The sequence below is a fragment of the Trifolium pratense genome, linkage group LG1 (assembly GCF_020283565.1).
Source record: "Trifolium pratense cultivar HEN17-A07 linkage group LG1, ARS_RC_1.1, whole genome shotgun sequence".
NCBI lineage: Eukaryota > Viridiplantae > Streptophyta > Magnoliopsida > Fabales > Fabaceae > Trifolium > Trifolium pratense.
The window spans coordinates 3,528,755-3,596,918 of record NC_060059.1 but is presented as its reverse complement, the minus strand read 5'-3'; the positions used below and the strand labels follow the sequence as shown (position 1 = coordinate 3,596,918).

The 68,164-nt window shown below is 32.2% G+C and overlaps 9 protein-coding genes across 10 annotated transcripts; 6 read left to right on the top strand and 3 right to left on the bottom strand.

Annotated features, from left to right (window-relative positions):
* The first annotated feature begins 4,066 nt into the window (after positions 1-4,066).
* Positions 4,067-7,935, top strand: LOC123902773 (receptor protein kinase-like protein At4g34220). Its single transcript, XM_045952560.1, has 2 exons — positions 4,067-6,473; positions 7,100-7,935. The coding sequence occupies exons 1-2, from the start codon at positions 4,844-4,846 to the stop codon at positions 7,771-7,773; spliced, it is 2,304 nt and encodes a 767-aa protein (XP_045808516.1). The 5' UTR covers positions 4,067-4,843; the 3' UTR covers positions 7,774-7,935.
* Positions 7,936-9,782: 1,847 nt separating this feature from the next.
* Positions 9,783-11,250, top strand: LOC123902774 (probable carbohydrate esterase At4g34215). Its single transcript, XM_045952561.1, has 2 exons — positions 9,783-10,468; positions 10,943-11,250. The coding sequence occupies exons 1-2, from the start codon at positions 9,896-9,898 to the stop codon at positions 11,135-11,137; spliced, it is 768 nt and encodes a 255-aa protein (XP_045808517.1). The 5' UTR covers positions 9,783-9,895; the 3' UTR covers positions 11,138-11,250.
* A 341-nt stretch (positions 11,251-11,591) lies between these two features.
* On the bottom strand, positions 11,592-13,535 carry LOC123902772 (glutamate--tRNA ligase, cytoplasmic-like). Its single transcript, XM_045952558.1, has one exon. The coding sequence runs from the start codon at positions 13,463-13,465 to the stop codon at positions 11,897-11,899; it is 1,569 nt and encodes a 522-aa protein (XP_045808514.1). The 5' UTR covers positions 13,466-13,535; the 3' UTR covers positions 11,592-11,896.
* Positions 13,536-19,452: 5,917 nt separating this feature from the next.
* On the top strand, positions 19,453-22,951 carry LOC123902771 (D-3-phosphoglycerate dehydrogenase 1, chloroplastic). Its single transcript, XM_045952557.1, has 5 exons — positions 19,453-20,301; positions 20,903-21,279; positions 21,374-21,484; positions 21,554-21,649; positions 22,093-22,951. Exons 1-5 carry the CDS (start codon positions 19,770-19,772, stop codon positions 22,762-22,764), a joined length of 1,788 nt encoding a protein of 595 aa, XP_045808513.1. The 5' UTR covers positions 19,453-19,769; the 3' UTR covers positions 22,765-22,951.
* Positions 22,952-27,023: 4,072 nt separating this feature from the next.
* Positions 27,024-32,889, bottom strand: LOC123902770 (sodium/proton antiporter 1). The gene is made up of 10 exons (XM_045952556.1): positions 32,411-32,889; positions 31,951-32,127; positions 31,711-31,839; positions 30,200-30,376; positions 29,828-29,934; positions 29,258-29,378; positions 28,945-29,006; positions 28,528-28,833; positions 27,657-27,951; positions 27,024-27,566 (listed from the first exon to the last, which is right to left on the bottom strand). Exons 1-10 carry the CDS (start codon positions 32,690-32,692, stop codon positions 27,447-27,449), a joined length of 1,776 nt encoding a protein of 591 aa, XP_045808512.1. The 5' UTR covers positions 32,693-32,889; the 3' UTR covers positions 27,024-27,446.
* Positions 32,890-33,453: 564 nt separating this feature from the next.
* On the top strand, positions 33,454-34,797 carry LOC123902768 (stress enhanced protein 1, chloroplastic). Its single transcript, XM_045952555.1, has 4 exons — positions 33,454-33,614; positions 33,687-33,794; positions 34,029-34,204; positions 34,556-34,797. Exons 1-4 carry the CDS (start codon positions 33,563-33,565, stop codon positions 34,658-34,660), a joined length of 441 nt encoding a protein of 146 aa, XP_045808511.1. The 5' UTR covers positions 33,454-33,562; the 3' UTR covers positions 34,661-34,797.
* A 206-nt stretch (positions 34,798-35,003) lies between these two features.
* Positions 35,004-39,314, bottom strand: LOC123902767. 2 transcript variants are annotated; one of them, XM_045952554.1, is made up of 6 exons: positions 39,137-39,314; positions 37,067-37,121; positions 36,913-36,974; positions 36,657-36,706; positions 35,501-35,649; positions 35,004-35,408 (listed from the first exon to the last, which is right to left on the bottom strand). In XM_045952554.1, the coding sequence occupies exons 2-6, from the start codon at positions 37,084-37,086 to the stop codon at positions 35,201-35,203; spliced, it is 489 nt and encodes a 162-aa protein (XP_045808510.1). In that variant the 5' UTR covers positions 37,087-37,121; positions 39,137-39,314; the 3' UTR covers positions 35,004-35,200. The 2 variants fall into 2 exon arrangements, with proteins under 2 accessions (XP_045808510.1, XP_045808509.1); XM_045952553.1 differs by lacking the exon at positions 39,137-39,314 and adding an exon at positions 37,524-37,671.
* Positions 39,315-40,793: 1,479 nt separating this feature from the next.
* LOC123902766 (cyclase-like protein 2) lies at positions 40,794-46,272 on the top strand. The gene is made up of 7 exons (XM_045952552.1): positions 40,794-41,443; positions 42,020-42,064; positions 42,367-42,439; positions 43,309-43,406; positions 44,614-44,684; positions 45,763-45,910; positions 45,998-46,272. Exons 1-6 carry the CDS (start codon positions 41,044-41,046, stop codon positions 45,886-45,888), a joined length of 813 nt encoding a protein of 270 aa, XP_045808508.1. The 5' UTR covers positions 40,794-41,043; the 3' UTR covers positions 45,889-45,910; positions 45,998-46,272.
* Positions 46,273-48,675: 2,403 nt separating this feature from the next.
* On the top strand, positions 48,676-52,869 carry LOC123902765 (cyclase-like protein 2). Its single transcript, XM_045952551.1, has 7 exons — positions 48,676-49,073; positions 49,179-49,223; positions 49,888-49,960; positions 50,451-50,548; positions 51,220-51,290; positions 52,272-52,400; positions 52,576-52,869. The coding sequence occupies exons 1-6, from the start codon at positions 48,728-48,730 to the stop codon at positions 52,398-52,400; spliced, it is 762 nt and encodes a 253-aa protein (XP_045808507.1). The 5' UTR covers positions 48,676-48,727; the 3' UTR covers positions 52,576-52,869.
* Positions 52,870-68,164: the final 15,295 nt, after the last annotated feature.

Genomic DNA, 68,164 nt, shown 5'->3' with positions numbered 1-68,164 from the left:
ACATTTATTTTCTTATTATATTATATAAACTTGAATATTTGTTGTTGTCAATATATAAGTTTAGACGAAGATTTTATATATTTGAATTTAGGTTTAGTTATTTGGTTAAGGTAAAGAAAGTCAGAGTGCAAAAGAAACTCTCAAACACGGGTGTTCTGGGCCGAGCTTAGAAGCTCGGTACACAAGCCAACGAGCTTGTGTAGGCGAGCTGACCCTTACCCACCGGGCACACCATAAATGCTCGAGGACACCAACGCATGAGATTTCTCAATCATATAGTTGAAAGAAACTTTGCAATACTACATTAAAAAAAAGTAATTATCAATATATTAATCTATTTTGGAGAGTAATATTTTCTATTAAAAAAAATATACTATTTATAAACAGATCAATTTGTCACCCACCAACAAAGACTTTTTAACAGTCTAGTTTGGTGCCTAAAATAATTTTTACGAAAAAAACAAACATAAAAGCGTCATTTTTGTTAAAAAAGATAAGTGAAGTCAGAACATAAACAGAGCATACTATAGTATAGACTCCTACTAATAAATATTCTTAAGTATTTCCATCTCTAACACTAATCCACAAAATTAATACTAGTTGTAAGTTCTTTGAAACGTTTCCCAAATTCTTTTATCAGATAGTAATGGTACTACTGCTTCTGCAAGTGGGTCTTTTAACTCATTGCTTCTGCAAGTGGGTGGGTCTTGAGAATTTACACAATTAATTCAATCTCAAATATTTTATAATTTCGTTTACCATAGTCTTGGACGGGCATAAGTTATGGTGCATAAGCCTTGCTTATGCACACCATGCATAAATACTTCAGATTGCTTAGCGCGCCCCCCAGTTTACTAAATTTGCCCCCCATATTGCTTAGTGCACCCTCCAGATTGCTTATCGCCCCCAGTTTACTTAGCGCGTCCCCCAAATTGTTTTGCACGCCCCCCAAATTGCTAAGTGCGCCCCCACCCCAACATAAATAACACACAAAATCATTCCACAAGCATAATGATTTTGAATTACAACCCTTTAAAATCATTCGACAATAAAAATGGTTTTGACATTATAAGTACATCTAATGTGAAATCATTCCACAACAAAAATGGTTTTGGGGGGCGCGCGAGAAAATTTGGGGGGTGCGTGAGAAAAAATTGGGCGTGCGAGAGAAAATCTTGGGGTGCGCTAAGCAATTTAAGTGGTGCGTTAAACAATTTTTATTATTTATGCATGGTACATAAAGAAAAAATTTATGTACCATAACCACTCTCGTCTTGGACGGTGTTTATCTAAGTAGTCTCATGTGAAAGTTTTGTCCTATTGTGAAATTATCACAAGCATATATATTGTCATCAATAATAACACACTACATATTATACCATTTTTACAATCAATATGTACATAAAAACTATGTAACTTTGTGATTTGGATTTTATGCTTGCTGTTGAAATTTATATTATTTTCCCACTCGTAGCTGTGCAATATTCCAACTTAGAAAACTGTGGCCGCTTGCTAAGAAAATTCTACTTTTAACAATAATCAATAACTTTTTAAGGTTGGAATTGGAGTTAATCAGGATATAATCGATGAAATGCCTTCTGAAGAATATTTCCATTATTTAGATAAATTGTACCAAAAAGAAATTAATGGTGCGGTTAAAGTGGCAATAATGAGTCACAGAAACACCTCATAATTCTCTGCTGCTATGCTATGAATATGACATTTTTATTTTACTATATAGTTTTATTTACACCCGTGACCTATATATACTGGTACTAGTAATTCAATTGTACTGGATCAGTTGAGAAAGCACATGTGTCCCAATGAAAATTAGTGACTTTGTTGCTCATAAATATAAACATTTACGATTAGAAATTTCACTCTTATGGTGGATGAGTGGGATGATCGGGTTCGAATCTCGGTCCCCTATATATATAATATAATATTTCTACTAACTGATCTAAGCTCGTAGTACTAATATTTCAACCACATTTTCCAACCCTACAACAAACCATTTGTCTTTGGTCATGACAGGAACTAAACGTAGATGGTACCAAACCCATTATTAGAAACAAAACTAGGCAAACGGAAGCATAAAAATAAATAACTAAATTACAAACAGGTCCCATATGCCTGGAGTTTTTTGTCCATTTTCTATCACTCCTAAGGAATTTAATAGTGCTCCATTTTAATTTCCTTTAAATTGTATAGTGGTTGATACTGAATCACCATAACTCTAGCTAGTGCTAGTATGCCAGCAAATTTTCTATTAATTAAGTGATGAGGAGAAAACTAATCTATCTATCTATAGTATTATATATTATTAATTAGTGTTAAACAACAAAACCTCAATCACTTATTTTTACACAATCATTGTCAAGCTCATATTAAAGAGTTTGAACAAATATATGAGTTGATGATTTAAGTTACAAGTGACTAATTCCTTGCATCAAAAGCTTTCATTTTAGGATGAGTGTACTCATGAGTGGATGAACCTTACAGGCGAATATTTTAAAGTATTAAGTGAGAATAAGACGTGTTTAATATTAAATAAAAATATAATTGTTAAACAATATATAAATGAAATGACTTATATACATATAAATACATATAGGGTCTGTTTGGTGCGCAGGATAACATAGTGACAGGATAAGATATAAAATAGGATAAGGATACGATATGATAACAACAGGATAACAGTTATACTCGGTTATCATATCCTGTGTTTGGTGCACACAGGATAACAAACATGATAACTATTATATTTTATTTTTAATACATAGTTGCTCATAATAATATGATAAGATATATAACATATTTAAATGACAAAATTACTCTTGTAAAACAATTGTTATTTTTTAAAAATTATTTTGTAATACTTTGAATTTTATAAATAAAAAATATAAATAAGTAATCAAATAACTTTATATAATTTCAAATAAAAATCATGAGAAAATAATCAAGTTTAATTTTTATATGAATCAAGATCAAATAAATAACTCGATAATATAGACATGTTAGATAAACCAAATAAATATATGATATATCTCATAGGTAAATAATAAAATTACTATTGCAAAAGAATTATATTTATTTTTTTATAAAATTTAAATTAATATTCCTATTTGTCAATTTTTTAATAATAATTTTACTTTAAAATATTATAATTTTAGTAAAATTTTGATTTTTTAGAATATATAAATTACAAAATTACCCCTGTGAGAAAATCACATATATATTTAAAAATTAATTATTTTATTATTTATATTTTATTAATTTTATTTTATGTATTTTAAAATATATTTTATAAACTAAATCAGTAATTTTTTTTTCTTATCCTATCCTGCTGGTAATCCAGCTCAGATTCAGGATAAGAATTATAACTGGAGAGACAGGATAAGATAAACTTCAGGATTAACTTATCATATCCTGCTGTATCACCAAACACTGAATTGCGACAGGATATGATACAGTTATCCTATCTTGTCTCTTATCCTATACACCAAACGGGCCCATAAATTCTACCATACACTTGACAGAATTAACTTTAGTAGTTATTCTTAATCATATCTTGTGACCCAACCTCTAATACTCAAGAAACTATCATTCTTTCCATTGTCTTTTTTCTCTCTTTTTCTTCAAAGTTCTCCATTTTCTCATCCTCCTATAGTCCTAGCTCCCAAAAAATATATATATAAAAATTGAATTTTTCTTGACACACAGTATACCATGTGTACTACTCTGCAACCGCAAGTAAAAAACATCATGAAATGAAATGTTTTAAAAATGTATACCATGTAAATTATAATTAAGTTTGATATACGTAAAAAAAAAAAAAAAAAAAGTGGTGTGTCTGATATTTTTCACACATCACTCGTGCTTAAGACAGTGTACATGTACTAGTTTATTCCACAAGTATAAAGCTAAAAACAATCATACACCCTGTTAAAAAGTTAAGAAAATTGTCGTGATATCTGCAGATCACTCTTGCTGTTTTAAAATATAATTTTAATTTCTAAAAATTGCTGCATTTTCTTCAGTCTACAGACCATAAATCATATGTCAGAAATTTTATTTTTTTAAAATGAAAAGTAATAGTTAAAGACTTTTTACATTGTACCGACAATGAATTATCTAAATGATAAGAGTCCTGATCCCTTATAGCCCCTCTTCGCTCTCTAGCCGACTGATCCTGTTGATCATATAACTAGGAGGGAACATGTCACATTAGAGTAAACATGTGGTCGATTTTTGACTCATGCGTATCCCAAAAAAAACTTTACATTGCTTACAAAAAATAGATTTTGCATAAAAATAAAAAATAAACAATAGTAATCACCTACTTAGAAATTCATTTTTCACCCAAACACATACATAGTAAACTGAATTCACGGGGGTGGAACTTGGAAGTGAAGAATGTTCACAAATTATGGTTCTTCAACTCACTTGTGTGTCTTGTAGTATCAATTAGATTCCTTTCAATTTCAGTTTCATTTTCCAATTATTTCTATAAATAAATTTTTGTTTGTTTTCTAACATGACATAGATAGTTGGTACAGCAATACCATATATCCCACTTTCATTATCTTTATTACTTCAGTTAGGTTCATTTCATCTTTATCAACTGCACAAAAGGAAACAATAACCTTTGTTTTCTGCTACCTTTCTTTTCTTCATACCCTTTCATTCTCTAACAGCTTCACAAAGATTTGGTCAACAGAACAAACATATTGCAGTTGTTAACCATATCCTTTTTCTTCTTTGTTTTCTTATTCTCAAGTGGTCTTTTTCTACACCATATGAACTAGTACTTGCAACTTGCAATGTGTCATCAAACTGAATCATGATGAACCTTAACACCCTCTTGAAAGTTTCATCTTTTTTTCTTCTAGTGCAACTTCAATATTCAGTTGCTCTTAACTCTGATGGAATTTTCTTGCTTAATTTCAGATACTCAATCCTTAGTGACCCTTTATCAGTCTTTGATAACTGGAACTATGATGATGCAACTCCATGTTCATGGCATGGAGTTGCATGCAGTGAATTAGGAACTCCTAATACACCTGATTCCTTTAGAGTAACTAGCTTAATCCTTCCAAATAGTCAACTTCTTGGTTCCATTACAGAAGATTTAGGCTTAATCCAAAACCTTAATCACATTGATCTCTCAAACAATTTCCTCAATGGTTCATTACCAAACACTATCTTCAACTCTTCTCAACTACAATATCTTTCACTCTCCAACAATGTCATCTCAGGTAAACTACCTGAGCTGATTGGTTTATCAACAAACCTTCAAATTCTCAACCTTTCTGATAATGCCTTTGTTGGTTCCATACCAAAAAACCTCACTTCTCTACAGAATCTAACAGTTGTTTCTTTAAAAAGTAACTATTTTTCTGGTCAAATTCCAAATGGGTTCAACTCAGTTGAGATTCTAGATCTGTCCTCCAATTTACTCAATGAATCTCTTCCAAATAACTTCCAAGGCCAAAATCTTCAATACTTCAATCTCTCTTATAACAAACTCTCTGGAGCAATTCCACAAACATTTGCTAAGCACATTTCTGCAAACTCAACAATTGATCTCTCTTTCAACAATCTAACAGGTCCAATACCTGAATCTATGGCTTTACTCAATCAAAAAACAGAATCATTCTCTGGAAATTCTGATCTATGTGGTAAACCACTGAAAAATCTTTGTACTATTCCCTCTAGTATCTCAACCCCACCAGAAAATATCACAAACACATCTTCACCAGCCATTGCAGCTATACCAAGAACAATAGATTCATCACCAGGAACAAACACAACATCAACATCAACAACTAGTGATTCTTCTCAGAATGGTCTTAAACCTGCTACAATAGCAGCCATTGTTGTAGGTGATATACTTGGCATGGCAATTTTGGCTCTTATCATTCTTTTTGTATATCAACAAAGAAAGAAAAGATATCCAAAATCAAACACTGCACTTCAAGAAACAAAAGTGTTAGAATCTGTAGCAAAACAAGATCAAGAATCTTTAAAACCACACTCACTTCCATGTTCTTCATGTTGTTTAACAATTAAACAAGAAGAGACATCAGAAGAAGATCCAAGTTCGGACGAAAGCGACCGCGACATTAATACTATTACGGTCAATAACCCGAAAGAAGGCACGCTTGTGACGGTGGATGGCGAGACGAAGATGGATTTGGAGACATTGTTGAAGGCATCAGCTTATATACTTGGAACAAGGAAAGTGAGTATTGTGTATAAAGCAGTTTTACAAGATGGAAGAGTTTTTGCTGTTAGAAGAATTGGTGAGTGTGGTGTTGAAAGAATGAAGGAATTTGAGAATCATGTTAGAGGTATTGCAAAGATTAAGCATCCTAATTTGGTTAAGATTCGTGGTTTCTGTTGGGGTGAAGATGAGAAGCTTGTTATTTCTGATTATGTTCCTAATGGCAGTCTCTCAACTATTGGTTACAGTAAGTTTACATTACTTTAGCTTTGCATTTTGCATAAATCTGTTTAATTAATGTTCATAAATCATGATTCTTTTTAGACTAAACTCATAACAACATTGATTATAAGTTATAACAGAAGTGTTTAGCTGAACTTATTAGGGACTACTGTATTTGTAAAATGTTAGTATCTGTATGGATGAACAGTTAAATGCATAAGCACTTATCATATAAGTGTTTAAGTTATTTCTATAAGAAAAGATAAAAGAAAATCCACTTGTTTTTATATAAGCTATTCTCATGTGTTATCCTAGAAAGAAAGCTTATGACAATAAGCTGGAAAAAGAATTTATGGACATGTCATAAATTTTAGGTATAAACTCTCACAAATGTTTAAGCTCAAATGTCTCAATTCATGTAGTTAGGAACGTCAGTGATCATTAGATTAAGATCAGATGATTTAGATTTCAATGCAAAACTTTCAGTTCTTTAAAAAAAATCAAAATATGCATTGAAACCTAGATTGTTTAATTTCGATCTAACACTGACCGCATGAATGTGTGAACTAAATTAAGGGTTTTTTCTTTCGCTTTTTAACTATTTTTTTTATGATTATGTGAATTAATATATTGCATGTGTTGAATGCATAGGAAAAGGAGGTACGTCCCCAATGAACTTGCCCTTGGAGGTGCGGTTGAAGATAGCAAAAGGGGTAGCAAGAGGACTAGCATTCATTCATGAGAAGAAACATGTGCATGGCAATGTTAAACCAAGCAACATTTTATTAAATTCAGAAATGGAACCCATCATAAGTGATTTTGGACTTGACTTACTTCTCAAGAATGATATCAACCATAGAGGAAACGGTTCAGCTAGACAATTAGTGAACCAAAGAACCCAACAACAAAACCAAGAGCTTCTCATTGGTTCAACAACTCCTACAATGGGGTCATCATCATCTACTAGTGGTGGTGTTGGTCAAGTGCAATATCAAGCACCAGAATCTTTTCAAAACATAAAACCAAACCACAAATGGGATGTTTATTCATTTGGTGTTGTTTTGTTGGAGCTTTTAAGTGGAAGGGTTTTCTCAGACCGGGAGTTAGACCAGTGGTCCATTTCCGGTTCGGTTGAAGAGGAGAAAACCCGGGTTTTGAAAATGGTTGATGTGGCAATTAAGCATGAGATTGAAGGTAGAGAAAATGCGGTGTTCAGTTGTTTTAAGTTGGGTTTGAATTGTGTTTCTCTTGTCCCACAAAAGAGACCGTCTATGAAGGAAGCACTTCAAATTTTGGAGAAGATCCCTACCGTTGGTATTAATTAATTAATTGTTGCCATATATAATGATAATGATGTAACTTGAACCTCGTTTTGATATCAATGTGTTAGCTTTTTCCAACTTTTGTTGACTTGAATTAGTATGAACAAAGGAAAAGATTATTGGAAAAGATGTGTTTGTTTATTAGTGAATGGAATCTTTGTCTTTATAAGTTGCTTTCGGTGGAGACTATGGGTACTTGGCATGCATGAGGCGTGACCGGTGAATCTCACATTCTCACTTATATATATGAAAGAGTTAAAGAATTTGATTGATAGAATTGTAAATCTTGTGTATGTGAGTTCATCTCAGTTGATTGGGACATCATATTTTATGCAGGGGTCGAAATTCGAACTCCGAACGCTCCACTTATCCTTCGTGAAATTTTTATCTACTAAATTACCTAAAAAAAATTGTAGAATCTTATAAACTTAGTATTTGAATCCTCTTATTATCATGTCTCCTATACTTGAGAGTTCTTAACAAAGTGATTCATTTGATCAAAAGTAGCAATAAATTAAACTTGAATGTTGCTTATACTATTTATCTGGGTGTATGAGGTAAAATTTTCTATTGTTGCAATTTTCATCCCTATGAACCACTTGCAAGCGCCATTTCCATATCTTCAAGTTGGTTGTTGTCACTATTCATCTTCCCTCCTTTTATCATCTTTCTATCCCAATGATTCACTTTAAGGGTAAGAATCTCATTTTTTTTATTAGTAAATTAAAAAGAACATATATTTTTAAAAATGAGACTAAAAAAATTACTGTTGTGATCTTTAACTTAATTTAATCTTGTATAACACTTCCATTCTTTATCCTTTTATTTTTTTCGATTTGGTCATTTATGTTATAAAATGCTAACACAGTTATCCTTTTTTAATTACATGAGAAATTCAAAAGTTCAAAACTCATAAAAAAAATCAAGAAAACTCATATCTTCATAAAAAAATAAAATAAAATAAAAAACAAACTAGAAAGTTGTTTCTTTTGTTTCTAATGAAAGAAGAATTTTGAGACATATAGATAGATCAAATAGGGGGATAGATGAAAGTGAAGGAACTCATTTTTCTACATAACCCTAAATCCTAATCATCTTCTTCCGACTTGTAAAAAAATCACCACCACCACCACACAAGAAGATTAATTAATCTAAAAAGAAAGATATGAAATTCTTAGCAAAACCTAAATTTTGGAAACCTTGTTCTTTATCAATGAAATGAAACTTAGCACACATCTTCTTAAAACATTTCTAATGGTGATACCAATTTGGATATCATACATTACTAATAAATTATTCTTACAATGTCATGTAATATTTATGCAACTCATACATATTTTGCTCCAAATGGTGATATCATTTGGGTATCATACATTATTATAGCAAGTGGTCATTTTTATATTTATTTATTTTTAACTGAAACTAATAATATTAAATTGATGATACATTATCTTAAATAAGGTACCGTATCATCAATGATAAAAAAAAAAACCAAGATGTGAATCATTAATTTATGATAGTCTTCAGTCAAAAAAAAAAAACTTATAATAGTCTTATTGGAGATTTTGTTAGAAATGAGAGTGAGCTTGAAGGTACGCATGTGAAATTGGAAAGCAAGAGTGTCATTAAAGAAATGTATTAAAGCTTATAAGAAATCTCATTTTAATTCCATTTTTTGCATGAAAAAATGATTATTTTTGTTGGGTTTTGATGTCATTGAGATGAAATTTTGACTGTTTTTTATTTTATTTTAAGTTTAAGTTTTTGTCATGAAGATATGAATTTTTGTTTTTTGAAGGAAAGATGTGAATTTTTGTTGAATATGAAGATTAATGTTATCAATATTAAAATTTTAATAAACGTGTCACAAATTATGTAAAAAAACAGATAACATAATTAACCTTTTATAGTGTAAAGAACTAAAAACTTGTCACATTAAATTAAGAATTAAGCTATGCAATGTACCAAAAAAATTAAGCTATGTGGAAAAACAATATAAAGAACAAAATAGTCCCATCATGAAATTAAGCCATGGGATCTCATGAACAATTTTTTCTTGAAAATATTTTCTAAATGATTAAGTCCCTTTGTACTGTTAGAAATAGAATCGGAAAGTGAAGAAGCCATGGAAACCCAAACAGATCCAAACCAGAATCCACCCAAAACCAAAAGGCATATCTTCATACTCTCCGGTCAAAGCAACATGTCCGGTCGCGGCGGTGTCATCAAAAACCCTCACCACACACCAAACAAACGCTGGAACGGCGTCATCCCACCGGAATGCAGTCCCGACTCATCCATCCTCCGTTTCAGCTCCACCCTCAAATGGGAACAAGCACACGAACCTCTCCACGCCGATATCGACAACAAGAAAGTCTGCGGCATAGGTCCTGGAATGTCATTCGCAAACGCAGTACGGCAGCGCGTAGCTGGAGAATTGGGACTCGTTCCCTGTGCCGTTGGTGGCACTGCAATAAAGGAGTGGGCGCGTGGAGAAGAATTGTATGAAAACATGGTGAAGAGAAGCAAAGAAAGCGTTAAGGGAGATGAAAATGCTGAGATCAAAGCTTTGCTTTGGTATCAAGGAGAAAGTGACACGTCGAGTGAACATGATGCAGAGGTTTATAAAGCCAACATGGAGAATCTCATCCACAATGTTCGTCAAGATCTCAATTTGCCATCTCTTCCAATAATTCAGGTTTCGTAAATTACTATAATGTTTTTTTAGTAGATAAACGAAATCACAAGTTATTTAAAATTAAACACACATACAAAATGGAGGGATTTGGGTTCGAACTCGGGTCATAGCATTTGAACCTCTGATGCACGGGTACTCCATTTGAGGGAGAGTACCAGTACTGGTTACATACTCGTACCTTAATTTATACCCATACACATACACACGCACACGTACATTAATTTTTCTAAAAAAAAAAATGCCCCGTATTGGGTACTGGTACCGTACCAGCACCTAGGCAACATAGATTTGAACTAGCACTTCACATTTCTGTCCATTGAACTAGGATTTGTGAACTACTATGTTACTCCCTCTAATCCTAATATAGTCTAGATACGGAGTACATCAATTTTACGATGAATATAAGACTGGAGGGAGTTTTAACTATTTTGAAACAAAACAACCTTAAATTTACTATGATGATGTTGTTACTAGGTTGCGCTAGCATCAGGGTTTGAATACATTGAGAAAGTGAGAGAAGCACAAAAAGGGATTAATATTAGTAATGTGATTTGCATTGATGCAAAGGGATTGCAATTGAAGGAAGATAATCTTCACTTGAACACAGAAGCTCAAATTAAATTGGGTCACATGCTGGCTGAGGCGTATCTTACTCATTTTGATGTGTGAATTGTATTTGATAAAAGAAAACTAGCTCATTTCGTTAAAAAGCATAAGATCATATATGTTGTAAGTTGTAACATCATAATGATGAAAACTGACATTGTGTGGTGAGGAGATAATATTTGTTAAATTTCATAAGATCCATTTGAAATATGAATTTTTTAAATATAAATTAATATAAAAACATGATATGGCATTGAATTTTGTTTAGTGTTCAACTATTTTTTATTGGTTCATATTTTCTCTCTCAAAAAATCAAACCAAACTATTACCTAGCTAAATGCAGCTAGATTTTGTACAACCTTGAGAGTTCTCACAATCCTCTCATATTGTAGCATACCTTAATATAGGAAAAATTCAAATCAATTTAATTGATTTTGAATGGGTACCGAGTAATATTAGAAATAAAATTTTGAATTTATATATGTAGTAATAACTTCCTTGCAATGAATAAATCTTGTTCGATAATACGAACATTTTCATGTGACGACAGTGGCATTCACAATAGGCCAAACAGCCAAACCAAAATCAGAAGAATGCTATGTTAATAGTAATTCATTTTACTATCAATTATTCCATATGCCTTTGACTTGAATCATCTATAAATAAATTCATCAAGGGCATAAACTAAAATATCTTTTCAGTGCAGAATCACAATTTGTCCCAAAAAACACAAGATATTCAAATTACTAGTAAAAAACCTAGTTCCACAAAGTTATCCAAATTACCAACTTGTCATTCAAAAACAAAAAAAAAATTAAAAAATTACTTGAAAGATTTTTGCTGCCTGCCATCTGGGATTGCAAACAAGACGATTGGTTTTGAAGGCCGAACGAAGGGTACATCACACCTGAAATATCCCTTTCGCTCCAGCTGCAATACCTCTCCACGCTGAAGATTTCGCATATTGGCATCTCCATATGCTAGAGTCTCCTTTTTTGTACAGGGATTAAGCCAATCAATGATGTCCTCTCCTTCCTCAAGCTTTTTCTTGGTAATTAGATAATCAAACTCCATCAATGTCAAGCTAACTAGTTCATCTAACTCAGGTAGCCAAGTAAGTTTCAATTTTGTGGTCTTCACAGATCCTTCAAGATGCAAAACACCACTCAACCCTATGACATTCCCATCTTGGTCCTTCTCTACTTCCTTTACTATGGCATTTCCCCAATCCATCAAGGTTACTTCCTCACCTGTTGATATGGACTTTGCATCAGCATAGTCAATCCATATCCTTTTAGCATATGTCGTAGCTTTATTTCCGGCAGCTTCATATTTCTTGTGCCTAGGTATGATGCGGACAGATGATTTCTCAGGACCATCCGTGAGGGTCAACAATACCCGTCTATCCGCAATGACAGCAGTGTGTCTGGGACATACAGGGTCAATAATCTTCTTATTGATGGTCCAGAGCTTGTCCCACTCCATGAGATTGAGATTTTTTGATGCCCCTTGATCATAAATAAATTGGATTAGCGCTTCAATTTTCAAACCTCTACGCATAATTCCTTGCAATGTAGGAAATCGTGGATCATCCCATGATTCAACTGTTCCATTTTGAACAACCTTCAGAAGCTCCCGCTTGCTGAGAACAGTGTAGACCATATTCAACCGGCTAAATTCGTAGATGAGAACTTTCTCAACTCCCATATCCTCTTGAATCTGATAATACTGAGCATTCCGATCATGGTATTCACTTGACCGAAGGGCATGTGTGATACCTTCCGTCGAATCAACATATGGACATGCAAAATCATAAGTCGGATACACTTTATACTTGGATCCAATTCTGTGATGAGGCATCGGATTGCACCGATAGTAAACAGGATCACGGAGTGATTTGTTCGGGTCCTGCATATCCAATTTCCCACGGACACAACACTGCAAGCCCCTCTCCGATCCTGCAATCATCTCCTTCCATAGTTTCAAATTCTCCTCTACACTTTGATTTCTGCATTTAGATTCTATGCCATCCTTTCTCTCCGCTTTCATTTGTTCGCCAGGAGTGTCATCAACATATGCTTTACCCTGACTAATTAATTTTTCAGCCAATTCCATCAACTCAGGGAAGTAATCTGATGTATATGTAATTGTTTCATATTTGATACCTAATGTACCAATATCTTTCACCAAGTTGTCCACAAACTCATTACTTTCTTTAGTAGGATTGGTATCATCGAAACGAATAATAACCTGACCTTGGTATCGATCAGCAAAATACTGGTTCAACAGAGCTGCTTTTGCGTGACCAATGTGAAGATAGCCACTAGGCTCAGGTGCAAATCGCAACCGAACGTTTCCAATTTCAGCATCTGGAAGATCTGGAAGAACCATGTTAACAATAGTGGTACGTACACAAGGTAGAAAAAGAGAAAGATGGCTCGAGTTCAATAGAGAATTGCTTAACCTGTGAAAATAAGGATTACAATCAGAATATAGTAACCCTTATTTAACTCAAAACCTAAATAATAATAATACAACCAAATCTCTTTAACAAAAAATAATAATAAAAGAATTTAATTTATATGCACCGTCAGTCTAAAGTTATTTTGCACATGCGTTCAATAATGTACCTACACATCATGTATGGTAATTAAAAACACATAATGTGTCACATTCATTAAATGATGTGACAACGCGTCATTTGATGTATGTGTAAAAAAAAATTACACCGACAGTGCACAACAATTAAACTCATAATAAAATCAAATCTTTGAGTAAAAATAATAAAATAATAAAATCAAATCTCTATCGAATAATAAAATCAAATATCAGGAAACGACAGAAAAAAAAACACACATATTGTTTCCACACTCTGATATTGTTTCTCTGTTCATACTAATCTCTCTTTTATTTTATTATTATCACTTTGTTTCAAATATTTTTATATATTATTATTTCTCTTTTTTCTGGGGACTTTTTTTTTTTTTAACTAATTAGAATCTTGTATTTATATTACTCTCTCCGTTTTTTAAGTGTCTTTTTAGAATAATAACACAAAATTAAGGAAATATACTTTTGTATCTTATTTTCCTATTATACTCTCGTTTTAATCCATCAATAATTTTTTTTCACACATTTTACCTTTCCGATAAATTTAATACGTTATGTACCAAAAAAATAAAAAAACAAACTTTGGTTTTCTAAATATATAGTATTAATTAGTTTTATTGAAGAAGATATGAGTAATTGACAAATAGTATAATTGATAAATTATATTCTTAATTTCTAGTGGAATCTCCTCTCATGAACTTCTAGTGACATTTTAGTCTTTGAATTTTATTCTTGTTATTTTTTATTTTTTTTTCTTTTGAATCCTGTATCCCTTCTTTCACCGGAGAGGATTTAATCTCAGAAGGTCTTTGTAAGAAATTAAAATAAAGTAAAATACTCGAGGAGGTAGATGGTAGATAATTTAGAGAGGGGTAGTTGTGAATTTATTTTATCCAAAAAGATTATTCATATTCAAATGTCAATTTGTAATTTAATGGTCCAGATTTACATAGTAGAAATTTAACAGATCAAAATAATATTTGATCTAGGTCCTTCATGTATAATCAGATGGCTAATAATAATTAACGCAGTTCCTGTGTTAAATCCAAATTCCATAAGAAGATGTTGGTGAAGCACTACAAAAAATTTCTTCATTTTATTAATTCGAGATAGCTACACTAAGGTAGGAAAACTTTGTATCGGTGAATCTTTGTTACTAGTGTTTTTGTTAAAGTGTGGAGAGCATAGGCTACATGATCTATGTTGCCCATGATAAAGATTTGGTGCGGTCAAAAATATACTAATTACAGTGCAGTCAGTTAGACCAGCTGATTAAGATTAGACAACCCAAATTTTAAGGTCAAATTTGATCTTAAAATCAAAACCATCTAATTTTGATCAAATTGTGCAAATTTACTGACTGCATACACTCAACTGTGCAGAATCTAAGCCCATGTTGCCCAACCTTATTTCTAGTGTCTAAAGTAGACCGTGAAGAGTGGTAAAGGTGACACCCCAATAAGTTTTAGATGATTTTTTGTTACTCAATTTACGTTGTTAGATACTAGTATATCTAACCAAAATCCATTTGAAATATGCATTTTATAAAATAAATTAATATAAAAACATGGCATGGCATTGAATTTTATTTTTTTATTGGTTCATATGTTCTCTCTCAAAAAATAAACCAATATAGCTAAATGCAGCTAGATTTTGTACAACCTTGCGAGTTCTCACAATCCTCTCGTATCGTAGCACGTCTTATATATTAATATTTATATTTATATGTTATTAAAGAAATACGGTCAAAACAAAATAAATAATAATTTTTTGTCAAACATGATCTTATAATTAATGATGCATGTAGCATTTTTTATTAACAAGATAATGATGGGAAGACGATGCAGCGTATGAGAAATAAAAAAATAAAAATTCTTGAGATAGGGAAAGGACGGTCTTTGTAAGAAATTAAAATAAAATACTCGGAGGAGGTAGATTGGTAGATAATTTAGAGAGGGTAGTTGTGAATTTATTTTATCTAAAAAGGATTATTCATATAATAAAAGAAATTCAAAAGTTATCTAATCGAAAAACAATTATTATTCAAGAATATTTAAATGAGATGATGCACGTCTTTTCTAGCTTAACTAATGTTTTGTATTTGATCTCCGACTTAAGCATCTAGCCATGTTAAAACTCTTAGAGAGAATTTGCCACCAATTTGGGTCTCACAAGGCTCGAGGGATTAGTTTAGTTGTGCGCAAATGATGCTTGATTTAAGCAACAACAAAAAAATTACAAAAGAAAATGTTAAATAGTATACCATACACTAATTAAACATATTAATAAGAAAAATTTATCTTCAAACTTGTGCATTTAATATCTTAAAATGTAAACAATTACCTTTCCAATATTCGTTTTATCTTTAATTTCATTTTTTAATATGATTAACAGATACCTTAAAATTACATATATCTCTATGTTCCAATCATAACTTTTGTTATCAAGTAAAATAATAATCATAAATAATCAAAATATAGTTAGTTGTATATACATCCTTACATAGTACTTGTGTGAACATACTACCTAATAGATTTAAAAATAATCATACAAATAAGTTAGATACCACATATTTATTCAAAAAATTAAGGTGTTAAGTTTATATATATCAATTTATAAAATATTCAACCTTCATTTTTTTTTAAATAATATGATACTTAACTCATGTCACATGCACCACAATTAATAAAATGTTAACATATTTATGAAGTTAGTCCAGTGATGAGTTTATTTATTTAAATGTAATGGTATACTACTACTACAGTACTACTTACACCACCACTACAATATCACAATTTACATGTTTATTCCAAGCAAGCGGCGGAAGCATATAGCAAAGCGACAGTCAATTGATTTACATTGACTCCTTTAGCTACCAACCACGCTCGCACGCATCCTTTATTTCATGTGTGTGGTGAAGATCATTGCCTTTTACTACTACGCATCTGGATTTGGTGCTGTCCAAAAAACACGCAGTTTCACGCTGTACTGCATCCTGATCGTCTGATCATAATCCAACGAATCAGATCTATAGTGGTTATTTTTTACTGTATTTAATCTAAGTTGTTTGATCGTGATCGGACGATCAAAATACAATACAACGTGAAACTGCGTGCTTTTTGAACAGCACCAAATCCAGATCCGTACTACTACTAGTATATTTTCTGATATTATAATATAATAATAATATTAATAATGCTTGCTTGTGAAGACAGTCATTCCACTTCCACACCTTTTTGGTCACTTGTCTTTGTGTGCTTAGCTATGATCAAATCCACGATCCAATAAGGGAAGGGACAATGGATTTCTTACCAACCCAAGGGCTTTTTTTGTTTGAAGGAAAGAAAGAAAATTACGGAAATCGATGGATAAATTTGGACTAGAGTTAGTCTAAATTCATTCATTGATTTTCGTAATTTTCATTTCTCTCACTTTCTTTCCACTCAACTAGAGGTGGGAATAGGCTAGGCCGAGCTAGGCTTTGCCAAGCCTGGGCCTGGCCTGTCAAAAAATCTAAGGCCTGAGCCTGGCCTGTGGCCTATCATAGGCCTAATTTTTAGGCCTGAGCCTGGTCTATTGAAAGCCTGATGTGGCCCGTTGGCCTGTTTAAAAGCCTATTTCATATGAACATATTTAAATAAATAATTATATTTTTTTTAAATATACTTATGAACGAATAAACCAATGTTCCTTTTGATATTTAACATTATATTTTAGAAATTTTGACTATATATGTCATCATATTTTAATTCTAGTTTATAATAATACATTTATATATGTTAAAAACGAATGTAGATTAATAAATTTAAACTACTTAAAAAGTTAATAGATTTATAATTTAATCAAAGTACAAATTTTAATATATAAATTATAATCTTAGTAAAAATATCATTCATATTAAGTTAAATAGGCTGGCCTAATAGGCCTCAAAGGCTTTTTTAATGGCCTGCGGCCTGGCCTTTTTAGCTAAATAGGCTTATAAAAAAGTCTTGGCCTGCTCTATTTAAAGAAATAGGCTGGCCTGGCCTGAGCCTGTGTAGGCTGGGCCTTAAGGCCCGGTAGGCCGGCCTGGCCTGTTCCCACCTCTACACTCAACTAAACGGACCAAGAGTCTCAAACCTGCATGAGGCTGCACACCTCTCTTAGAACAATGAATGAAAATTACGGAAATTAATGAACAATTAATTTAGTATAAGTTCATTCATAATACTAGTATAAAAAAAAAGTTCATTCATGATACAAGAGCACTGTTTAAGAAACCAAAAAAATAAATAAAAGAAACGTTGGACGAAAACACCAAAATATAGATTTTTATTGTGTTAGTTAATCAGGGTTTGCCTTGAGTTTTTGGAGGTCGTATGCAAATATAAAAAGTGCCCTTTAATAAATAAAAACGTAATTTTATTTTAAAAAAAAACTATCCTTGATTTAAATTACAAATAACATTAAAAAAATAAGCATCACCGCAATTAATGTAAAAAGAGTCATAGTCTGATCAATAACAATAAAATATTTTCTAACTACTTAAAACGAGTCATTTGTGAAACATTTTTTGAAGAAAATTTATCAATTAAGTAATGTATTAAATTTTGCACTCCCTAATTTATTAAAACTACAATTCCATAAAAAAAGATTATGTGTCTGACAATTGAGCTTTTGCAGTTTGTTGTATAATATATTAATTTTTGCACTCATAAATTACTAATACTACTACTCTTAAAAAATTTAGGCCTTCATTTTTAGGAGGCCCGATGCCACAGAACATGTTGCACATGTGTCTGGGCCGGGCCTGTAGTTAATTACACCCTTTTCAATATTTTTCTTTTAAAAAATTTGAATTTTTAATGAATGTTCATGGAACATTATTTAGCATTTGCCATAATACTATAATACTCTCTTCAATATACCTGTGAGTTTAGCTCAATTGGTAGGAACATCGCATTATATGTGTGCAGGAGTTCGGGTTCGAATCTGGGACACTCCGTTTATTCACTTTTAAGGTGTATTTTCTAGCCATTAGGCTATTTGACAAAAAACAAATTCATTTTCCGACGGTGGTTCAAGCATACATAATAAAATGAATGCTCAATAAAGTATAATAATAATAAAAAAAAATTTGTGTTGATCAAACTTCTTTTGTATTCAAAGAGAAAATTGATTATTATTTTTTTTGTATTTTGTTTTGTGTAAATCGTGTATTATAATGCGCAACTGTAGAGACTAATCATCGAGCCTTATGTGACTCGAATGTATGGTAAACTCTTCATAAAATTTTTAACATTATTGCATGTCCAAGTCAGAGATTGAGCTCAAAACCTTAGTTAAGTTAGAAAAGACCTGAACCATTTCATTTAAGTGCTCTCGGTTATTGTACTTTAGTTTTAGGGTTATGCTAACTTGTGCCATTGTGACACTAGTGTTTTTTTTTTTTTTGGCGCAATTGGGCATTAGTTAAGAATATCAAAAAAAGTAATTTTGGCATTGAAAAAATATTATATTTATGTATAAAAAATAGATTACACAAAATCTAGTTCTTTTGTACTTTATTTAATTTAATTTATTTAATTCCTTTAACTAGTGTCACAAGAGCAATAATTAGGAATATTTTCTTATTTTTAACATCTCTTATTGGATAAGTTTAGAATATTTCTTTTTGGTTTAATTTTGAATAAATACATTTGACTATTTATTTCTATAGAAAAAGAAAATCAACATTTTTTTCATTCATTCACCATAAAAATGTATTCATTCTTAATTTGAATCAAATACATTTGACCATTTATAAGATCAAACTGAGTATTAAAAATGTAACCCTAATCACGAACCAAATACATTATTCATTGAATTTAAAAATGATTTGAATGGAAAAAAAAATTAAATTAAATGCATTAAAGCCAATGCAAGAGAAAGAGAAACCGCATTCATCATTCATAAACCCTGTTCTGTGACTGTAAGAAAGCATCACTGATTCATTTATATAAATGCACCAACCTCCCTCCACTTGCTGACTTGTGTTTGATTTCATTTCCACCAAACTTCCCACCACACTCACTCTCTCAGTCATTTCATCAAACACCAGCCAGCCATGGCAGCCAACGCAATTTCCCAAACTTTCCGAATCCCTACTCCAACCTCCCTTTCTCTCTCATCCAAACTTCCTCTCTCCCCCGCCTTCTCCGTCTCCCTCCCCACCCACCGCCGTCGTTCCCTAGTCGTCTACGTCTCTTCCAGTCTCGACGCAAAACCCACCGTACTCGTCGCTGAAAAACTCGGCGAAGCAGGTCTCAAACTTCTCAAAGACTTCGCTAACGTGGATTGTTCATACAATCTCAGCCCTGAGGAACTCTGCACCAAGATCTCTCTCTGTGATGCTCTTATCGTTCGTAGTGGGACTAAAGTCTCACGTGAAGTCTTTGAATCTTCCGGTGGTAGACTTAAGGTCGTTGGAAGAGCTGGTGTTGGAATCGATAACGTGGATCTGGCTGCTGCTACTGAACATGGTTGTTTGGTTGTGAATGCTCCCACTGCTAACACCGTCGCCGCTGCTGAGCACGGGATCGCACTCTTGGCTTCCATGGCTAGAAACGTTGCTCAGGCTGATGCTTCTATCAAAGCTGGTAAAGTTGTTTTTTAACTGAAGCATTTTATCGAACACCTTCTTTGTTAGATTTTGTTTAGATCCTATTGCTTTTTAGTGTTAGAATTTGGGTACTTTTTTGTTTTGTTAAATTTCGTATTTCTTTATGATGTCAAATGTTAGTTGACTAGGTAACGTCATTGTATAATTTTCTGCTAAAAGGAGGAAACTTCATTTCCTCATATATCAATTTGTGTGTGGCTGACACTTTCTGTGTATTCATGTTGAGATCTATTTTTATATATGGGATAACATTTTGGTTTTAACCCAATAGCAATTAAATGAGATGACACAAGTCTCTTATTGGTTAAACCAAGGTCCTGGTTCGATTCCTGGTTTGGGCATGCGCTTAGGAAGCGTTTTCCATCCATTTGGGTCCCACAAGGCTCGAGGGATTAGTTTCTGCAGTTGCGCGCGGAGGTTACTTGATTTATACCCAAAAAAGTTTTGGTTTTTAATTTTTTTTTATTTTATATAAATTTTTATGGGTGTTGTTAATGTTGTGGCTTCTGTTTTTTAGTTAATGTGTGTGGTTGATTAAATTTGTGCTGACTGATTTACACATGTTGTGGTTGATACAGGGAAATGGCTGAGAAGTAAGTATGTTGGAGTATCCCTAGTTGGGAAGACACTTGCTGTAATGGGATTTGGGAAGGTTGGTACTGAAGTTGCTAGGCGTGCTAAGGGGCTTGGGATGAATGTCATTGCTCATGATCCTTATGCTCCTGCTGATCGTGCTCGTGCTATTGGTGTGGAACTTGTGAGCTTTGATGAAGCTATTGCTACTGCTGATTTCATCTCTTTGCATATGCCGCTTACCCCAGCTACCTCAAAGATGCTCAATGATGAGACTTTTGCCAAGATGAAGAAAGGAGTTAGAATTGTTAATGTTGCTCGTGGTGGAGTCATTGATGAGGATGCACTTGTTAGAGCATTGGATGCTGGAATTGTAGCTCAGGTTTGAAGCATTTAGCCACTAATAGTTTACTTTAAAGGATAATAATTAATAATTATTTGGGTCAAGATCATGACAGTTTGTATCTTTGTTTCAGGCGGCTCTTGATGTTTTCACTGTGGAACCACCTGCCGAAGACAGCAAGTTGGTTAAGCATGAGCTAGTTACTGCAACACCTCATCTCGGTGCCAGTACCAAGGAAGCTCAGGTTAGTTTGTTAGTTACTTCAAACAATTGCTCATGATTATGTCTAATAACCTTTCAAAATGATTACCAGGAAGGTGTGGCTATTGAAATAGCCGAAGCTGTAGTTGGGGCCTTGAAAGGGGAGCTTGCTTCTACTGCAGTAAATGCACCAATGGTTCCCTCAGAGGTACTAGAAAAAAAATCTTCATTACCCTTTTAATTTACTAGTATTTCATTATAAATAACCTTGCTTCGTGATGTTACTGCACAGAAATTTGGCTTAAGAAAATCATTGGGAATCATTAACTTTTTGTGTATCCAAATTCAAATATTGAAAATGATATTTGGAATCAAATGGTTGGTTGTAAATTGTTAAATTTTGATTGCTATTTACTCAACTGGTTCTAATTAAATACTAATAGTTAAGTAAATGTGAAAGTTTGATTTGAGAAATCTAATACTACATGATTTGATATGAGGTTTTATTCCTTAGCTTTTACCTCTTCAAATTTGAAACCCTGTCTCAAGCCTATCATGATACAAAATGATTCATGGGTTGGAGTTGGTGATAAAATTGGAGACTGGAATTGACCCAAGTCTAACACATGTTTCATTCCTTTGTGACTGCAGGTGCTAACAGAGCTTAAACCATTTGTTGATCTTGCTGAGAAGCTGGGGAGACTGGCTGTCCAACTGGTAGCAGGAGGAAGCGGTGTAAAAACGGTGAAAGTGACTTATGCTTCCGCTAGGGCCCCTGATGATCTTGACACACGTCTTCTTCGTGCTATGATAACAAAGGGTCTGATTGAGCCCATATCCAGTGTTTTTGTGAACTTGGTTAATGCTGATTTCACCGCTAAACAAAGAGGGATAAGAATAACTGAGGAGAGAGTTATTCTTGATGGTTCACCTGAGAATCCACTTGAATTCATCCAGGTCCAGATTGCTAACGTGGAATCTCGATTTGCCAGCGCAATATCAGATTCAGGGGAGATCACTGTTGAGGGCCGTGTGAAAGATGGTGTCCCTCATCTTACAAAGGTTGGATCTTTTGAAGTTGATGTGAGTTTGGAAGGTAGCATTATACTGTGCAGGCAGGTAGATCAACCAGGTATGATTGGAAAGGTGGGAAGCATCTTGGGTGAAGAGAATGTGAATGTGAGCTTCATGAGTGTTGGAAGGATTGCTCCAAGAAAGCAAGCTGTGATGGCAATTGGAGTTGATGATCAACCTCGCAAAGAAACTTTGAAAAGGATTGGAGATATTCCTGCTGTTGAAGAATTCGTTTTCCTCAAGTTGTAAGATTAAATGTTTGTGTTGTGTTTTATTTTTCCTTTATTTTGTATTTTTTTTAAATTGGGCATGACTGGTTGATGCGCCCGGTTTTGATGTATCATCATGAACAAGTGAGTAGAGTGAGTCTTAGAGGGATGAAGAAAAGAATAATTTTACTTTGGAATGAGTAGTGTGGTTTATTGGTTTAGTGAAATTCCTGCTTGTTCATTTTTATTTGAAAATAAAGAGAATAAACAATATGTTGGAAATTTCAAAGAATCACTCACATTTTTAAAGTTTGATCACTGTTTGATTTTAGTCTTAATTTTTTGAGCCATGTTTTTTGTTTTTGTTTAAACTCTTAAATCTTTGATTTTCTCTCAAAAGTTCAAACTAAATTATTATTTAATAACGTCAGTGTAAAATTATTATACTATTAAACCCTAACTCGTTTCGACCCGACCTGACTCGATCTCTTTTGACCTAATTTAGATTGCGCCGAACCGTTTCACCTCGTTTAGCATCTAAATAGGAAAATATTGTTTTTTTTTTTTTTGGTCAGAAATAGGAAAATATTGTTAACTTTGGGGAATCGGTGTCTCCATTCATCAGTATCTATAATCATTATTTCATATATTAAATGTATCTTGCAAGTTTGTGTAACCGGTTACATGATTTAATGTAATATGTTAACTTTGGACAAATGTCGAGTTCACATCGCTTTATCAGGGTATCATTGTTCAATGGAGAGATCTTCAGCAAATATTGAACTCTGGTTTGTACGGGTTCAACATCAATGACAGACCACTTAATTCAATTCTTGAGAAAATCCAAGAGCATGAGCATCCAATTGCAATGGGTGTTCTGCTTGTGGGTTGGATCCAGCCAGAAGCTGGAGATCACTGGATTGAAATGGAAATCGCCGCCCTTTATCTAGGAGTTGAGCAATTTGGACATAATGACTTGAAAACTATCATATCTTTCTTGAGGGACGAACCATAGGTTTTTTCGGTGAAGTGCTCGAAAAATGTTGATTTACGATGAAACTATCACATTTATAAAAAATGTTGATTTAGAAATACAAACATTCACTCTATATTTCCAAGAAACGTCCGTTCAATGGCGCTCCTACCTCTTATTCTCAATGAAGATTTTACTTCATTTAAATTCTCTTACTTTATGCTTTTCATGGGTATATTGCTCTAGTAATATATATATATATATATATATATATTACAGAAGATGAATTTTAGAGCTACCAACTTCGTTGAAATATTTAAAGATTATGTTCACTATTTTTTAGATTATCCAAAAAAACTACATCAACAATGATGTATTTTTCTTTTTTTGCTAAAATAAATTTTAAAACGAAGAAATGATTCTCCAATTCAAGACAGAAAAAAAATAAAAAATAAATAAACAGGTTAATATGTAATTGAGCTAATTGAGCTAGCTGAGAGACTTCCAACTCTTTTAACCATTAGTTCAACTAGCTCAATTAGTTAAGCTACCCATCTCACCGCAGGTTAATATGTACTCCCTCCGTATCACAATATATGTCGCTTTGCCACTTTTACACATATTAAGAAATGTAATTAATGTTATATGAAAAAAAAAGATTATAAGTTGATTTACAAAATTGTCCTTTATTCATGGTATGAAAAAAATAAATTGAAGAATTGAAAGAATGAGAGTAATAAATAGTTAAAGATATACTGTAATAGGAAAAATAACATTAAATGAAATTGGTAATATAAAGTGATATATATTGTAGTACAAATTTTTTCACCAAAGTGACATATATTGTGGTACGAATGGAGTAATTGTTATCGGTGGGATGTAAACCAAAAAAAGTTTAATAGAAATGCACGATTATCCACTAAAAAACTATCAATTTGTCATATTACATTAAGAATTAAAAACAAATTTAATAAAAAACCAAATTGAATATTAATATTATATAAATCAATTGTGTACATTTCATATTACATTTAATTCAACTCATTTTTCATGCATATTAAAGATCGTGTTTACAACTACTTTGATTTGATATGTATCATGAGAATTCTGCTCCCTCATTTTTCATATATATATATATATATATATATTGACACAACTCATTTTTCATATATTAAATATTACTCTTTGAGTCATTCATAATATACGAGAATGAGTACTATAAATGTTAATTATTCAAAGTGATTTCAAATTTTAATCATATTAAATTTATGTATTTACGTATCTATTACATATGAAATAACTTCTTCTTTTTTTTCCAGAAAATACTCATATAGACTTTTGTAATGTTTCATTATTTTTGAAGAAATTATATAATGCATGAATTGTCACTTTGAATTTAGACGAGAGAGATGTCAAGATTAATTATTTCATAGTCTCTCATTTCATTTGGTCTATTTTTTTTTTTTTTGACCTTTCTTAATTCTTTTTGCACACATAATATCATTTGCTTGCGAGTTTTTTTTTTTTTTTGTAAGATTTGCGAGTTTACATAGTAAAATAAATATTATAATATAAACTTACTAAATATATGACTTTTTTATGAAAAGAAACATATATATTGTACCAAAAAAAAAAAAAAAGAAAAGAAAAGAAACACACAAATATTTGTGAACTTTTACTTCTAAGCTCGACATACTTTTTGCATCGGCACATTGTCATTTATTTTTTTTTGCCACGTCACCAATCAATTTTTTTTTTCCAATTTATTTCCAGATTTTTCTTTGCAACCTCATTCCCAGTTTTTTGTTATTGTTAATAATTAAATGGGTTGTGCCTGATGGTTGTTTTGCTAAGTTTAATATTGTTACTTATTAACAAACTAAAAAAATAATTTTTTAACAAACTAGTTTTTTTTTTATTAATTGGGAATAAGATTGCTAAAAAAAAATTGAAAAAAAAGTGGAAATTTTTTTTTTAAAAAAATTGATTTGTGACGTGGCAAGCAAAAAAGTGGCAGTGACGTGGCACTGCCACGTCATCATCCTTTAACCCATGTGGAGGGCAAAGACTAAAAACATTGAGTGAAGAAACTTTAGGGGCTAAAAAGTGTGAAAACAAATTTCAGGGACTAAAACGAAAATTTAGTAAAACTATAAGGACCAAAAACATATTTAACCCTTAATAATTTTATCATACAAAAAAAATTAATTGATCTAATGATCAGAGGTTAGTTGGCAAGGACATCGCACTATATGTGCACGAGCTGGGGTTCGAACTCCGGACACTCCACTAATTCATCTTTAAGGTGAAATTTTTAGCCAATAAACTACTTGACAAAAAATTTAAAAAGTCAGAATTGAAACTTTGAATCCACAGCTTAGCCATATCAACATTGTATTCTCTCAAAAGGATAATAAAGTTTAATTTTTATGTTTGATTTTAGTTTTCTCATAATCTTTTGAGCCATTTTTGTATCATTTCGCTTAAGTTTGTTTGTTTTTTTTTTTTTCTTCTTATTTGAGAAATTTTCGAATATGAATAAGAATTAGAGCGTCAAAATATTGTTTGTCTTTTATTTATTATTGTATTCATAGAATTATATTTTTATATATATTATAATTATAATAATTATATATGAATAAAAGATAGACGGACAACAAGTTGCGCGCTAATAATGGTAAGTGTTTGAGTTTAGAGAAAGTCTTCTATAGGCAGGCACATACATAACACCTAAATTTTGGGCACAACCAATGTAATTGTGACAGCTCATAAAAAACTAATAAACTTCTTCTTCGAGAGACGCAAGTTTGGTGTACTAATTTTCTTACTTCTTGGAGTATGGTTAGTGATCTGGGGTTATACAAGCCTGAGTAATCCACTCGAGTATCATTTTAAAAAAAAAAATCTACATTTCTTATTAATATCCACTTGATTATTTTTTTTTTTGTTATAAAAAGAACCAAACATATTTTCACTTTTACTTCTTATAAAAATGATCGGAGGAATTACAAAGTATAAACTTTGGTGAAGATATGATAATTTTTATCTGAATATTTGCTTATATCAACCGAATCAATCCATGCCTTAAAAATAAACGAATGATTCAATCCAATTCAAGTTGCATCAACCATCAACGTAATAAAGAAATGTCTATTTAACCTTATTTCTTATTGTGTTGTTGCCGGAGTTTTTTTTATTGAAGTTCATCTTATGTATTACTAACATTTGTATTTGAACCTTTGTAACAGAATCCTTTTCTAATGTTTCGATCTGCATATTCAATCATGTATATCCCTCTAACAAACGTCCACAAATTTCTCTTATAGTAATAGTAGAACTCGTGATTTTATTTGAAATAATGAATATTTTTTGGAGCATTTCTGTAGACAAAGAATACATCCCATGCATCACATTTAAAGGTTCTATATATGTAAAGAGGTCATTTGCTGGGTTGAGTTTCAAATGTTGAATCCTCATGATGCAAATATTTCAGGGCGTTTTGACATGACATGAGGTGCAACTGTAATAACAATATCCGGGGTGAATCCAATCATAGAATGCGAGGAATTAATCTTGACTACTCAATCTCGAATTACATGGATGGCCAAGATGAGCTTATCTAACCTCTCAAACCCTTTGCTGATACGCTCCCTATACATATAGGTACATATAAAACCTCATAACCTATGGTTTGTATAGACGATTCTGACTATTGAGACAACCCTGCTTTCGATGCCGAAATTCTCATTTTAAGAACCAGAAAGAAAAGGAACCTCGGCTAGAGTTGTTGGTAGGGAGATGTTGAGGTTATGAACGGCTAAGTATGCGGCAATACCAGCAGCATAACCTGCAAAAGCAAAGCCACTAACCTGCACAACAGAAATAAACAACGCCGGTCATGCAAATATAAAGATTTTATTCTATCAGATCAATAATATCAAGCGAATGGTAGGAAATACCTTTTTAAAGTACCAAAAGAAGTCCACTTTTTCCATCCCCATGAATGCAACTCCAGCAGCTGAGCCAATAACTAACATGGATCCACCGGTACCAGCACAAAATGCAATCAATTGCCAGAACTCAGAATCTTGAGGGAAAGAAGTGACGTCGTACATTCCCATAGTTGCAGCAACCAATGGAACATTGTCTATTACCGCAGATATGACACCAATAGCACTTGCAATTAGTTCGCTGTTTTGGACATGAGCATCAAGGTAATTTGCTATTTCCCGAAGAATACCTGCCGCCTCCAGGCTGCAAAAACATCACCATTTTGATTGCAAAAACATGAGTAGCCAAGAAATTGTCATGTCAGGGAAGGATATCTTTAAAAAAAATAATTGGGGAAGGATAATTTTTTTTAATAATGGTAGCACTAATTGCCATTTTTACAACTCTCCCATGAGATTTGAAATCTGCCAGGTTACAAAGTCAAGTTCTGACCACTAAGTTGACACCTCATGGACATGATAGGGAAGGACATCTAATCACAATTCATGAAAAATTTGTGAAGATTTTAAATTTTCTGAGCTGATACCATAACAACAATGATTATTAGAGTACGAGTACTATGGCGTCATTTGATACATGTAAGCGACCCCGTCACCCCATCTAGTGAAATAAGATTTGGTTGTTGTTTGTATATTCTAACAATAATGAAAATCCAAATGGCGTGAATTGATAGGAAGAATAAATTCCTTCTCCTAATAGGACATGGCAAATAAAATAAGTCATAGTTCTCATAAGTCTAAACGGATGAAACACGTGGCTGTTGTGTTGTCTGAAGTTCATTGCGACGGAAAAAAAAATCAAAAATTATTTCTGTATTACCTGCTAACAGATAATAGAATTCCAAGGAAGAATAGTGCTCCTTGAGTATCTATCCTTGATAGTGCCTGTGGCACTTTAAGCTTCTTTCTCTTTTCAGATTCACCATAATGGATTGCATCAGTAAGGATCCAAAGAACGCCAAGTCCAAGCAACATCCCCATGTACGGAGGCAAACCTGTGACGGCCTTGAACACGGGGACAAAAATCAAAGCTCCTAAACCCACCGAAAAAACAAGCTGTCCCCGAGGAGCCATCTGTTCAGATGCCAAGACATCGGGAGAATCCTGCCCCTTGCCATTAACTTCACTGAACAGAAGAAAATCCAGTATGATCATGTAAATTATAGTTATAATATGTTAAGCTAAAATTGACCACTCAAATCAGTTTTCTTGGTTAACTTTTGAAGTACAATAGTACCTAGTCAAGGACATTAGAGCCAGTGGAACAGCTAGAGAAATGGCTGAAGGCAAAAACAAATCCTGAAAGTAAAGAAAATGCAGTTATAGATACATTTTTCATATTGACCAAGGAAATCATAATTTACAGCTTTAAATTATGTAGTATTTTTTATCACTATATCAAAAGAATATTTCAGGGTGTCACTGGTGCTCAATTCATTAATCATTATACATTTATACCACTATAAATTACTATGTCATTTCAGGCAAAAATATTTCATGATCCAAATAGACGTTATCATATTGGAACAATTTTCCAAGAGATATATCACCTTCATTGTTTGCACTGTAGTTATTTGGCCATGTATCCACAGCATAGTTGTTGTGACATCGCCAATAGGAGTCCAAGCACCACCAGCGTTTGCTGCTATTACAACAACAGCTCCAAGAATCCTGCAAACAAAATCCAAAGCAACTTCTTGAGGATTTCAAAAGGTGTAGCTAAACCTCAGAATAGTTGAAGATCGGAGAACACAGGATTTCCTAATGCTGATTTCAACTTAAATGAAAAAACTAACAACATTTCATATCATTTACGAAATATAAGCACTGGCAGGAACTGGTGTATTTAAACGATGAATCGTTTCTTTGAGAAAAATTTGTTAAAATGGATATTCAGATTTTGTGAGAAAATGAAAAAGTATGGGTAATGCAATATAAATTGCTCCAACTAAGGAGTGGTCTTATCAGGCTAAAGAGACCAATAAATGAAACCTTATGTAATTCATGAATGTCTCCATTCAATCATTATTGTGCTATTTTAGAAATTATGGTCATATTGAATACTTCAACGTGTGGTAAGAACATTACACCGAAATTCAATAACATAATGACACACATACTTTCGATACTCTGATGGAGGTACTAATTTCCGCAACAGAGAAACCATGACTATGGTGGATGTAAGGTTGTCCAGAACTGAACTGAGAAAAAATGTAATAAATCCAACCTGCATATTTAACTTTAATTTGTCAAATTCAATTATTGGGACACACGGACAATATCTGTCATGGCAGTCATGCAAACTACACAAGATTTATAATTTCAGATTTGGGGGAAAAGAGACATTAGGTAAAAATTTCAGATTCTTTCCAAGTTGATAACTAAAAACTAATGCAGTCAAGTTTCCAAGAAATTTCAACTTGCAAAGAATTCACAACGAAGCATTCGTAGTATGGTAAAAATTGCATAGATAAAGCGATGAAAGAACTTACCACCCAAAGGAGAAGGCGTGGCTTTCGGGTTTTTATATTGTCCGTAACTATCTTAAATCCTTGATGAGCATCAACTATCTCAACAATGGTCATTGCACCAAGCAAGAAGAACACTATTTCACTGACTTCGGCAGATGCATGAGATAGCTCTGAGACAGCTATATCAGTTGATGGAGCCTACAGACAATTCATAAAAAATAAAAGTAAATGGCAGTGGAAAATCCAATCGAATGATACTTGGGAGACAGTAATTGTGAGATCAGAATCAACTTCTTTTCCACAGTAACAAGGTTTTTTACAACATATTATGTGCAATGGTAGCAACCAATTGTTGGGAAAAAAACTATGAACGAATAAAAATACACATAATCTTCGAGGTAAACTGTTGTTTAGTTTGGACAAAATAAACAAACTTCCATTAACTCACATATTCTAATCAATCTTACCAAATTTTCATACATTTGTGAAAGGTTCTGACAAAGAAAGTTGATTTTAAGTGCAAGTACCATAAAGAGGTTCTTTTTTAAAATAAAAGTAATTCCAAAAGACGGGGGCAAAGGAAACTCTTTAATGTTGCATCAAGTTTATATTGGATGATAGAAGAAAAATATCCCAAACCACATGTTTCTGTTAAAGATTCGATTTTGAAATCAACCAGACCCTTATAGTTAATGTTGGTTCACACTTGAAATTGTGTTTCAATTGAATGCTGTCAAATAGCGGCAACAGGGATTTTGACGAATCAGGTATTAAAACCGTAGCCCTTTATTAGTTTCGCTATTACGGCAATAAGGGATCACTATTCCAATTTATGCCAGCTGATGTAGCGGCAATAGCGAAAAAAAGAGAATTTCAGGTTTTTTATTGAAAAATAATATAATTGAAGAATCTGCATGTGTGCCAAACATGACCTACTTTTATAATAGAAAAATTGAAGAGTAAAAGAGTATGAGTCCTATATTCACTGTAATATGTAAACGTTTCAATATACTCCATTCCCTTTTTTTATTTGTATGTACCATTGCCTTTTTTTAACCGTTGTGCAGCTTCTGCTATTTCACATAGCAGATTTTGGCATTCCTCAATCCACTATTGGTAACGCCAACTCAAACTGATACATAGAATCTGCCTTATTCTAATCCTTGATAATGGCTACATATCTTTTGCAAAGATGACTAAATAAACAAACCCCAACAAAAAGAAAAAGAGCAGTTCGGATGTCTATATGAACACACACACAGTACAATAGACTTGATTTTGACAGTATGCAAAATAAGTGGTTTTGCTGGTGCATTTTAATAAATGAAACCAAAATATACCATTTTTCGTACCTTTTATCCTGTTTTATTATACTATTAATATACACCAAACATAGAATTTTGTTCTTTACAGTACTAAGTTCTAATCATAAATTTTAAACCAACCAAGTATCATGCTACCATAAAGCTCTAACCAATCAAAAATCACCTGACATTCTCAAAAGCCAAAACATATAAAAGATAGATATTTACCCCAATACTCCGTATCACCCATAAGCTTACAGCCATCAATAGTCCTACCCCACTTTTGTTGAATGCTAGAGATTCTTCAAATATGATGCCTGCATATCCTATTACAAATAGCAATGCCATAGCAAGATCCTGCAGTGAGACATCACATATCGAGCTCCCAACTTTCAGAACAGGGATATTTTCGCAAATGCATATACTTTACTGTGAAACTACCATAAGTGAAATAAGGTATTAATTTACCTGATTTGCCGCGACCCAAGAATGGTTAATTGCAACTGTCCCAGTTGCAGCTGCGGCAAATACCGCAACTGCTTTAAGCAAATCAGTCTTGGGCTGATAGTTATCTTCAAAATCTTGTGAGCTTGTTTCATCAACTGAACATAGAGGATCACAAGTTCCAGATTCTGATGTCAAGTCCTATTACCAAAATTAACCCCTTAGCATATCAAAAGCAGATTCTGTAAAGTACTAATGCACACATTAACTAACTAAATCACCAAAATTAACCCCTTTATCTTGCATAAGCTAATTTCAAATGAAATTCGTTTGAATTCAACTAATTAAGCTTAAAATTTGAATCTTTTTTTGATTGTTGAGGTACCCTTTACATGCAATTATGCAAAACAGCATGAAACATCAAAATTAGTAGATAAAAGAAGCAGAAAGATTAAAAGGGTAATCTAAATCTTAGAAGAAGAACCTGGAACTGTTTTTGGGAACTTTGTGGAGGCTGAAAAGAAGAGTTTGAATCTCTAGCTTTATCTTCAGCACGTGCCAATACACTATTACGGAGTAACTTGGGATTGGGAACTCCAAATCTGGTTCTACAAGAAGAAGAAGAAGAAGAAGAAGAAGAAGAAGTGAAGAAGGGTTGTGATTGTGTCAGTGAATTTTGAATTGTGTGAAGAGGATGAGATGAAAGTTTAGAATTTCGTGAATTTTGGAACATGGACAAGTTTGTTGCGATTGAAAACGTTGCCATTTGTTCCGGCAAATGTTTCCAACAGCAACAGTTGATGTTGTTGGCAAAACTATGATATGATAACTAACGGAAGAGAATTAGTTAGCTTCATTCATAGTAAGAAACTAAGAATGGAAAGAAATAAGTTCTTTCTTTCTGGATTACTGAAATGAATGGTAACTACTGTAACTGGTTTGGTAAATTTTGGTTTCGGAAATGAAAATAAAAAACAAGGTAAAATAACTAACCAAGTCAGGGACATGGTAAAATAAGTCCACGTGATAACATTTTCACTAATAATTTATGATTTGTTATAAATTGTGATTCAACCCTTAAATATCGATATTATATTACTAGTTTGATGTTTTCGTCTGTATTTAAATTTGAGATTTTACAATTATCGTGAGCTTTAGTGGTAATTATTGTTTCGTCTATATAATAAAATGATCTTATACACCTTGAATTGGTGGAAGAAATGTTTGTGAATAGAGATGGAGACTGAAGTCGGCAAAGTAAAAGTTTGACCGAGTGAGATAGGTTAGAAATTAATTAGAGATACATTATTAGTTAGTTTGTAAGGTGAAATTTATATTGACAAATATATATTGTATTGGCTTTCATCTAATCCAAAGGTCTAGTTCAAAACAAGTGTAAATAAAAAGTGATTATACCATCAATCAATTATAATTATTCCATTATTAAAATACAAAAAGTGCTTATAATGTTGTTTTAACAAAAAAAAGAAAAACAAAGAAGAAGCCACGTATGTATTGATGAGTCAAATATATGAATGAATGGCCATGGTTTCATCATTACAAAGAAACAGAAAGAGATAAAGAATAAAGGATTGCAATTCAATTGTTACAGTAACTTGTTCATCATCAACCAACCATGGCACTCGCTCAAGCTCAATCATCTGCTTCTCTTTCTGTCTCTCTTCGCGGTAATCCTCTGCTTCTCAATTCTCAACTTCCATTTTTAATCAATTGAACTAAACTAACTAACTATGTTGCAGATGCACGTGTTTTCACCACAAGAAACAACTACTATGCAGCCTCTGCTCAATTTCCTAAACCCACTTTGGCATCTTTTCAAGCATCCTTCGCCACTGGTTCTTCCCTAAGTAACTTTTCTAATTCTTAATTAAACATGTTTTTGCATATCTTAATCTTATCCAATGAGATTCAGCTTTTGTTTTTGCTGTATGCTTTATATGCTTGACATTTATAGTTTAACATGTAAGTATATGAAGTTAATTCATGATGCTAGTTAGTAGTTAGACTTTAGGGAGGGAGGGTGGAACAAAAGTATTGTTGAAACCAGTTATGAAGCTAAGTAATTTTTTACTTGTCTCAAGTGATTCGGAGAAGTCGTGACAGGAAGGCTGTATGCAAAGCAATGCCGGTTTCGATAAGATGTGAACAAAACACCAATGACGGGAACGGTTTGGATGTATGGCTAGGGCGGGTTGCCATGGTTGGTTTTGCTACTGCCATTACTGTTGAAATTACAAGTGGAAAAGGACTCCTAGAGGTATGTTTACACGCCATTACGGTAAATATTAAGTTCAGATACATTAATTTTATAATGAACCTAGAAAAGTGAAATTTGCTTATAAAATTAAGCTATGTATCTGTTCATGATATTTTAAGCTATTGAGATTAAGCATATAGGTTCATATATATAATTTTCTGATGCATCTAAAGTAAGTAGAATCTTCCAAGTGAACATAAGCTTGCAACGCGCCGAAATCGCCACTAACTTTATTAAGTTTTGATTTTGATACTCCTTACTTATCTCAACCTCTCCTTTCACTCATTCTAGCTGGTTATTTTTAGCAGAACTGCAAAAGAATAACAGTATTCCTGTACTTTGATATTGCAGAACTTTGGACTCACAAGTCCACTACCTACAGTTGCATTGGCCGTAACAGCACTGGTGGGTGTCTTGACGGCAGTTTTCATCTTCCAGTCAGCCTCAGAGAACTGATTACATATTCAGGCTGGTTGTGTTTGTTGTAAATTCTGTAGTTTCAAACGGAGTTCCATTTTTCAAGTAACATATTTAACACTGTTTTGTTGTAATATTAATATTCTTGGTGAAAAGAAATGACATCATTAATGAAATTATCCTTGCCCATTTTTCCTTTAACAAATATAGCCTTTCCATTTTATGAACCTTGCATACAAATAATCAAATATGAATTAAAGCTATAAGCACCACAAGTGATGTTAATCATAAGTCACAAACTTTCTTTTTATGAAGAGCCTTAAATTGCTCATCAAAAGATGATTATATATGTAGTTAGTTTGATAAGTTTGCTATACTCAGCTTAGGAATTCACATCTTTCCAATAAATACTGATATAAAAATCAGTGACCAACTACCATGGAAATCACTGAGTATTCTGCTTAATAAATTTAAGATGTCTTCATTCACAAATTAAGTAGTGTAATGCTTCCTAGAAATAGTACACTTATAGAGAGATCTTTAAAAAAGGGGACCATTATAGCATCCATACAAGAGGCATTATATTTCCATAGACTGAATTCCAGACCTAGCCTTTGCTTTATTCTTCCTCTTCTTCGACCCATTTATGTTTGGTCTTTTCTTGGGTTGTTGTTCCACTACTGGTTCTGGTTGTGTGCTCCGTAAGTGTTGAAAAATGGCAGCCAAGGGATCCACTTGGGTGGAATGATCCTTAAAAAACTCAGACAATCGTTGTCCCTCCTTCAATCTGATGAATAAGTGATAAGGGTTACAAAAATACTATTTTACATATCAACTGTATAGCAGCCAATATAATTGAATTATGTAGCAAACACTCACACTAATGTCTGTCGATTTTTACAATTAATCTTGAAGTTTTCCTCATTGCTTGGTTTCTGTGGCTCCTTTAACTCCGGAAGGGTCTCTAAGAATGAAGAGAGGTTATATGCTTTCAATTTTTTCTGCCGCCTTTGATGTTTGCTCTTGTTCTGACAGAATAAAACATTTTCCCAAAATCAATAACACTGATGTTTTGCACATAAAATAAGAGGGGCATACATATCTAAAAGAACTTTGGTCCAGTTAGTAAAAAATTGCACCAATCGTGTCATCAGGACATTCACAGCAAATATTTATTCACAAATCTTCAAGATAATTAGTATGTTCTGGTTTGAATTAGCTCTTAAGTATTGGGAATTTTTCAATTAAAATAAGGTGTAGTTCTTTGCTTTTGAAAAAACCTTTATATGTTTCTAAGTGCTTATGGACAAATTAAATGAGACACCTTCTGAAAAATTGAGATGCATGATCTAATTTCAACTAGCACAAGAGGCTGCTCATGTTTAAACACCTGCAATTATTGCAACACTCTTTTTATATTTTCTGTCATGAACACCTGCAATTATTTTCTTTTTATATTTTATCAAAATTGGTTCTAATTCTAAATACATAAAAAGTAAGGCTTCAGTCCGCATATCATCACAAGTTTACTGTGCCCCTTGTTTTCTTTAAAGAGCAAGAAAAAAATTGTACGTTTCTTTGCAACTCCAGACAAGTCAATATTGGTTTTACCAAGTAAGTTGTAATTAAATATATCGGGAACTCCCAACTTTTATTATACTAATGCAACAATCACATACACAACATTTCATCAAGATCTACAGACGGGTAGCACATAAATGAGTTTATCAAAATTAAACTGAAAAATTTCCTTAGATTATAATCTTTCTGTAAGCAACAAAATAACACAAACATCCATATACGACTATCAGAGCAGGCACAACACGTGTTAATCATGACAAATGACATATCCTAATCTGCAACTATTGGGATTTGGAAACCATGACAAACTCATGTGATGAAAAAGGAAAGTACTAGAACAGAAAAGTATTTAAAATTTCCAGGAACAAGATAACATTTTAAAATCAATTGTCAATCAATGATTTATAATAACCAGCATATGATTAACTTTAGGCACTGATAATGAGATTCTCACCTTAGAAATAGACTTTTGTGCAGTCAAGGAAGCAACAACATTTTTCACCTCTACAATAACAGCACGGGTGGGAAGGAGTTAAATTTCTAGACAGGTGCGTGTAACATATGAACCAAACCACAAACTATAATCTTTGTATACACGAAAATAAAACAGATACATAGAACTCCTTAGTCCTTACATAAAACTAGCACACATGACCAGAAATTATACTGTTGTAATTCAAAAGATGAAAAACTTGACCCCAAAAACTTACTGGTATAAAACTGTAGCTTTTTCTCAAACTTGCGGTCCGACTTTGAATCTGATGAATCTGACCTGCACACGTGAAAAGCTCGACCTCAGACTTGCGTAAACGCTAAGCAATCAAAAAGAAACTAATTTTAACTTTCAATAGAGAAGTGATTAACCTTGTATTTGTCTTTCCCATTGCTGTAAAACTTAGGGTATGAAGAGAGCCAAATCCTATTATAAAAGATACACAAGCTAAATTTAAAATTCACAAACATAAATCAGTAGCAACAAAACAAAATCTCTAATGAAGTGAACGGCGAAACGAAATTAGAATTGAAACAATACAAAATCTAAATTGATTTGCATAAATTAGAAGCATGACTCATAATCACATTGTTACATAAATAATCATTATTTATTGGATGACAATAATTCAGAATTCCAATAATTTTCAGCCCAAAAACAAAGGGAAAAAGTTAATCTCATACTACGATCGCACTAAGCAACATAGAATACACGTTTCTACAATTATCAATTTCTAGGGTTCAAGTTTCCCCCAATTTTTAAGCAAGCAACATCAAATTGATCGAATGGAGATGACAATTGACAACAAAGTGCATAGTCCAAACAAACCTAAAGGAATGCGAATAGTGTGGACAGAAGAGAAGAAGGGAATCGAGTAGGGGAAAGAGGCGCCGCCGCAGTCACCGGAGCAGGGGAGATAATTCGGTGAAAAGGTGTTAGCTAGAGGGTGAACTTGAGAGTATGAAACACCTAAAAACTTTGGGTATTTCAGTAATTTGGATTTTATATTTTATTTTTAAAATTAGAGCGAAAACAATATAAAAGTAAAAATCTATATAATATTTTGTTTGTTTCCCGGGTAGCCTTTGGTTGATGAGTCACTTTGAAACATAGAGATACTTGGTTCGAAACTTGGTATTAGAAAAAAAAAATCTATATAATATTTTAAAGTTTTTTTTTAATGGTTTATAATATTTGAAAGGGGTAATTTTTTAAATTAAGAACATCTATGCATCAACGATTAAATAGACGTTTCAACTAAGTTGATACACCTAAACACACCTATATCTCATATTAGGTTTTGTGATCTTGTCCCATAAGTTATAGCCAGTGGCGACTCCAGGAATGTTAGAGAGCCTGGGCAAATTTTTTGAGGAAATTTTATCAGGGGCGTACTCAATGTCTGCCCATCTAGAATTAAATATGTTGGTCATGTAAAACTTGTCTTTATATTCATCAGAGCCATCAACGACTTTTAAGAATATATGTCCTCCTTCACAAATGCCAATAAAATTTATCAAAGGCCTCCTTTGCACATCTGTCCAGCCATTAGAAACCAACGTAACTCCCTTCAATGTCCACAAAGATTTTATAGGTTGAAGCAACCTATCAATATGAGCTCTTTCTTGCTTCAAAAGAGTGGTTCTTAGAGCATTATAACTTAAAGGGAGGAAGCCACTAAGGTTGTGATTAGCAGCAAAAGAATAAGAACTAACATAGTAAGGATTTCTAGCAAGATGGAAAGATAAGACACCAGCATAAAATACCATTGCTATATTTTCTATAAGATGATTCATATCCTCAACATTGAAGGCATTTTCTATACTACTCTTTCTTCTCTTTTGTGGCACTACCGATGGGATTCGAGACATTTTATCGGTAGACAATGAAACATGTTTAGGCATAACTATTAACAAAACACACATTAATAAAACATTAACAAAGTTTACTAAAATAAAACAACATCTAAGTTGAAGGTAAATAGCAGACAAAACAATCATATTTTTCAACGGAAGTCCTTCATATATTTCCCTAGCAAACTCCATTGCACCACAATTTGCATACATGTTAATGAGAGCACTCTGTAAATGCGAGTCAATAGCAAAACCATTATCCTTCACAAACTCATGAATTGTTCTGCCATAACTTAAATTCCCAGTATGACCACAAACATAAAGCACAGTACAAAGACACTATTGCAGATCAAGATGAATTTAGAACAAAAACCCTTCATTCTCACTATTTTAGAACAAAAACACTATTGAAGAACCAACCAAAACTACTTATTTATATAACCAAAACAGCTTATTTATATAATCACTTAACAATCAAAACAGCTTAATAAATTTAAAATTCAAAACAACACCAAATCATCAAACAAAGATTCTAGATTGAGAAGGTTAGGTTGTTAAAAATTAATTGCAGTATGTTAGTTTGCTTACCTCAAACGAGACGAAGAGAAAGAGTGAGTGCGGTGCGGCTGCGGCGGAAGATTGAACGGCTTTACGGCGAGGTGAGGGAGAGAGATTGAGAGCAGGGAGAGAGGGATTGAGAGCAGCGGCCGGCGGGTGAGAGAGGAACTGAGAGCAGCAATTTTGAGAGAGAGGGATCGAGAAAGAGAAAGCAAGTACTACTCTTCCTTTTTCTGTTTTTGTTTTCATTTAAAAAAAAATAAAAAATAAAAAATAAAAAAAAAAAAAGAAAAAGGGCAGCCCAGGCACGTGCCAGGCATGCCCGGCGGTATACTCGCCACTGGTTATAGCTCAAATGACAAAAAATATTGAAATTGTTAATTCAGGGTGTCGTGATCCGGGCTCAAACTCGATATCTCACAATTATGTGAGTTTAATTTTAGTAGATTGCAACTTCATACCTCATTCGAGACAAAAAAAAAAGGTTTTTATCCCCTTTTAAAAATATATAAAATAAATGTTATTTTCAATTAAATTTTGTTTCCTAACTAATTTTACACTCCCGTATCGTTTTGGAAATGAGTTAGAATACACAAAGAAAAATCTGTTTATCAGTTTGTATTGGGCTCAACTAAAGCCCAACGAATTAACGTATGCGCCGTGATATTGCCATCCCTGTTTACCCACGCAGCAGAGATCCCATTCAACATTGAGAGAAACCTATAGCAGTGACAAACGATTTCTCCCTAATTGGTTATGGGAAAAGTTTTGCGATTCAAAGTCTTCGCTATGAGTTCTGCATCGAGCTCGATAATTGTGTTGCTAAGGAGGTTGTCTTCGACAAATTGGAGAGCTTATTTGAGTCATGTAACTTGTGTCGTAGCCACGTTGTGTGACCTAGCATTCCACCCTCGCACCCGTACGAGCACATTATTTTAGGTTCATTGAATAAAACATGTATCTGAACCATTAGGTTCGGTGAATAAAATATGTATTTGGATTAAAGTTATTTTTTGCTTATATTCAAAATCGGATGAAGTAAATTCTAAACTTTTTTTTTTTTGAAACAGCAAAAATTATTAGAAAACCTCAAACAATGCATGAAATATGCCAAGCGAGAGAACATGATACATAAGAGACAAAATAAAAACAAGGAGCTAGAACCAAGCCTCATGAAACTTAAAAAAGCACCAAAACTAAAGGGCACACTAAAACAAGCCTCTGCACACCAAAAGAAACCACAACACGTCACATAAACGAGGTCCATAGCTAGATGGCACTCAACAGTTTCCAGGCTACCAAAGACAACATCAATACGACCTATGAAAATGCTACTAGACTCAAACTCCCGATCTCGAACCAAAAGTGATCGGTCTATCGGAGTCAAAGAAGCAGCTCCGCGAGCCAAAATTAATTGGTCAAACGGTAGAATGAAGACATAGGTAGAAATTCAACATTTCTCTTTAATTTCTCTCTCTTAAACTTCTCATTCCCCTATTTCACGGGTCTGGATCCTCTCCAGTCACATGAGAGGTCCAGTGAGATCTTCACCGTTCAAAATTAAAGAATTAAAATTAAAATTAAAAAATATAAAAATTGAATGGTGTGGATAACCCTTGATAATAATGTCACGGGAGATACCCCACTCCACCTATTTCACTCATACCAAACACAGCATTAATGTGTTTCAACTTTCAACCGTACAATTTGTCCCTTTCGTCTAAGGGATAAAAAAGTTGGAAGAGTTCTGCCCGTCACTCATAACACAAGAACATCACATGTTTGTACTTTGACTTTGTCGTCTCTTCAGAGTTAAAACGAACCGTATACCGCTCATGTCTCCGTCCAAAGAGTATTTTCATAAAATTTCCTAAAAATAAAAATAGCGTCAAATACATCGTACTTTCATTTTGAGCTGAATAAAAACAAAAACGATCATGAAGATTTCTCTATCCATATTCGCGTTTTTCTGTGCGATTTCCGTCGCGGCAGCTTCCAAAGCCTATCCATCCGTCCCCGGTCTCGATTCCGGCGACTGTTCTCTCACCGGCGACGAAACTACTCTTGTTCCTCCACGACGAGAAGTCTACGATGATGGACGAATATACGATATTTCACACCGGTACTTTCCTGACTTGCCGGTTTGGGATTCTGATGAAGGATTAGGTCATTTTCTATGGCTTACTTATAGCATCAAGAATGGATCACGCGCTAATGGCTCAGCTTTTCAGCTTGGTGCTCACACCGGTACTCACGTTGACGCGCCTGGTCACTTCTATGATAATTACTACGACGCTGGATTCGATGTTGATTCTCTTGATTTACAACTCCTCAATGGTATATATTCCTTTTTCTCAATGATATCATCAATTTAGTCGCTAAACTATGAAAATGTAATAAGCTGTAGTAAGTGGTAGGTGCTTAGGGTGTGCAAGTGTTGTAAATACTGGGTACTGAGTTGAATTCCTAATCATCTATATCTACATGATACAAAAGTTTTGGTGTCGACTTTAACAAACTCACCTTAACGTAAGACACTTTTTTTTTAGCAACAAAAATCTTTTATTAACAAATTCATCATAACACAAGACATGTCTTTTTTTGGACATAAGTTAGACACAGACATATGCGGAACGTGCCTGTCTGGCCCGCTAGTTAGTAATAGTACTAGTAGCAGTATTCGTTACACCCTCCGGTCACTATTATTATAAGCAAACAATCATTTTTTTAGGTTCATTGAATACCGGATGTATAAGTTACTAATAGTGATTTTTTTGCTTATAATAGTGTGACCGGAGGGTGTATTATTTTGTTTTTTTATTTCATTTATCATTTTGGGAATGCATTGATTGTTGATTATAAACTGGTTACATGTTGACAACTGAACTGATACGCCAATGGTTCTGTTTGTAGGTCTTACCCTTTTGGTTGATGTTCCACGGACCAGCAACATTACTGGTATGTGCGACGGATGCTCTTATTTAAATTGTTTTATTTGTAGAATTGTTACATAACTCAATTTCACAGCCATGTAAATGCCAAATCTTCCCACAGAATAAATGTGGTCGAAAATTATACATTTCTTAGCAGTTTGCAGTGCTGCTCTCAAGCATGAAATTTGGCGGATGCTCTGCTTTCGCATTTACAAAAATGATTTCTGAGCCGTTTCATTTTGAATTTCTGTTATGAAAATGTAAACTTATCCCTGTTATCAGTGGTTATATTTAATTAAAATATCCAGAAATTTTTCTTTTGTCCAGCTGAAGTTATGAAGTCTTTGAATATTCCTAAAGGTGTAAAGCGTGTGCTCTTCAGAACATTAAATACTGACAGGTAAGTTGTATAAGTTACATGCGCCAGGACTGCTGTAGGAACATCTTTTTGTCTGTTTTTCAGAAAAGAAGCGAATTTTAAGATGTTTTTTCTTAATTGTTCTGAAAGTGCTTCTCGAGACAGCTTCATAGTTCTTGCATACACATGAAATGTGTTTTGTATAACATTCATATACGTCTATCTTTTGCAACTTCTTATCACCCAGTTTCAATTTTACCTTCTGAGTCATTGTAATGTGTACTGTTAGCCTAGACATGAGCAATAGTTTCTTCATTTTATCTGTATGATTTAAGATGGATAGGCCCGGCCGTTGGACGATGGAGACGGGGTGGGCGACAGAGGTTATACTTAAGAACACAATTTGCTAAGTACCAATGATATATCACTCTCAAGGGGAGCATGGAAATGAGATCTGAACTTATAGCTATTAATTCCAAAACAAATTTTGTAAGACAATAATAATTCTATTTAACGTATAAAAGAGAGAGAAAGGATTAGAAAAAGATCTATGACTCTAATGAGTGAACTTTATGGATTAAAAGTTATGGAACATATTTAGAAGGAAAAAATAGGAGAATTCTTAGCAGTTCTCAAGTATATTTGGATGGTGGAGATTTGAGGATATGAGAGGGACGGGAAGGGTTTTAATGAAAAGATTTAAATAAAAAGGTTCATAGATAATCCTTCCCCTTCATTTTAGTCCAATATAAACTTGAGTGTGTTTGATTTGATCTTGCTATTTTGACCTGAATGATCCATATATCAGTATATAATTTTAACCTTGCAATTTCAACCTTTAGCTTAGTGATATGTATTTGTGTATTAGAAGCTGCGTGTGACTTGAAGGCAACTTTTTTGTTGAATGTTAGGCGGCTTATGTTTAAGAAGGAATTTGACTCGAGCTTTGTTGGGTTTCTGGAGGATGGTGCAAAATGGCTGGTGGAGAACACTGACATCAAACTTGTAGGTGAGATAGCAAACACTATTTTGGATTTGGGTTGCTTCCTCTAAAAAAATGTTCTTCTGTCCCTTTTTTACTCAAATAACCAGTATCCACTGTCCATAGTTTGGAATTTTAATTTAAACAGTCACATTTATCTTTTAAAACAGTCTTCATTATCTAACAATGCGGGGTCATTAGCTTATGTAGGTTTTATAGCGCACTTCAAATTCTGGCTATTTCTTCTGTCTTGACTTAGTCTATGTTATAATATTTTCCGGTGCATATGACAACCATTTTTAAGCATGTGATTTATTTTTATGGTGCCTTTAAAGCATAATTTTATTTTAAACAGACTATATGGTAGTTATTATATTTGTTTTTATATAGGAGCCAACCTAGTTGACTTTATGTCCACTGATTCTATTCTCAATGTTTGCTAATTAATAAATTATTGCAATTTGCAAATGCACAAGATTCAGAGCATAGATGATTATTTTGAATTACTGACCTCTCTCCCCTAAGGATATGTCATGTGCGGACTGTTTTTCTTGCACCATTTTTCACCTGTTATATTGGATATTAATAATAATGGCCTCTGTACATATCCTATTATACACTTTGGTAATTGTATAAGGCCTGACAATGATCAATTCCTTGCCCTTGATTGGTTAGTTCAGCAGTCTAATACTCTATGTATTTGTTGCATTGCATGCCCTGGTTCCCCAATAGTTACAAAAAAGCTCCTGTAACATAAGTATGTCCTAGACATGTGCTATGTTTAGGGCTGTGCCATTTTTCTTCCAGTTACATTAGTATCTACCTCAGTTCCTCCCATTTTTTTCTCGTACAAAGGTTGTAATTTCCTTCAGGTTTTTAAAGGTCTTCAATTTGTGAATCACCTTGAGCAATACTTCATTGTGGCCAAGTTTCATATGAAGCCTTTCTTTCACACAGAACTTAAGTTTAAGATTGTGTGTGTGTGTGTTAGAGATATCAAGCATGGGTGTAGAACAGCGACGAATTAACCATTGTCAAATGTGTGAGTGACAGCGCAGTTTTTCCTCGTTTGCTTGTTATCTTTTCTTTTTGTTTCAAAATATAAAAATAGCTATTAGCATGCACTTCTTGAGATCCACTACCTGGTGTGGTGTCAATATTCTATATGACATATGGAGGAGGCATGGCTCCTCAATTTTTTTCTCCTTCTCAATTTTTGGTGATGTAATTGTAGGAGTTGATTACTTATCTGCTGCAGCTTATGTTCACTCGGTTGAGTCTCATCTTGTTTTTCTGGAAAGCAGGGTAAGAAAGTTTTCTCCTCTGGTGATAATTTCTGCATATTTTACTCCTTAATTATATTAATTATTCCTACTATTTTGAGTTGAAAAAAGTAAAAATAAAATAAAAATACCAATAAGATATCGTGGGACGAAGATTGGGATTTGAGACTATTCTCTCTTCTTGAACTTTCAAACTTTTAATATTGATAATGGCGGGTTCTATTCTATGCTCATGTGCGGATTTTGGCACTCTTCATTGGCAATAAATTTCATTGGTGTGCCCAACAAGAGTGATGGTATATGTCCTCTACCATGCGGGTTCTATGCTCATGTGTGGATTTTGGCACTCGTTATTGGCAATAAATTTCATTGGTGTACCCAACAAGAGTGATGGTATATGTCCTCTACCATTTGATGTCTTGTTCGGGGAAATAACTATTTATTGGATCGCTTCATACCTCTAGTCATCAAATTGAGTCTGACCGGTGACGATAGTCTTGATAATTTATGAAGTTTATGAAATGGATAGCTATCAGCACTGCTAATTTTCTCTATTCATCAATCATCAGTCCTAATAGAATTTTATAGGGGATAAGGGTTTTATCAGCACTTCCAAAGCTCTGCTCAACCTATTTTGTGTGTTCAAAATGATTATTCATTTGATACATCTTTACTTAGGGGAAGGTTAAGATGGTGAACTATATGTATTGATCATCTTGGTGAACTGAAAAAATAACCATCGATTTTATGCTAAAAAAAGGCAATAAATATTAAATAGTTCACCATGAACCAAACCAATAAATATAGTTCATATTAACTGTCACCCTTTACTCAATGCTCCATCCTCCGGCCTGAATTCATTCATTTGGGTTCAGCTGCTGATGAATCAATCCATATTAGTGGCACATTTGCATTCTATTCTTGGAGACTGTTGTCACCATTTGACAAATAATGTTCAGTTTATTTGGAGCAATATTTTCAGTTTTAGTCGAAAGAAGATATAGTTGGTTGAAGAGAGAGGTTGCTAGAATGGGTATGTTGATTTCCTTTTTTGAAAAATCATCAGTAAGCTATGCACTAACAATGTTCAAATGCATCAGGAAATCATTCTTGTTGAAGGCCTTAAACTAGATGGTGTCCCAACAGGATTATATTCACTCAACTGCTTGCCTCTCAGGTTGGTTGGTTCTGAGGCATCACCAATACGATGCATTCTGATCGGATGATGAGGTCCACGTGAGTTCCACGGTAAGAATGTATTTATGCCATCAACCTCAAACTCTTCAAGTCTCTTATTGTTTATCCTGATCCTTACCGAGTCAAATGTTGATATAGGGTGAAACGGCCGTAGGAAGCAACATAGCCTGAAGATAGTCAGCTCAGCAGTCTAATCAATAAGGAGCATTTTGTTGCAAACAAAACTGATTGTAAAAATCTCGAATGGTTTTCTTTTATGAGCTTAGGCTGGAAATGCGCTGGTCTAATGTATGTACTAGTAGTAGTGATCTATTAGTATTGTTGTGACCAATAGTTGAGGACTTGTATACCTATAATAAACTTGTGTTTTCAACGTTTGGCTAACAAGTCCTTTTGCACTATTTAAACTCGAAGACCTGTGCACATAAATTGTTGATATTTATTTATATGAATGAACTGCTCTTTAAATAATAACAAATATTTCTCTCTTGTAAGTTGTAAGAGTTTACCAGACGACTTAAACAGTTTTAGGAATATCCCGTCTAGCTATTTATCAAATAAAATTGGTTAAGTTAAATTATACATTTTGGTATTTTAAGTTTATTTTAAGTTTCATTTTGATCTCTAAATTTTGTTTATTTTATTTTGGTCCTTTAAATTACAACCGTTAGATTATTTTGCCCCTTACGTTTTTTTTTTTCATTTCATTTTTGTCCCTTAAGTTTTGAATTTTGATTGTTAAACATTTTGGTACCTTAAATTACAAATATTAATATATTTTGATCTCTAATAATGGACTAAATTTTTGTCAAAAAAAATAATGGACTAAATTGTCTAATGTTTGTAATTTAAAAGACCAAATTGTCTAATATTCTTAACTTAAGGGACCAAGATGGAATGAAAATAAATTAAATGACCAAATTGCATAATGTTTTAATTCAAGGGATTAAAATAAAATAAAAAATCAAATTGCATTGCATGTATATGTTAAAGAATGTGTTTACAACTGCTTTGATTTATATGTATCATGCGAATTCATTTTACCTCGTTTTTCATGTATTAAATACCACTCTTTAAGTCATTCATGATATATGAGAGTGAATATTATATATGTTAAAAATTCAAAGTAATTCAAAATTTTAACCCTAACTGGTTTTTTAAATAATTGGTATAAAATTTTGTAACATTTAATTCTTTTTAGAGAAACTATATAATGCATGAGTTGTCACTTTGAATCTAAGCAAAGAAAGAACATTTCTACTATTAATTATTCCATGGTTTCTCTTTTCTCTTTATCTATTTTTTATTTATATTTTCATCTTTACCTTTCTTAATTCTTTTTTTTTTCTTTTTCTTTTTCTCACAAACATGTTCAGGGTCTACCACTATATTATATATATAACATTATAATATAACCTTATTAAATATCAATGACTTTTTTATGAAAAGAAACCTCCATCTGTTTGTGAGCATTGTTTACTTCTACACCGCATATTTTTGGCATTGGCACATTGTCAATGTCATGTCATAATTTTTTTTAAAGAAAACTAAATTATATTTTATTAGTATTTTAAAATACTTATTTAAAAGTCATAACAAAATATGTTTTAAAGCGCTACTAAGATTGAGAGTTGTTAAGAAAAGAAATATAAGAATAATAATAAATACTTTACATCGGATAAAACATATTTTGCTTACCCGTGAGCCATTATCATGTTCATGCAATCCAGTGGAGTTTTTCTTTAAAAAAAAATAAAATTAAGGCAAAGTGTTTATGTCATGGGCCAATTGTTCATTCAATACAAGTTTTACTTTCTTTTTCTTTTTCGTGACCACCATAAAAATATTGTGACCACTATTTTTTTTGGTAGTTATATCATAGGATTTATCGAAAAATCTAAAAATTAACGATAACTTGACACATTATGACCCTAATAGAATCGTCCATTCATTCACCAATAGACTTATGAAAGTTTGATTATTAACAACCGAGATGTACATGAATTAAAGGGTTGTCTAGTTTTTGGATATTTGATTTATTGCGAGTTATTTGACATCTAAAAGCGTCAAATATAGGATGCTCTTAAGGAGGTTGGCCGACATCATTATGACGATGACATTGACAATGCTTAATAAAAAAATAGGCTATGTATACTTGCATAATAATAATAAAAAAAACTGAAAGATGAAATTGTAATTATATACTTGCTTAATAAAAAAAGAGTTATTTATAATGATGTTTTGTTAATATAGGAGTACAATGTAATTATGATCGAAAGTCTTATCATTTTAGAGTGTTCCTTATTTAGCGGATCTTTTGAATATTGTTTGCCTCTACCCAAACATCATTTTTATAAAAAAATTATTTGTACATTGAATTTCCGAAAGATAAAGTTGTTGTTGCCGTAAACCATTTCATTTTTTTCTTCTTCTAGGTTTGGACCGTGAAACTAGTAGTTTTTATATTTTTATTTATTTAATTTAAAAAACATAGTATTTTATATTTTTAATTTAATTAAAATCCACATAGCATATGACATATCATAAAATATGTGTCAGCTCAGCCAAGAATCGAGCAAGGGGCTACCAAATAAAAAAGAAGACAAATTCGAAGGTCAAGATAGCACAAAATAAATTTGAGGTTAAAATTCACAATTAACCTTTTAATAAATTACTTGATATTATAACTGACCACCGAGCTAGATTAAAATGATGGTGAAAGTAAAAAAAAATAAATCCAGAATTCAATATAATTTTGGATGTGTAGGACCCATCTCAAACACTGAAGTAGGAACTTACTATATTGTAATTTTGCAATTAAATTAGATAAGTCGACACAGTGCGCAAATTAGCACACAATCAACAAGTATGAAGTATCAAGCGGCGGTGTTATCTTTGGTGGTGGCAATTTACACCTCGGCGGTGATCGGCGACGATAACCTAATCCCTCCTCGCCGTGAAGTCTACAATAATGGAAAAATCTTCGATATTACTCACAGGTATCAACCGGACATGCCAGCTTTTGAGTCTAGCGATGGTATCGGTCAATTTCTATGGCTTCCAAAGAGCATGAAAAACGGTTCCATCGCTAATAACTCTGAAATGAAGCTTCCAACTCATACCGGTACTCATGTTGATGCTCCTGGTCACGTCTTTGATCATTACTTTGATGCTGGCTTCGATGTTGATTCCCTCGATTTGCATATACTCAATGGTTTCATTCTTCTTTTCAATTCCTGTTCTTTCTTTTCAATTTTCTTGTTCTTTTTATCTGTGTTTTATATTAATATTGTTTTGTTTATGTGATGAATTATTGCAGGTCCTGCTCTTTTAGTTGATGTTCCAAGAGATAGTAATATAACTGGTATGGATAGTATATCTTGTGATAATTTGTGTGTTTAATTTTAGTTTGGATAAACAATTTAATTAAAGACTTTTTTTAGAGCTTAATTAATAAAGTCAAACTGTATAGCATAAGTTCTTATCATACATAATTGCTTATGTATAAAGCCACTAGGTTTGGTCTAGTTGCGAGGGGTTTGGGTAGTATGTTATAAGTCCTGGGTTTGATCCCCGGCTCATTGTAAATAAAAAAAATGATTGCTTATGTATTAGATATTTCTATAACAAAGTATTGAATAAAGTCAAACTGTATTCATATAAAGCTGTTTTCGTAAGCTATACTTAAGATTCAAACTTGTGAAAATAAGCTGAAAACAGCTTATGAACATTTTTCATAAGCTGTTTTCATAAATTCTTTCAGTGTTTCACAAATATTTATGTTGGTAGATAAGTTCAAATAAGTGATTCAAACAGGTTTGTTACCTATTTTAATCTAACTTTCTGATATACTGCCCAGTTTCAATGTTTGTCCTATTCAAATCAGATGTTATTTTGGTTTTTTTATGCAAAAAAAGGATGTAATTTTGTTTTGGAAAAACTAGAGGGCTGGATTTTCTACTGCTATTTATTTTTTGTTGGTCTTAAAAACTGTTGATAAAATGAAAATATGTATTTTTCTTTTCCAGCTGAAGTTATGAAGTCATTAAACATTCCCAGGGGTATAACACGCGTACTATTCCGAACATTAAATACAGACAGGTAATGCGCACAATAGTACTAGTTAAATGAATTTGTATGGTTGTTGGGAGTATCAAAACATTTTGTTAATGTTGGACCAAATTAAACTGTGCTGGTGATAGTTACAAATTTAATAAATTTGAAGAAGTAAGGATCCATGAAATGCATGTAGCGACATTCCCGAACTTTCCAAATATGTGTGTCTCAACTATTTTTGACACTTTTTTGTTCACTTTAATTCCTGTATGTGTTAAACTGAGTGTAGCTAATTGTATTCTTTTTCATTGTACTGGTGTTGACGGCCATATTGTTCATAATAAATAGCCTATTATTAAAGCGGTGGATGCTAACCAAAAGAAACATTTAGTTATGATTTATTTGGGTTCTGGTTACCACTGTTCAAATAGACATTTAGATATGCTCAACGAGGTCTTGAATTTTTTTTTCAGAGTATTATAACTTGTAGCTCATTTGAAGCTAAACCAGAAACTAAAGCTTGTTGAACTTTTAGGCGGCTTATGTTTCAGAAGGAATTTGACTCAAGCTATGTGGGATTCACAGTGGATGGAGCAAAATGGCTAGTGGAGAACACTGACATCAAACTTATTGGTAGGCATAAATTATTTTTCTATATTTCGACTACTTTTACGCATGGCATTTATTCTGTCATTCGTGGCCGGGTCTAGTTTTGCTTTTGTAAATTGCTTCACTTTAAGTTGTTTCTCCTGACTCTGCTTGGTAGGTGCTTCATATATGTCATACAATATTTATTAAATGGAGATAATATTTGAATCTATAGTCAAGAACAGTTGTAGCAGCCGCTATAGCGGCACCTAAGCGCTACATGAAACCCTGTAGTGGCAGCATTTTTTATTACTTGTGTGAACAACTAGTGATCTTAATTTGATTTGGCCTCATCTTTATGATACCTCTCCCTATTACATTATTTATTTGCAACTTGGAACATTGAATTGCTATTATTAGTTTGTACAATAAAACTGTAGAAGAGTCATTCTAAATCTTAACAGGCGACTGGATGTTTCACCATTTCATTTTTTATTGGTATTCAAGATTATATTGGCAAGTGATGTTTCATAAGATCACTCTGCACCTTGATCTTCTTCATTTATGACCAGACCACTACTCTGATGTACTACCTTTTTCATCTTCGATGTATGTTTAGCTGAGAGATATCACACCCCAATTTATTTCTCTTTCAATTCTTTACATTTTTTTGCTCAATTTTGTTGGCTGACATAGATGTATGTGATGTTATGTAGGTGTTGATTACCTATCTGTTGCTTCTTATGACTACTTGATTCCATCTCACCTTGTGTTTTTAAAAGACAGGGTAAGAAAAAGAGTCTCTTATTTCTGAGAATTGATGTGTTTTGTTTGACTTTCAGTTAGCTGATTATTCTCTACCCTTTTTGAGTCAAAACAAATCACATCTCAAGGCCTTTAAGGCCAACATATGCTAGTTTCCCATAAGCCTGGATTTTTTTCTCTGTAAATCTTGCTAAGTGATTTTCGATGTCGGTATCATTCATTTGGTGGGTTCGATGTTCAATACAACTGGGAGCTTTGGTTTTCATCCGTTTTGATTTTTGTAATCATGAACATCATTTGGTGTTTCCACCAATAGAGTTAGTGTGTGTTTGGTTTCACCACAGGGATAGCTAAAAATGATTCTAGACTCATAAAATTGATTTTGACCATATTTAGGTGATGTTGTCTTTAGAATTGATTCTAACTCGAAGTTAGGATTTTTATAACTTTTGACTCTGAATTTGATTTTTACACTGATGTTTACATGAATGTATCCGAACATAATCCACTTCACATTCTACTCACTTTTTAACTACAATCCATTTCTAAAAATCAAGTCATTCATATCCGTTTTTGTTACTGCAAAACTGATCACAAGCTAGTAGATACCAACTCTCTTTTTCTCACAGACAACACACACTTGTACTATAATATCCAATTGTCAAACTTGAAAGTATTTAGTTCTAACAGCATACTACTTGAACAGTTTGGAAAGTTGTTGAAACTGAGTGACCAGTTCGTTGGTGTTTTTATTTGCTGCAGTCTTGATTCCACATCAATCTCAATATTTGGTTGATTTGGTGTCTGTTCTGATAAAATATTAAACTTGATAGTTTGAAAGATATTTTCGAATTAGTTAGTACACAGCTGCAATTTTAAATGAGACTGCTATATCAGTCTTTCTTTTGTTCCTTTGCATAAACAATATTGAATATATGTATTTTGTTGCTTGAATAAGCACCAGAATCAACATGACATGAATTAACTGCTTCCAATTCTTCAGGAAATCATTCTCGTTGAAAGCCTGAAGCTAGATGATGTCCCAGCAGGATTATATTCAGTCCATTGTTTACCTCTAAGGTTGGCTGGTGCTGAGGGATCACCAATCCGATGCATTGTAATCAAGTATTAGGTATGTATGATATTGAGGTGCACAAACTTGGGTTTCCTGTTGCAATTTTTTTATTTTTAAATTTATGGTCTAAAAAGAGCATGTGCTATCTGTTCCAGAATTGTCCGTGCATTGAATTCTGCTAACATAAATTAATTCTTTTCGCTGAATCAATAACAATTTGAAATTGCTGCAGGAAGCAGTGCTGTCTCAAATGCCACAGGAGGAGTGGATCATCAATGATGTATGTATGTTTAGAGCAAGAGGTAGAGAGATGCAGCAATCTGATAGCATTACTTTGAATATAGTTTTATTTTGCCTGCTAGGTTGAACCAAATAAATTGCTGCAATGGTGTCCTTATGGAGTTAGATAGTAAGTAGTAACAATACCGCCAGTGGCGGAACTAGAAAAAATATCGTGGGTGGGCCGAAAAATAGTCAATCTATTTTCAAATTGAATTTTTTGCTATTCTATTTTCACATGTTACTATTTCGGTACCAACAAACTATATTTTTACTCTAAAAATTGTGATTTTTGGCTATAAAGGTGATTTATTGTCTCCAACATTGAATCTAAAAATGAAATATCAAATTTGAGACCAAAATTCACAATTTTTTCCCATTAAAATTCGCCAATTTTACAGCAAAAAAGTAATAAAAAAATATTGAGATATGACTAAAATTGCAACAAATGTGAAAATATGGGACTTTAAAAATTTAATATTAATTAAACATATTTTTTATGTCATTTCATATTTATATACGCTAGTTCAACTGCTAATTTTATCTATTATTATAAATTCAATTAATTATGAACTAACATTTACACTAATACTTGAACTAATATGTGTACCGAATTACTTATAGTCATCAATAATATACTCTAAATTAATATTTATATTAATATTTGTACATATATATACCGGGTGACTTAAAATCATTAATAATACATTTAAATTAATACCCTACATATAAAAAAAATTATTTTTTGGGGGTGGGGGTGGGCCGCGGCCCACCTCAGCCCACCCCTAGGTCCGCTGCTGAATACCGCACTTCAAATTTAGTTGCATATGTTTACATTACACTTTTTGTAAACATCAAATATGGATAAACACTCCAATAAGGCTATGTTTGCATTGCACTTTGCTATGGAATTTTGCAAGTTCAGTTTGTGCCTTGAATTTCACAAAATTCCGTTGTGAATGGCAATGCAGTTTGCTATGGAATTTCGTAAATTCAGTTTGTGCCTCGAAAACTGTGAACAGCAACGCAAACAGTCACTCAACATATGTTTGGCTTTGTGGTGAGATTCCGGTAGTACCCAAATGTAGCAGCTTGACAAATTCTGCAGTAAAAGTGCACTGGAAATGCGGAAAATTGAATGTAACCATTGTGAGGACATACTCAGTAAAATCATTAAAAAGACATGCTCAGTAATTTTGAAAAAGGAAAAGATGTCAATTATTTATCCATAGCATTATAGACCATTTTTGAATTACTTGGAATAAAAATTAAATAAAAATATTGCACAAACAACTGCACGTTTCTGGTCAATGGTTGGTTTGGTGCTTAGTACAGTACTACTAGTGACAACAAAGGCTGCAGTACGTTGCCTTTGAATTCACATGAATCCGAGCACTGCAAAGTGCTTGATTGCTTGAACATAAGCTACTGTTTGGTGCATACATACCTGTTTCTTTTGGTATGTGTTTGCTACTTTGCATGCCTAAAGTTACGCTCTGATACCCATACACTGGCCACAGTATGTCAACTATGATGCATGCATTCATTGGCGCTTACTTGCACCTTATTGTTTTAAGATTCCACTACCAATGCTCCCAATGTAAAGTTCAAAATTTAATCACGAATCAGTTCACTCCCTCCTCAACCACTGATGTCAGTCATTTTACAGGAAATGACATAGTAATAATGATAGAAAAGCCTTGACCAAGCAACACAATCTAGGGGATAATAAGGGCAAACAACATCAAATTCTTGTTCAATTCAAACATACGTAAATGGATGAATCATCTACTTTTTCCTTTCATGATCATATTATTACATGAGCCTAGTGCATGCATTTATGACTTGTTATTGCTGTTTTTTGGTTGACTGATAACCCATCCTTGATTCTTGATCATAGAAAAATAGTGTAAATGGGGTGAAACATTGAACTGGTTTCATACACTATCAAAAAACATAATCAAGCTTTAAAGCTTGTAATACAAAACAATGAGGGTTGTTACCAAAATAGCAAAACTAACATCAATGAGCAAAGCATATTAATCCTAGTTTGATTGCAACAGATTGCCACGGATCACAATGGATTCATTTAAAAAATTTATTCAATTAAAGTAATAAGTTTCAACGAAATTTTAATTATAAAGCCTCAATCAAAATTCTAAATCAAAACAATGAGTTTAAAAATGTAATTCATTTGAGAGACAACATCCTAGATGTCCTAAATCTTTTTCTGAACTTTTCAACGTGACAAAGATCCTTTTGGCCCAATGTGGCTCTAGATCTGTATGAATAATTAGATCCAATTAACATAAAGGTCCAATTAAGTACTAAAGAATCATAAAATGTAGACAACAATCACAACATAATCATGATTAAGCACAATTTTAATCCAACTACATTGTTAAGCATGGAACAAATTAATTTATGTAAATAAAGACATTGAGGCCAATGACAGTGAGTCTAAAAATGTTGGACTGTTTTTCATTATTCAGTTCAACCGTTTGGTAAATTTGGTTACAAGAATAATACAAGGACTGCAACATTTGTTGCATATTTTATCTATAATATGTAATAAGTCAGACTTATTTCCCTTTCTCTCTCCTCTTCTCATGCATTTGATATTAAATGCTATTATTACAATAATTAATAATTAAATTAATATATTTTATAAACAATTCATATTTGATTAGTGAGAAAATTATTTGTACTACATTAAATGAATTTATTGCTAAATCATAAACAAAATCAATATATTGCCAAAATATGGGAGCCATTTTTATTTGAAATGCGCCATCACTCCTCACACATTTATTACTTTTATGAATATTTATGAATATTATTATATTACCCATCATTTTATAGCAACAATGTTGAAAGCAGTATTAATATGATAATATTCTTTTTAACCAGTAATAATTTCCTTTCTTAGCAACAATGTTTAAAGCAATATAAGAAAGAATATATTTTTAATAAAAACGTGTGCATGAAGATTATTTTTTTCCAATTACAAGCTTAAATTAAGGGAATAATTGATAATGTTACTTGCTCTCTTTGGCTATATATATTGCTTTTGAGTTTTACAATTTTCACACCATTATGAAATTCTGAAATTCTTCTCAAAATCTTTGTCTTTCTTTTTATTGAAACGATTTCTTTATTCTTATTTGTTACATGATTCTGATTCCAAAAACTAATTCAAGTTATGTCATTATATTTTAATATCTTAGTTATATATTTTTGTCAATATGATATTATGAGTTGAATTTAGTCATTTTTTATAATATTTTATTTGCAGACATATATATGAGAATGTTTATTGGCACAGGTGTGTAGAAGAATTATATGACGTTAACGATTTTGAGACAAAAGATGAGCAATTGAATCCATTTATGATGGAATAGTGTTACATGATTTGTATTTTTAAATATAGATATCTATTACCTTGGTTTTACTTTTTTCCTTTTAACCGATCAAAAAACACATGTAATATATCAATGTTGTTTCCATTATTTATTTGTAGAAGAACTAATGTAGATTTATTAAATGTTCTTTTTATAGCAATACGTATTATAAGACAAACTTCCTTTCACAAGATCAAGTCCATAGGGGGTGCCAAGAAAATAATACTACATCACTTGCGTCTAAACATACAAATTGCATAGCACTAAAACATGTGGGCGTTGCCATTAGGATACCTGACAAAAATAAAATATAAAAAATGCGAGCATTGCTACAACAGAAGAAATAATACTGATTTAGTTTTCAAGCACGTGTGTATCTTTTTCCGTTTTTATATATTTAATTAATAATACAAATTTTTCTTTAATAATATAAATTCTAAAGAGAGTGAAATAGTGATCCTCTATTTTCTCATTCAAAATAAACCACACTTTCTCTAATTTTATAGGTTGTAAAATTTTGGACAAATCATCTATATTATGCCTACTAAACCGTAAAAGTACTAACAAGAGATATGAAAAATTGATTGAAATTCAATCATTGGTGTTCCTTAATATTAAATTTTAAATTAAAATACCAAACACCCTCATATGTTGTGGCTGGCGGCTGCCGTAGATATGGTCCTATGGATTGGAAAAGAAAATTAAGACATTTTGGTATGATAATATTGTATTAAAGTTATGATTATGAATTTATGACTATAACCATTTTTCTCTCTTCAGGTGATGGACAAAAAAGTAAAAAAAAAATCTATTATATATTTAAGGAAATATTTTGAGAGAAATCACAAATTATTTAATTTTGTCAAACATTTTAAGAAATTGTTTTAAATCATTGGATTAAATAAAATAAATGAATCGAATTTGACATTTTTAGCAAAATATTTGGTGTCAATTGATCATATCCCATAATAAAAATCGATCTTTTCTACGGGATCTATTAATATATATTAAGAGTTTAATGATCACACGTCGTCAGTTTAATTTAATTTTACACCGACAATCAATTAGAATGATTCGATCTTCCATGTCATATCAAGAGGGTGGGGTTAAGTGGGGTGACGTGGTGGAAAACATGGTTGTGATTGATTGACAGTGTAAAATTATTTTACACTGCCAATGCATATTACTTTTATGAAGGTCCATCTTTTTCTTTTTGTAATTTTTATGAAAATCTATATTTTAACTCTTATTAATAAGATGATTACTTTTTTTTTTAAGATGATTACTTTTTCTTTTTTTGACTCAATGATTACTTTTTCTTAATTACTACATAAACTTATTTTTCTTTTTATATATTAATATGGGATCTATTTTATTTTTGTAATTTATATTGTAGTTTACATTTCTATTCATATATTATTAAAAAACTTTTTTATTTTTAAAAAAATTCTATGTGGCCTATATCTATACTAAACTATACTAATATTATAATTAGGACTTATTTTTCAAAGCATTTTGTACATGTGGCAGTCCCACAATGAAAGTTCATTTTCATGCATTTTATATTTAATGTTATTATTTTCACCAAACTTATTAAGGAAAATAATATCGTGTTTAATGTCCACAATAATTTTGTTGATTCTCCTATTTTTTTCTCTAATAATCGGATTAACCTATGCATATCACGAAAAAAGGGTATGTAAACATATAAATCCCGATTAACCTTAAAAAATTGTACGTGTATTTATTGTTATTTATTGCTCATTCCCCTTGACAGAAAAACATTGCGTTTTAACTCAATTCATAATTAAAGACATTTTATTATTTGCTACTAACACACTCCAAATATAAGGAAATTAACGTTTTAAGTCAAAAAATTAACTAAACCAAAAAAACTAAACTGAATATGTTTGTTTTTTGTTTTTGATTTTAATTAACCAAGGAACTGCACCAATAAATTTATTAAGCTTACGAATTTCACTTTGACTTTGCCTACGAGGTAACACTCAAACAATACGAGTTAACATGCTCATGTTTCAGATTCAATAAAACAATATGTGTCAACAACCTAAAATTTATCATTCTCTTCATCATTAAGTTCAACAAAACCATCATTCTTCTCTTCATGCTTCAAATTCTTTGTGTTTCAAATTCTCTTGAATAGTTTGATATCTGTGTTTTCATTTCTTTAAATCCATTGCATGTATCAAGTTCTCTCGGGTACAAGGGCGGAACCAAACCTGACATATTGGTGTGGCTGAAAAAAACACGTTCACAAATTTCATAGTTGAAAAAACATGTTTGTTATTTGCAGTTGCTACCAGCAAGATCAAAGCCAACTTCAGAAGCTTATAAATCATATCAAATATGTTGCACTTATTTGTTTTCACAAGTTTTGCACAAAGATCTTATGTTCTTTTAACTTTGCAAAGTTTGAGTCACATCAAACATAATTCTGAAGCTGATGTCAGGATTATAGCTTGAAATTTGAGACGTAATTTCTAGATGTGTTTCCAACTATTCATAATCAACAACTTTAACACTTTCATTGTTTGAGTTGGGTAAAATTTCAGCATAGTATTAGTGCATCTTGCAGGATATGAAGTAAGCAAATTATACAATTACAATTTATGCAAAATCTACATAATTCGTTTGGGGCTTAAATATGCAAAAGGTCCATGTACTGACGGGTCATTTGAGTTTTAGTCCATACATTTTAAAAACCTTTCATTTTGTCACTGCAATTTCATTTTATTTTAAAAAAATAGTTCGTAAGCTGACTTTTGTGCTAATATCAAGAACAAGTATCCAGATTTTAAATTCTATTTTTTTCATGTCGTCCTTGAGTCAAAGAGACCATTGGTGATTTGATTTCAACAATGATGTGATTTCTAAATCAATGGAAGGTGTACTTTTGAAAGTGAAGTTGTTGTAAAAAGATGTTTAAGATGTATTCCAGCTCTTGCGGAACATTATGCTGGAAACATGTTATTACCCAAAGAGATGAATGGAATTCATGTAGATATGTTATGATGAATAACTGAGTGGAAATAAGAAAGAAAAAAAATGTCAAGCTTTGGAATGTACTGAAATATAACATATTTATTAGAGATCACCTCACTAATAAGATTGACATAGGAAAATGTCAAGTTTTGGAATGGAATTCATGTGGATATGTTCTTGGTGTAGTTGTGTTTGTATATTTTTTTATTGTTGTTATAAGAAAATGACATGTTGCTCCATTTGCTTTGTACATTGTGGTCATTTAATCTCTTGCCTTTAGTTAACATTTTATATGTGTCATAAGCCATTCATATAAATTCCTTAAAAAAAAAAATTCATATAAATGACAATAGCTTGAAGATTTTTACCCAAACTCCACTACCAAGATCAATGTTTAATCTTACCACCGAATCGATTTCATTTGATTTGTTTCATGATTTTAAGTTTTGCGTTATAATCACTATAACACGCTTTATCTTGAATTTTATTTGTTTTGTAATATTATACTTATATTGAATATTAACATTCAATATTTGATATAGAGTAATGAGTCGGAGTAGCAAACAAGTTCTTCAATAGCCAAGTTTTTGGCCAATGTAAAACCTCTATAAACGACATAAAGTTTCACAAACATCATTTCAGACGACTCACGAATGAAGCCAGAAAAGTTTGATAAGTAAAAACCTAAATTGTTTCTGATAAAACCCTCATAACTAGCTCTAATCGGGGAACCTAAACAACTACCGTCAACGTTGAGGATCACACAAGAGAAGTTTTCATTGTTCCATTTGATGAACGTGTATCAACGTGATTAGAGGAGAAAAAAGATGTGAAAATCTAGACCAAACTCTGGATGTTGAAGGATAGCTGATTTAAGGACAAAATTCATTGTTTAAATAAATTAAATTATGATATCTCCATATACATCAAACACCAGCCGAGAAAGGATTAGCTTGGGGACCCATGAAGCCGACCTTGAGCCAATCATGTGGGTCAATTAAAGAGAAAAAAGTTCAGTCATTGAATTCAATGTGGTGCCAAGGGTTTCTAGGGAATGTATAGTCCTGAACACAATGAAGGAAAGTCGTTTCTTGGAGGCCACATCGAGTAAAAATAGAGGAAGTGTCCAACTTCCGATGATTGAGTAAGGAAAGCATGAACCAAATTATGATAGGCTAACCGTAAGAAAAAGATGATCTTCGCATATAACTACTTTACTTTAAATAAAATGCAGAAAGTCAAAAGTTTAGAAATAAAAAGATGATTTTTGAATGTAACTACTCTACTTTATTTTATGTGTTTAGCAAATTTGAATTGTGTTAAGTTATTTTTGTAATAAAAATAAATTTAAATGTATATTAGTCTTCATATTTTCATAAAAGTAAAATTTAGACCCCTTATTAAAAAAAAAAGATTTTTTGGGCTTAATTTTTTTTTCAAAAACTTAGTCATTATTTAATTATTGCCATTTTAATTTTTGAAGTAGCAAAATTTGTTACACAGATTTTTAAAGACAAAAAAATTCGGTGTAACTTTTGTAACATATTAGTGTAATTTATAATTTTTTGTGTTAGATAATTATGAAATTTGAAATATTACAATGTTAATTTTTATACTCACTTTTTAACCCATGCTTGGCACGGGTCCGGATACTAGTTATCATAAAATGAGATCTCCCAAAAACTATGAATATGATTTTATTTGGCTGATTGTATGCCGGAGATCTTTATTACTGTCTCTATCCAAATTTATAAACACATTTAGTACTTTTCACTTAAGAAAAGTAGGTTATTAATGCACAATAATTTATTTTTTTTGGTCAAGGTGCACAATAATTTTTACTTATATAAAATGTAAATTTTAGCAACACAAGGAGGATAGTGATAAAACAGTTCCTTGATGTATTTTTCAATCTCTTCTTAAGCGCAACGATATTTCACAGAGTCAAATTCATCTATAATTGAATATACCAAAAAGACTAACAATGTCTTTTTCAATATAAACAACTAAGTCATTTGCAAGAACTTATCGTCCATTTTAATTTATGTCTTGTCTTAACAATTTTTATTACTAACAAAGCTCTCTATTGTTGTAGAGGCTAAACGTGTCAACCGCATTATAAATTTTAAATTTTTGTGTCTACTATATATACATAATATAACATGTCTATTTTATGTATGAATGATTATAGGATACCCTTGAGTTATGGTGTCTATTTTATGCATGAATGTTCATAGGATACTCTTGGGTTATAGTGCATGGGATAGAGTTATACACTTATGAATGATGAATATTGAAGTGAAACAGCTGAAGTAATGGGCAAGCCTGGCTTGTTGAAAATTGAAATCAATGCAAAACAAGTCAGTTTCATATTTAGAGTTTTATCTAGTGTACCAATTAAGGCCCTTATTAATTAATAAGAGATTCTGCTTAGATAACTCCATTATTGACCAAGTAAACTATTCATGCTTTCAACCGAAGTAAAAGTTAATATATAAACTAACACACGAGCTCAAGCAATGAGCTTCACCAAATAGCGGATTGTTCAGGGAGAACCTGAGTTTGATTCTTGGACGGAACAATGCAATAATTTTTTTGTCAGATTTTACTTACCCCGCTGTTAAACTTCGGATTTCTAGGGCTTTTTTCCCTAAAAACTGGAGGGTAAACACAAAAAAACAAATTTAATTATGCAAAGGGACAACAATAAAAAAAAATTATACAAAAGGCCAAAGATTTAAAAAAAAAAAAAGTTGAGCACTATTAAATTCTATTTCTAGTGATGAACATTCTACATTAGTAACACTTTAGTGGCAGTGAACAAGTACTGTTCAGGATTAGCTTATCTGATTGTAATATCTTGTGGCAGTAACTTTAGGGGTCATCATTCATTGATCATATATAAAATCTTGATGTTCCTAGGTAGAAAAATAAAATAAAAGTTATGAAATCTCCTTTACTTTTAATTTTGTTAACTGATTTACCCATTTATTATGGGATTTCTTTGTGTATACTGACTGACATACCGTGATGCACAAGAGATAAAAATGTACAATGAAAAGGGTCACGGGTTTATATACATTTCTTTGATGATATGTGCCATGTGATACGACCCAACAGAAGAAGAAGAAGATTGTTATTTATGAGTATGAAGTGACAAACTTCAAGCTCTAAACTATGGTTCTTAATTACTTCTTCTTGGACCATATAACTCAACATCATTCTTCTTCTTTTCTGAACATGTAAATAATGTTCTGAACATCATTACATTTATTTTGAATTAATTAATTAATTATACAAGTTTTACGACGGTTACGACGGAAATAAACTCTAGTCTTTCATCGAGAATACAAAAGAACCACAATCACTAACAATAGAAGACATGCACATTTGAGCGAACTTAGTTATCAAACATCATGTGTTCTTTGTTCGTGTTTATGTTTCTAGAGTCGGCATGCACATATGACATTATTTTAACAATTGGTACTAGAGTCGAGTTAAGGATCACAACGTGATAATTGTTCCCAGAATTCATGTTAGACGTGGTGATTATTGAAGTTGTATTGAAGTCTCTACATCGTTAAATTTCCCAAACAATTGATTGTTCATAGGATCAGTTACAACGTCCAACGGTACAACAACGGGAAATCCAAATCCATGATAGTATATGTGCTCGGACATCTCATTCTTAATTATGACCTAGCTAGTAGTAGTAATTTTTTAAGAATGAAATCTAATTGGTAAATGTTAAATTGGAGATGAACAACATTGCACGGTACATAACACAAAACGAGATTAATTGCTTGGTTATCGGAGCTAGTTACTGTCACATTTATGATTTATTGTTTTCTTCATTTGTCCGAATAGAAAACTACCTTATGTCTACTAACTACCGTAGAATTTGACTTTTACACATGCATTTTTTTGTTTCATGTATTTGTTCTCCTCCTCTATTTGTCTCATTGTACCAACAATGTTTTGTAGTTAGCCAAACAGGAACTTAAGATAATACTAATTACAAATAAGGTAATTTTTAGGATAATTATGATTCATCGGTCAACCTTATAGACTCATTTACTGTTTTAGAGTGTTAAAAACTTTGAAAAATTCATTGCTATAGGGTCACTCTTACCTGTCAAAAGATACCCAAATCTTTGTCTGATAAGCCAGACATGCTTGCAGCATGGCAGCTAAGTTTCACAGATTTAGGACACAAAACCATACTGTGCTTTAATACTGCCCTTTTAAAACATCAAAACTATCATATCAAAATAATTAATATGCGAGTCATTAACTATTTCGTTCAAAGTGTGATAACTGTCTGATGCGTATGAAAAAAATGCTTAAATGAATCTCGATTTTCTTAAAAGATTAGTTACTGAAATTGCGCGTGGAAAATATTTCACTTTACAACAAGAAAATAACAACAAAATCCAAGAGCATCTCTGATGAGATGCGAGTCTCTTATTCTTTAATCAAGGTCCTGAGTTCAATCGATCTTTGACTTGTGCATGCAACAATGTTAAAACTCTTATGGAGAGTCATCAATTTAGATTCCACAATAATCGAGAAATTAGTCTTTGAAGTTGCCGCATAAAATATCCGTTTTACACCCAAAAAAAAAACAACAAAAACTTCAATTGTCCCTTTCTTCTGACTTGGTAAAAAGAAACTAAAGAGACTTAAAGGAGCCTGCTTGTTTAGCAATAAAGTTTGCATTGTTACAAGAGAGGGAAAGAAATTTAGTTCTTGTTTGGTTATATGGAGTGACAGCAAAAAGTGATTCTTGAAAATTAAAATTGATTTTGAAATGTCTAAGGGACATTGATTAGAATTTATTATTTTGATTCTAACTTTAAGCTATATTTTAGATTTGGATCATCTACAATTTTTTCTCTCATGTTATTTCTTCTTCTTCTTGTGAATGTGTTAAGTATCACACAACCGTTGTTGAATGCATGCAATCACGCATATATATAATTGTTTGATTAAGAAAATCAACATCATATTCAATACATTTTGCCTTGTTATAAGAGAGGAAAAGAGATTTAGTTCTTGTTTGGTTTCACCGGGTTACTGCAAAAAAGAGATTCTCTATATATAAAATTAATTTTAAGATGTTTGAGTGATGTTGAACTTCTAATCCAAATTCTTTGAAATTACATGAGCTACTACAAAACACATGTGTTATAAAATTATATCGGCTCTTCTTAATATCATACATGCATTGTAATTTTTAACTCTTAAAGTTATTTATTGTTTAACTCGAACATTTAATTTACTTCGAACCAAGTTAAAAAAATCAATTCATTCAAAATTAATTTTTGCGCGGGAATAGTCAAATAGTAGTACTACAATTGTTTGGTTGTGTAGTTTATTGTGTGACTCTTTGCATATATTGGACCACTTAAACCCATCACTGTTTCTGCCTTTTTGCTTTGGTATTCAATGCTTATTTTGTTCTACTCTTTCTCACTTATAAACGTTTCCTTTTCTATATAAGACATTACGTGAATTTGGTAGGGTATCCTATTATTAAGGCTCCATGAACTTTAGCCATCCTACTAAGACACGAGGTTTAAATAAGTACTACAGTATCAACTTCAAATCAAAGCCATTTTCTCAATTTATTGATCTTTATTGTTATTATTCTAGAGTATATATATAGGAGTATGTAGTTAATATTTAATAAAACCTACAACACCTAAGCCATAAACCAACTTTGTGCTCAGTTCATTTAATGTTTGGTCCTGGATCCCTTAAAAATTGATAATATAGTATTCCAGCTAGCTCATAACTAAGGGCGCAAATCTATGAAATACGGACACTCTTCGAATTAGGCGTGCTTCGGCAGCAGCGGAACTAGGGGGTGGCTGAGGTGGGCCACGGCCCACCCCCACCCCAAAAAAACAATATTTTTATAAGTATAGCGTATTAGTTTAAGTGTATTATTAATGATTTTAATTTATTCGGTATATATATTAGTACAAATATTAATGAAAATATTAGTTTAAAGTTTATTATCGATGATTGTAAGTCACTCGGTACGCATATTAGTTCAAGTGTAAGTGAAAATATTAGTTCGTAAACTATATATAAATTAGTAAACTATAAGCCATAAATTTTTTAGCGGGCCACCCAGTAAATTTTTCCTGGTTCCGCCACTGTGCTTCGGTGTCGGATACATATCGATGTCTGACACCGAAACTTATAATTATATTGAATTGTGTCATTTTCTCGAATTATTATTGATGCCGATGTCGGTGTCCGGTGACTGTATTTGTATTATGCTTCATAGGTGGGAATGGCCAAATCCAGACAGACATTGCAAGATCTAAATTTGATTTGTGAGAAATATTGAAGTTAAAAATCTATTTTGTAGTTTGTTACTTATTTTTTTAGGTCTCACTAAAATATATCATACTGTACACACATTATATATGCTATATTGACTGATTACACAGACATATTTCTTTTGGACATAACTGAGATAGTTTTGAACTTTTGTTTTCTTTGTCAATCCTTTCATGTATTTCATATATTCGCACCCTAATACCGTAATATAAAATTAAAGAATAATTTGTAAAAAAAATTTAATAGAAATACCGTAATATACTCCCAATAGAATAGTTTCTTTACCAATTTTTTTTTATCAACAACAAAATTAGATTTTTGATATAAAAGGAAGATGCTAACAAGTGTTAAAGAGTCCCGCACATTAAATGAGAGATGATATGAACATGAATTTATAAGTAAAGATAGTTCTCACCAAATTGATTTTATAAGGTTGAGTTGGACTCAACCTAAAATTTCTAATATATGTTATTAGAATTTACTTTAAAATTCGTTGTATCTTATACTAATTCGTTGTATTTTATGCAATCCAGTTTTTGCTATCGGGCTATCCAATATTTATACTCATCAAGCTCAATAGTGTCAGACATTAGAGAGTGTGTTAAAGAGTCTCACATTAGATGAAAGACAACTTAAACATTGATGTTTTCACCTTACAAATCGATTTTATAAAGTTAAATTAAATATAACTAGAAATTCTACTCCCTTCATCTCTAAATATTAAACATCTATTCATTTTTTCACTCTTATTGAAGAAAAGTTAGTCCTTCAGTTAATGTGTTCATTTTATGCATGTGTGGATGTATCTAAAATATCTTTAACAAATAGTTAATCTTATAATGTGTTGATGAATTTTCATATTATAAGATACATATTGGTGTCAATTATGGGTCTATTTAAAAACGAAATAATAAATGTATCTAGTAATTTAAAAATGAACTTATATAAAAGGACAAATGGAGCAATAAAAATTAGAAACTTTGCATTAAAAATTATAAATTTTAAACTTTAAAATAGCAAACAAATGACTAAACAGGTTTTCTTCAACTCTAGCAAACAAATTTGCACAAAATGTGGCCCTAGTCTAAACAGGTTTAAATTTCAAGAATTATATATATAAGAAATGTTCAAGAGTTTTCTAATCATAAAAAAAACAAAAAAAAAATTGTAGATAAGAATTGAATTGACAACTTATGGTGGTTAGAAATGTCTGCAGTTTGGATTTAAGTTCACACTACATAGTGTTTGTACACATTCATAAATGTACATGGTCATGAATTTTCTCGTACAAGTTCAGAAAAACATAGCCAAATCTAATTGTGTTTCTAGTGTTGGCAATTTTGTCACTGCATGCAATGTGTATACTATATGGTGACCACTTAAAATATGATCCATTCTTCTAGCAACACATTGGATGCCCCATTGTTGGTATCAAATATGAACTGTAACAAATTAAATAGATAAAAACATTGTCATATATATAATAATTTGGTTCACGCATTAGTTGTGGAAATGCTACTTGACAGTTTTTTGGGGCCTTGGTTTCTGATTCATTGGGGCCATTGAGAACAGTGATGCATCAATTTACTTACTTGAATCCCATTGGTATTTGGGACCATATACTAATCTTTGTATAGTTCTATTGGAGTTTGATATTCATACATCAACAACAAATATGTCTCTTTAGTTGAAGCAGCTTTACATCAACTTGAAAAATATCATTATGTCAATTGGAAACAATATATCGTAAAAGAAATTCAAATAAAATGTGGAATATTTGACATCCTCTAACTATAATGCACAAGTTCACCATTTGAAACTTAAATTATATATTAGTAATAACAAGAATAATTCTATAGTGTTGAAGAGATAATCCATCACAGTAAGTGAACTCGTTTCCGACGAAAACCTTAAGACATTATGTTAATGATCAATCTCTCTTATAAATCAAATATTTTTTCTATACATAGTCGATGTGAGACTTAATCACTCAAACTTGAAACTCAACTCAACATTCTTCCCCCAAATGCGAGTTCTTACATCATATAGTTGATCAAATACCAGGATCGACTCCCAGACTCCACAACACAAGAATATAACGTGGAAACTCCAAAATCGGAAGAAAAAAAAAACGCACGACCGTTGTCTAAATCGACAACTAGATAATAAACACTATGTAAAAATTGTTACAACACATAGACTTCACTCTCAACCACCTCATGACCCAATACACTCACACTATTCAAAATAAATATTTGAACTATATATATCTCACAACAATTTAAAACAAGAGCATAAGAGAAAAGAAAAAGAACACAAATATAACTTTAAAGTGTTTTCATGTGTTTTTGATGTTGTGATTGTGTTTTTTTATTTAGGCAAATGCTAAATAGTGCCCCCGGGGCACTCTTTAAGCCCTTAAATAGTAAGTTTTTTATAGAATTTTCATGGAAATGCGTAAAGTCAACGCATTGAAAATTGGAAAGTTTAATTATTTGAATAAAAAATTTCTTTTAATGGAATGCTTAAAGAGTGCCCCGGGCACTCGTTAGCAAGACCCTTTTATTTAACCCTAAATTTTAATTTTAATACTTCAAAAAACAAACACAAATAATGTGGTAATTGATGCATGAAGGAAATGATTACTAATGACAAAAAAGAAGAGGGAAACAATTTCAAGTGTGAAGTAGGTGGAGACGAATTTCTACACTTTTCGTCAAATTATTGAAGAATTTAAATTTAATTACTTTAAAATGTTGACCTCATTCTCTTGAAGTTGAATTT

What these genes read in the sequence shown, in the direction of transcription:
- LOC123902773 (XM_045952560.1), top strand. Translation starts at nt 4,844, where the DNA reads ATGATGAACCTTAACACCCTCTTGAAAGTTTCATCTTTTTTTCTTCTA. An exon ending in TCTCTCAACTATTGGTTACA is followed by an intron (nt 6,474 to 7,099) that starts GTAAGTTTACAT and finishes TTGAATGCATAG; the next exon opens with GAAAAGGAGGTACGTCCCCA.
- LOC123902774 (XM_045952561.1), top strand. Translation starts at nt 9,896, where the DNA reads ATGGAAACCCAAACAGATCCAAACCAGAATCCACCCAAAACCAAAAGG. An exon ending in CATCTCTTCCAATAATTCAG is followed by an intron (nt 10,469 to 10,942) that starts GTTTCGTAAATT and finishes TGTTGTTACTAG; the next exon opens with GTTGCGCTAGCATCAGGGTT.
- LOC123902772 (XM_045952558.1), bottom strand. Translation starts at nt 13,465, where the DNA reads ATGGTTCTTCCAGATCTTCCAGATGCTGAAATTGGAAACGTTCGGTTG.
- LOC123902771 (XM_045952557.1), top strand. Translation starts at nt 19,770, where the DNA reads ATGGCAGCCAACGCAATTTCCCAAACTTTCCGAATCCCTACTCCAACC. An exon ending in ATGCTGGAATTGTAGCTCAG is followed by an intron (nt 21,280 to 21,373) that starts GTTTGAAGCATT and finishes TCTTTGTTTCAG; the next exon opens with GCGGCTCTTGATGTTTTCAC. An exon ending in CACCAATGGTTCCCTCAGAG is followed by an intron (nt 21,650 to 22,092) that starts GTACTAGAAAAA and finishes TTGTGACTGCAG; the next exon opens with GTGCTAACAGAGCTTAAACC.
- LOC123902770 (XM_045952556.1), bottom strand. Translation starts at nt 32,692, where the DNA reads ATGGCAACGTTTTCAATCGCAACAAACTTGTCCATGTTCCAAAATTCA. An exon ending in GGGTGATACGGAGTATTGGG is followed by an intron (nt 30,377 to 31,710) that starts GTAAATATCTAT and finishes AATTGTCTGTAG; the next exon opens with GCTCCATCAACTGATATAGC. An exon ending in TCTTTTGGTACTTTAAAAAG is followed by an intron (nt 27,567 to 27,656) that starts GTATTTCCTACC and finishes TCTGTTGTGCAG; the next exon opens with GTTAGTGGCTTTGCTTTTGC.
- LOC123902768 (XM_045952555.1), top strand. Translation starts at nt 33,563, where the DNA reads ATGGCACTCGCTCAAGCTCAATCATCTGCTTCTCTTTCTGTCTCTCTT. An exon ending in CGCCACTGGTTCTTCCCTAA is followed by an intron (nt 33,795 to 34,028) that starts GTAACTTTTCTA and finishes ACTTGTCTCAAG; the next exon opens with TGATTCGGAGAAGTCGTGAC. An exon ending in GTGGAAAAGGACTCCTAGAG is followed by an intron (nt 34,205 to 34,555) that starts GTATGTTTACAC and finishes TTGATATTGCAG; the next exon opens with AACTTTGGACTCACAAGTCC.
- LOC123902767 (XM_045952554.1), bottom strand. Translation starts at nt 37,086, where the DNA reads ATGGGAAAGACAAATACAAG. An exon ending in ATGGGAAAGACAAATACAAG is followed by an intron (nt 36,975 to 37,066) that starts GTTAATCACTTC and finishes TCACGTGTGCAG; the next exon opens with GTCAGATTCATCAGATTCAA. An exon ending in AAAAATCGACAGACATTAGT is followed by an intron (nt 35,409 to 35,500) that starts GTGAGTGTTTGC and finishes CTTATTCATCAG; the next exon opens with ATTGAAGGAGGGACAACGAT.
- LOC123902766 (XM_045952552.1), top strand. Translation starts at nt 41,044, where the DNA reads ATGAAGATTTCTCTATCCATATTCGCGTTTTTCTGTGCGATTTCCGTC. An exon ending in ACGGACCAGCAACATTACTG is followed by an intron (nt 42,065 to 42,366) that starts GTATGTGCGACG and finishes TCTTTTGTCCAG; the next exon opens with CTGAAGTTATGAAGTCTTTG. An exon ending in TTGTTTTTCTGGAAAGCAGG is followed by an intron (nt 44,685 to 45,762) that starts GTAAGAAAGTTT and finishes CAAATGCATCAG; the next exon opens with GAAATCATTCTTGTTGAAGG.
- LOC123902765 (XM_045952551.1), top strand. Translation starts at nt 48,728, where the DNA reads ATGAAGTATCAAGCGGCGGTGTTATCTTTGGTGGTGGCAATTTACACC. An exon ending in AAGAGATAGTAATATAACTG is followed by an intron (nt 49,224 to 49,887) that starts GTATGGATAGTA and finishes TTTCTTTTCCAG; the next exon opens with CTGAAGTTATGAAGTCATTA. An exon ending in TTGTGTTTTTAAAAGACAGG is followed by an intron (nt 51,291 to 52,271) that starts GTAAGAAAAAGA and finishes CCAATTCTTCAG; the next exon opens with GAAATCATTCTCGTTGAAAG.